This window comes from Mastigoproctus giganteus, chromosome 12 (genome assembly GCF_048544385.1).
Source record: "Mastigoproctus giganteus isolate SK-2022 chromosome 12, ASM4854438v1, whole genome shotgun sequence".
Lineage (NCBI taxonomy): Eukaryota > Metazoa > Arthropoda > Arachnida > Uropygi > Thelyphonidae > Mastigoproctus > Mastigoproctus giganteus.
The window spans coordinates 20,835,926-20,889,441 of NC_143586.1; the positions used below are offsets into that span (position 1 = coordinate 20,835,926).

The following is a 53,516-nucleotide window of genomic DNA, read 5'->3' on the forward strand; positions in this document are numbered from 1 at the left end:
CGCTATTTTTGACTCGTTTGGAGAGCTCTGAATTCCAATCTTATCGATGACTGGAGGAATTTCTTAAGGTTCTCTTCATTCAGGGCTGCAGTTAATCGAACTCACGCGAATGGTGTAGCGTTTCCCGTGAGTTGTTCCGGTATTTTCAGCTCGCCCAACGTACAAATCGGTCCTTCAACACAACTTATCTAGACACTAGATACAATGGATCAATATGGTCGAAGTTCAGGCGCGGCAGTGGAGTGGCACACGCTCTTTGAGCAGACGAGGGTTCAAGCCCTTAACTGCTAAATACGGTTGATCTACCAATCCACACTGGACCAGCGTGGCAAATTGTGGTCCATTTTTTTTACAGTTTCACCAAAGTGTAAATGTACGAAGACAAACCTTGTTGATTTGCTGTTTTCTGGACGAAAAACCCTAGTTTCTTCAGGAAACTCAGGTTATTAATCCAGCAGTCAGTAAATCAATCATAGACATGCAATTTACAAGCATATTATATATGGCGAAATATGGCCAAAGTTGCCAATGCACCTAGAACCCTACTACAAACAAACCTACTACTACGTATATCAGTATAGTGTTTTCACACGTGGAGGAGTTAGTCGGTCTCAGGCCAGTGTTCCACTGGTAACTGTTTTTCATCTAGCAATCAGGCTAATATACCACAAAACACATGAAATTTATAGTCACAATATACTGACGCCCCATAGTCTATATGCGGTAATCAAGGCAATGGTTAGGCCGCATTTTGAGTGCTGTATACAGGTTTGGAAACATTATTTTAAGAAGGATGTGAATCTCTCGACGTGGTTGAAAAGAAGAAAAACCAGATTTGTCAAGGACACACAATAGTACTCTTACCACGAAAGACTTCAGTTTTGAAGATTGCAGCTTTTGGAAAGTATACACCTGCGAGGAGAACTGATTGAACTGTTTGAGGCTTTAAATGGATTGAGTAAAAAAAAAAAAAAAAGTTGGCTGCCGGATAGATGTGGAAAAATTTGTTTGGCCAAAAACGGAAATTCTAATTTTCAAATATCTCATGAAGAAAATAATTCCTTATTCGTAAGTTTGTAATCAAATAAGAGAGAGATAGCAATTGGGAACTCTTACACTGTGCTGGATTTCATGAGATCTCAGGCCAGCTTTACATACATGGCAGCTTCATGGATACCTAATGATTTTTTTTTTTTAACAAACGTCAAGAAACTGTGGCATACTAGTTGTCATTATATTCTGCTTATGGAACTTTTGCAAAATTCCGCTAAACAATAAAATTATTATTATTATTATTATTATTATTATTATTATTATTATTATTATTAGCCATATGGTGCAAGGAAGCCTGAGGTTTATGCTGCACCAGCCAAAAAAAAAAAATTTCTGAGTCACCCTGAGAGAGACAGAGAGAGAGAGAGAGAGAGAGAGAGAGAGAGAGAGAGAGAGAGAGAGAGAGAGAGAGAAGAATGATGATATCCAGCTTAGGACCCTGGGTGTGCCAAGCCCATACTCACCAGATGTGAGCCCCTGGGGTTAAAAAAATCCATTGAGCCGGAAATATCAAAGTGTAAAAGTAATTTTCAATGTACCGTATTTCCCCATGTATAAGACGCACCTTAATTTTGGGGCCCGAAATTTGAAAAAAAATGTATTACATAAAGTTATTGAACTCAAGTTTTATTCATCATAAAATTCATACAACTCCTCATCACTGTCAAAACTCCCATCCATTAGCTTGTCCTCATCTGTGTCTGATGACGAATCACTGTCTTCATATATTGCCTCGTCCTCAGTTCTATCTACGGCATTTGAAATGCCACACTTCTTAAATGACTTGACAACGATCTCAATCTTAATATTATCCCAGGATCTTTTCACCCAGGTACAAACTTCTCCTATAGTTGGTTTCTTCACTCTTTCTGCTGGTGTCAAATTGTCCCCAGAAGACTTCATCCATTGGTTCCATTCGTCTCTCATGGCAGCTGTGAAGGGTTTGTTAATGCTGACATCAAATGGTTGGAGCTGGGATGTCAAGCCTCCAGGTATGACGGCAAGTTTTGTTTTTTGCTCTGCAGCAATTTTCTTTGTATTTTTTGTTATGTGTGCCCTGAACTGATCAAGCACCAATAGGGCAGGTTTGCGTACGAGCCCACCTGGTCTCCTTCTCCAAACTTTCTCAAACCAGATCTTCATCCCATCCTGATCCATCCAACCCTTGTCATGAACGTCGACAATCACTCCTCGAGGAATGTCTTCTTTTGGCATTGTTTTGCGTTTGAAAATCAGCATAGGAGGCAGCTTGGTTCCGTCGGCAAAACAAGCTAGAACAACTGTATAATGGCTCTTTTCATGTCTTCACAGTTACAGTTTTCACCCCCTTCTTATCAACAGTTCTGTTACTTGGGACATCAAATTGAAGGGGGACTTTGTCCATATTTGCAATCTGTCCCAACTCAAACTGATGTGTCTTCCGACATTGGATGACAAAACGATGAAATTCAAGGACCTTCTGCTCATAGCTTTCAGGCATCTTTTGGGTAAGTCTGGTGCATGTACGCATGCTTAGTCCATTCCGTTTCATGAACCTGAAGCACCAATTGTGTCCTCCTTTGAAATCAGTAACTTCGTTATCATCAGCAATTCTTCTTGCCTCATGCTGATCCATCTTTGTGGACACAGGAATTCCAATTGCCCTTTGCTCTTCAATCCATATCTTCAATTCCCTCTCTAAATCAGGCCATTTTGCTGACTTGCCTCTAATGGCCTTCTTCTGCCGTGGCGTTTTCAGTAGGGTTTCTTCTTCCCGTAGCCAGTCTCGGATTGTTTTCTCACTTGGAGGAGGAAAATCTTTTCTGAAACGTAACCTAATATACCGGTAACAAGTGCGAAACAATGAGCGCAAAGACAACAAGCGCGAAAAAGCGGGAAATGCAAGTAAAAAAAAAATCTACAACCACTGTATAAGACGCACCCAGTTTTTAAACCCCACATTTTTCGAAAAAGGTGCGTCTTATACATAGGGAAATACGGTAACTATCCTTACACACAGAGCAGTGTCGAGGTTCTTGGAGTCTGGGTGAAAACAGAAAAATGTTAACCTCACTACATGAAAAGATCTAAGTAATAGTATACCATTTTGAAGCCCCGAACGCTGTCACCTTGATATTTGTCGCTTCCACGCTTGATGTTAATAAGGCCTTGATTACACAGTATTTTGCTGATCATGTCGACAGAATGCATCTTTATATGACCCTCTGCATTACACGTAATGCAGTGACTCTTTATATGACCCTCTCGTTCTCCGACACTGGCTGAAAAGGAACTGAGTTTGAATTCCGTTGATGATGCCAGTAACTTTTATTGGAACTCTGATGCCAGGAACTCTTATTTTTACAATGTGGTTGAGTTGGTCGGTCTCAGGTACGGCGAGTAGTTTTATTTCGAATATTCTTCTTGTCTTTTTTTTTTTTCTTTTTTCAGCAATCAGCAGACCAACAGAAGAACACACGCAGTTACAGAACCAAGGATACTCTGTGTATAGAACAATATATTGATGCCTCGTAGCTTTGACGCTTAATACATCTAACCTATTAGCCTTTTAAAGCAAGCCAATATTAGAATCATTTGTTAACAACTTATTAAGTAGTAAATACCAAAGAGTATGTTAATACTCTGGTAAATATTAAACCATTTTTTAGACCTCTTTGATTCCGACAAACAGTCGATTCTTTGATGCTTGGTATTCATTTTCCGTAATGTCTTGGAACTGGAGAGTTTTGAATTTATAACTCAAATTATTCATTTTCTTTTATGAACTTGGTGCACTCAAAACCATTGCACAAAATATTGGATAATGTCATTATCAGAAAGAAGTGAATCCCTGGTGTAAATGTAGATTTTTCAGTTTCCGGCTTCGTTAACCTTTTGAGATAACTGGAAAAAAAAAAAAATCAATTGTGAAGAAATGCTGTAATGTAATAAGAACTTTCTTTTGACCATTTTGATCCCGCAACTCTTTTATTAAATAAAATAAATTGGTTCTATTGAGCATTGATAAGCGATGAAAGATTCTGTTTCCCGGTGAAACTTCAGTTGTATGGACTTCGTCATCATTTGACACGTTTGTTATGTTTTATCCGGTGAAGGTTCATTTTTGCTTTTCTTTTGACGTTATGTGGACGTTCGGTAAGTTATTGGTAAATAACTTTGGTTCTTACCAGCAATATTTATAACAGAATTTTTGTCATTTAGTCCACGTATACATTCATATATAATTACATATTGAAATGACATCGTAATTTTTAAAAAATATTTATATTTGTAAATATTTATAAAGTATGGGGCGTTATTTTTAAGGGTTAAGCTTTAGGTTCAGTCAGTTAATGTAATATCAGTGGTCATTCAAAAATAAATAAACCAGTGATACTTCCAATAAGTCAAAGAAAAGTCAGTATTTAAAAAAAAAAAAGAAATTATGATGGATCGATAAAAGGAACTTCATCCTCATTTTATATGCAACTCATTGTCTTGATCATAGTATTACCCTTAATCGTAAATTATTGTTTTATGGATGTATTTCCATTAATATCGCTCATAAAATGGATCGGGCCCTTATAACAAAAATATATATTCTTATCCTTTTGCTCAACTCACCATATTTTATATTTAAATAAAATTGCATGACATTTTTTTATAATGTTTTATTTTCCATGATATTTATGAAGCTGCTAAGGTTACTATAGATACGAATCCCCTCATTTCGGGGTCTTCCCCTAGATACACACACACACGTCATTATATTTTTTAATACAACTAACTTCTATTTATTATTGTTAGATTGTTAAGGATGAGCTATTAATAGTTTATATATTTATCTATTTAAAAAGTAATAGTGCTGAAGAAATAACATTGTAAAGAGTTATATATAGTAAGAGGATGGAAGTGTAAATACCATGAAAATTAATTAAATTTAGACAACCAAAAGAACAGGCAATGACCAAGAACACAGAATAAAAAAATAAAATACTGAAGAGGCTAATAAAATTCAGCATCTGCACGCTGCTGTTTCTTTGTGTTCTGTTATATATTTCTTTCTCAGTTCTCATGTATCTTTTGTACTACTCTTTTATTCATATATTTTTTTATAATATATGTGTGTATATATATATATATAGTTAGAAATGTACTTCCCTGTTCTGTGAATGTAGTTCATATATACATAGTATTTTCCTGAAGCAAAACATATCCTTAAAAATTTATTTGAAAATCTCATTACATTTACAGAAAAGAGGAAGTCAAGTTGATTAAAGTCTTCTAATGTCATGCATTAATAATATTCATATTATTAATGCACAATGTTAATAATATGAATATTTTTTTAGTCTGGCTGCTAAACAATTAGAAAATAGAGTTACTTTTATTAGTGTATGAATCTAAAATAGATTTTTAAGAATAGGTGAAATGGAAAAAATACATAACTTGTTTCCACTCTGAAAATTTTGGCTCCAATTTTAGGAGCCATTCATTATTTTATTGAGTTTTTTTTTTTTTTTTAAATGACATTTTGTTAGAATAAAACTGTATGTCTCTATTAAAATTTGCTTGCAGAAAATTAATTTAAACTTGTTCATATTTTTTTTAGAGAGGACCAATCATGTTCCTGAATGGTACAGTTTGCGATGAAGTGGTGAAAACACGTGTTATATTTACACCAAGTCATAAGTTTTATGCATATGGCTAATTCACCATGAATCCTACAGTTCACGATTGGCGTCAGGCAGTACGGATGCCAACAGCCTATAGAGTTGGAAATTCAACACTAAGGATTCAAACACAATTTGTTGTTGCCGTAGCCTTTCTTGGTGTAGCAGTTTTAATGGTTTTGTATGTTATCATACCATCAAGGGGTGGTGGTCATCTTACTAGCGATGTAATGTTACACAATGAACATGGCCATAGACATGTTATTAGTAGTGCAGTACATAAGCCTCAGTGGGCCTATAATTCTTCTTATCCTCTAACTCCACCTGTGGAAACAAAACATGGCTTTAAATATAGAATTGCAATAATTTCTGATTTAGATAAAGCTTCAAAAGATGCTAGTGAAGCAAATTTGTGGGTAAGCTATTTGAGAAAAGGTTACTTAACAATTAATGTTGCTTCAAAATATGTTAGTGTGGAGTGGGATAAAGATGTTGTGACTTTGAAATCAACCTTGTCTCAGGGTGGAAGAGGAATGGAATTGTCTGAATTGATAGTTTTTAATGGACGATTGCTCACAGTGGATGACAGAACAGGAGTTATTTATGAAATTCTGGGAGATAGTGCAATCCCATGGGTTATCTTAACAGATGGAAATGGCAAATCTCCAAAAGGTAAGATTCCTTTTTTGTGCATAAATTGGGCTACATCTTATCAATAGCTGGTATCAAACTGTAATTTAGAATTTAATGACAGCTGTTATTACTAATATATTAATCATTCTAATGCAGTGTTTCTCAACTTTTTTTTGACACATGCCTTGCTCAGATTAATGATTTGTATTGACAGATGATGCAAGAAAGCATATTTTTACAGTATCAGCCAAAATAATTGTATGAATTTTGCATAAAATATTGCATAAAAATAAACAAAACAACAACAAACACTTTCTACACCACCTCTCCATCCATTATGATAATTTGTCTAATTCCTCTTGATTTGTCTAATTTATTCAAACTACCCACCTCCAAAACATGATGGAAGTTTGTTCGAAAAATCAAGTACCATCTGGCTAAAAGAAAATTTTTGCACATCTATTCTACAACTATCCTTCAGTTTAAATTTATGCCTCCTGATATGTGTATCTGAGCAAGAGCAAGGATACTAAAACATTTAGCTTACACAAGCCATTCAGAGCCTTACACACATCTCAGTCAGATCTTCTTGCAGGTGACTAGTTTCCAAACACTGCTGTTTGTAGAACCAGTTGCATAACTAGAAAAGGTGGGCCCCAATGCAAAGTTTAGTGTGGCCCCCATAATACTCAGAATTACTAGGTTTCCCCCAGTAATACTCAGAAATATAATAGGTGAAATAGTAATACTATACTGAATTAATAATGACCCCCAGTAAGTGGGACACTACCCCCAATAATTAGGCCCATATTTGACTTTGGCCCCCCACAGTCACAAATCCTTAAAAACTGCCCTGTAGGTAGCAGCTATGCCAATGCCATTTCACCTCTATTCACTGCAGTTTCACTTGTGCTGTGCAGCTAGCTAACAATAAACATGCTTCGTGTGAAAAAAATTATTGTTCATAGACATAGTAAATTTTATCATAAACATAACTAAAAAAACTTGCATTTTTACTCAATTAAATTTTTTTCTCTTTCGGGCAGGCGGGCAGTGAGCCCTTTCAGTCGTGGGTCCCAATGCACCGCATTGGCATAGTTACACCAGTGTGTAGAACTGAAGTCTTTCTTGCTAAGAGTACCCTTTTGTTTCCCTCACTAACCTTGTGGCTCTTTTCTGCACCTGCTTCAACAGATTCACATCCTTCTTAAACGTGGTTTCCAGACCTGCATGTAATACTCAAGATGTCCTTACCATTGATATGGAATAATCACCTCCTTATCCCTGCTGACAAAATTCCCATATATCCTTAACAAAACCCCATGAGCTGTAATAGCAGCCTGTCTGCACTGCTCAGAGAACTTGTCTGAGTGCACAATTATCCTCCCCCAAGGTCTTTTTAGTTCTCTCTTCCTTAGTGCCGTATCATGCAGTTGTCGTGTTATTCCGGGATAACCAAATATGCAGTACTTTGCATTTCTCAATGTTAAATTTCAGTTGTGCTTGTTCAGCCCAACTATCCTTCAGTTTAAATTTATGCCCCCTGATATATGCATCTGAGCAAGAGCAAGGATACTAACATTTTTTGCAGATCTTGTTGCTATTGTTTATCCTGATTATTCTCATTAACTACCTTGCAACCATTGTATCATCTGAAAACTTAGGCATTTAGCCTGATATGCTTTCATCTACTAAAGGTGATTCTTAATTATATTAAAAATTAGGAAACCAAATTTTTATTTTTACATAGCTATACACACAGAGAGGGAGAGAGAGAATTGCTTCAAGTTCTCATAGGAAAAAAATATCTATTATAATACTTCACTTTACTTGAAATGTCTGCACACCACTGGTGAGGCATGTACCACCATTTTAAAACACATTTTCTAATGTATAAAGGTAGCTGAACTTGCAGGGTATGTTCAGCAGATACATGCAGGGTATGTGCATTTTTTGTGGTGTTATTTTGATTTTATGTATATCATAATTGTGGCACTTATTCCCAAAGAGCCATATTATTTATTAACATTAGTAAAGGCATATGATGTAAGATCAAGCTTATGCAGCATCAGCCAAAAAAAAAACCGCTCCCATTTCACCCCTCCGTTCGTTCCAAATACCTGTTCAGCTCAGCCTTAAATTTATTTAGGCTATCAACTACCACAACAAAGGATGGAAGTCTGTTCCACCAACCAACTACCCACTGGCTAAAGGCAAACTTTCGCACATCTATCCTACATCTGTCGTTCCTCAATTTGAATTTGCCCTCTCAGGTGATTATTCTGAGCAAGAGGAAGAATCCCATCAGCATTGAGCATGCTCAAACCATTCAAAACTTTATACACTTCAATCAGATCACCTCGCAGGTGCCTAGTCTCCAGACAGTGTAATTTGCAAAACTTAAGCCTTTCTTCATAAGAGCAACCCTTTGTTCCATTCACTAATCTTGTTGCATTCTCTGTACTCGTTCGAACAGCTCTACATCCTTCTTAAAATGAGGCCTCCAGACCTGTATACAGTACCCAAGGTGTGGCCTGACCGTTGCTTTATACAAGGGGATAATCACCTCCTTATCCCTTCTAGAAAAATTCCTGTATATCATTGACAAGACACCAGAGATACTCTTGCAGACCGTCTACACTGCTCAGAAAACTTCATATCTGCCTGCACAATTACCCCAGGTCCTTTTTGTTCTCTACCACTGTCAGTGTAGTACTACAGAGTTGATATGTTACTCTGGGGTTACTGCATCCCATATTTAGTACTTTACATTTGTCAATGTTAAACTTCATTTGCCACCTCTCAGCCCATCTGCTCAACTTTTCTAGATCCTCTTGCAGCAGCTTACTGTCATTAGTGTCCAACCCTGCCAACCTTCGTATCATCTGCAAACTTGGACATTAAGCTTGATATAGCACCATCAATATCATTTATAAATACAGAAAACAACAATGGACACAACACTGAACCCTGAGGGACTCCACTAATAACATTAGTCCACAATGAGCAGTGTCCATTGATTACCACTCTCTGTCTTCTCCCACTCAACCTTTTATCCATAGCAGCAATTTGCCTCCAATGACACACTGCTCCAATTTGTGCAGCAGTCTTCCATGTGCAACAGTATCAAAAGCCTTTCTAAGATCCAAATATATGATATCAAAGTTATTCCCTGCATCCAGTTCCTTTGTGACGACATCATAGTATCCAATCAAATTGGTCAGGCAAGATTTCCCTTAACAAAACCATGCTGTGTCTGAGCTTTAACTGAATTCTTGTCTAGATGATCCTGCAGTGCTTCTTTAACCAGTACCTCCATTAATTTCTCTGGAACAGAAATTAAACTAACAGGTCTATAATTACTTGTGTCGCCCTTTGATCCTCCTTTGTGAATTGGAGTCACATTTGCACATCTCCAGTCCATGGGTACCTCCCCCGAGTCCAAAGTAGCTCTCATAATTATGGCTAAGGGTTTGCCTCCTTTAATATAACTGGATAGATCCCGTCCACCCCGGGTGCCTTTTTTATGTTTAACTTCAACAATTTCTCCTCCACTTTCCTCTCAGTTATTACAAAATCATCTAGCTCACTGCCAGAGTTTAACTCACCTCTGGCATTCTGGCATTCCCCTCCCTGAATAACTCCTCGTGTGAATGTAGATGCAAAATACTGATTTAGTTTGTTAGCCACCTGAGCAGGATCATTAACAGTTGAACCATCAATATCCAGTGGACCAATCTTATTCATCCCTTTCGTTCTAGAGTTTACATAGGTAAAGAACTCTTTGTTGTTTTTCTTTGCATCCTTTGCCAAAGATTTCTCATAATCTGCATTTGCCTGCCAAATCTCCTTTGTGACTTGGTTACAGACCAGCTTATATCTATCATAGACTTCCATGTCACCTATTAATTTATATGTATCCCATGCATTTTTATTCTCTACCATATGTCTCATTAGTTAATCTGATATCCATTTAGGCCTAAATATTGAACAATATTTCTTAGTTGGTATGTAAAGCCTAGTAGTTTCCAAGATAAATTCTTTGAATTTGGTGTTGGTAACATCATCAGTTTGTCCCACCGTATAGAATTTAAATACTGTCTCAGACCACCGTAGTCACCTTTACGAAAGCAAAATCCCTTCCCTTTACCCCTGATGGTAGTTACCTGTTTGAGTAAATCCCACTTCAGCACACTGTGATCACTTCCACCTATTGGTTCCTTTCTCTGCATATTCTTAATGCATGAAGAATCACTACTGATAATCAGATCAAGAGTATTACTTCCTCTAGTTGCCTCCCGAACTTGCTGATGTAGAAAACAATCATCCGATAAATCCACAAAAGCCTTGCTAGTGTGAGCGAGTGACCAACCCACAAATTCCAGTCACTATCTGGGAAATTAAAATCCCCCATTATAAAGACTCTCTGATTTACTTGCCCACTCTATTTCCCTGTACAGTTGCTTATTATACTCATCAGAGTCATCAGGCCTATAACACACTCCTACTCTCATTTCCCTTTCCCAGTGTTTATGTCACAACAAACTGACTCGACACTGCACTGTCCAGCAATGTCAACTGGCTTCACTTCCTTGGATTTTGTGTTTCTTAATTAATAGCATAGCCCCTCCTCCCTTCCTATCCTGTCTATCCTACCTGTACACATTGTACTCCCCAAATTCTTATATCTGTGTGACACCACATCTCTGATATCCCAACAGTATCTTCCTTTGATGTTTTGAGCAATACCTCAAATTTATCAATTAGTTTTATATGGGGGTAATACTTTTAAAATAGTAAGAGTAATCCATAATGCATGAAGAGTAATCCATAATGCATGAAGAGTAATCCATAATGCATTTTGCTCTTGAATTTCAGAAAGAATAAAAAAAAAGGGGGGGGGGGAATGATAATTTACTAAGAAGACATCACCATTGCTCATGCATATTGAGGTTTAACCTCAATATTAGTCTGCTTGAAACAGATCTCCTGCACTAAATATTTGTGTAGGAGCTTTTAAAAATGAATGATGGTATTGCTTCAGGTGAAATCACGATTTCAGATTAGATCAAAGATCTTTTTTCGAAAAACTTTCCATGGTTGAATGCCAATACAAATGTATGAATTGTTGCAGAAGTGTGTAGTGAGTCAACATTAGATCATAGCACCATATTACACTGGTCTCAACGGTTTTGTCAAGGTCAGACTAGTGTTGAAGATTCCAGCAATGTTCAGGTAGACCAAAGAAGACTACAGAGAACATATCAGTAGTCATTATTGCCACCATGGAGGAAGACGGACGTATGATCTGTGAAGAAATAGCCAGTGAATCTGGAATACCGAGATCATCTTTTCACCAAATTTTAACTGAGGTGTTGCAACAATGAAGGTTGCCACCTGATTGGGTGGCAGCCTTCAACTTTGAGTTGAATTGAGCTACAATCAGCTCAAATTAGTAACTGGAGACTAATATGCAATATTTCTTCTCTTCGGAAATTACGCCTGAAAATTTATCGGAAGTGGCCAGATGTTGGTGGCTAGTCTTCTCATGCTCCATGACAACTCAGAGTCTCGTATCACAGTTTTTCACCAATTAAATACGTGGGCACGGCACTACACCCCCTCCCATAGTCCTGATATGAGTCCTTGTGATTACGATCTATTCTTCAAGCTCGGGGAACTATTGTGTGGACAAAGATTTCTGTTTTTAGAAGCATTGAGGACAGCTGTGACCCAGTGTTATCAGTAGACATTTAAATGGCATTCAAAAATTACCATGTAAAGTACGTTGTAAAATGAATTCATTTTAAATTAACCCCCTTTTGTTTTGCATTACTTTTGGGATAACCCTCATAAAACAAAATAATACATTGTGGTAGCACATTGGGGAAGGCCCATACCTGCAATGGCAGGAAAACACTCCATGTCATACTGCTTGTGTTGTGATGTACTGGTTTGGGGACATGAGTGACGAAAAGTTGTACTTGCCAGCCCAGAGTCCTGACCTCAGTCCTATAGAGAGCCTCTAGGATGAATCAGATTGTTGTGTGTGCGTGCACCTTTGTGGGTAGCACAGTTGATAGAATCATCGTTAGATGATTCTATCAACTTGTCAATCTCAGACAAGGATAGCATGGTTTTATCTCCCGGAAACTCGGGTTTTTCGTCCATCAAACACAAAGTTGACCTCAGAACACACGCAATTTACAGACAATATACACAGAGCAATATGGCCTTAGTTGCTGATGCTCCTAAAACTATAACAATAATGGCAATTGAGTGTGTGTGTGTGTGTGAGGAGAGACTGTCCAAAAAACAGTGCTTAACCAGTTTTTGCTTCAAGGACCTAATGGTGGAAAATATTGAGGATATTTACAGAAATCTAGCGGAGAGTATTCCCCGAAGCCTAGAGGCTGTCATAAAAGTTAACGGTTTTAGCACATTATTAGTTTTGCTGTAAATAAAGGTTATTTGTAGATAGGCATCTGTCTGGTTATTAATGGTAGGGGCAGTGTATATTTTATTATTGACCAATGAGTAGTTATTTCATTCTAGCTGTAAGCCTGTTACTTCTGTGACTTGCAGGAGTCAAAATGGTATCAATTTGACTACTGCATCGTTGAATGAATGCGAGTAGTGAAAAAAATCATTCTAGGAGTAACTGCAGCCTGTCAGCTATATCACAACCCCAGAGATGAAATGTGCAACATCACAGGCAGAAACAGTCTGTTCTGGATGTTGGGACAGGAAGTTGTCAGATAGGTTTCTCCTTTTATCACAAAACAGTACTTGTTAATGATCTTAATAATTTAATGTGGTTTAATCAATTTTATGCATTTTATTTTCTGTACTTGCATATTACATTCAATTTATTGCTGTGTTAAAGGCTATTGTACTCTTGATACAAATACTATATTGTCCATTTTTATATTTTAGAGATTAAAATTTTATCGTTCTGTCTTATAAGGGTTTAATTTCTTCCAGGCTATATTCATCAGAGGATAAGCTGTCCATAGTATCCATTTCCTTGAATTTCTCAGAATCTTATCCTCATATTTGCTTTCATTTACTAGCTTATCCTGTTTATATTTCAATAAGCCTTCAGTTTTATTGCTGTATGGTTGACTCGAACATTTTTCTTAGAGTTTATAATTTGCCACAGACTGATGAACATTCTTGAAAAGGAAGATATGTGTGTAAAACACACACACACACACACACACACACACACACACACACACACACACACACACACACACACACACACACACTCTCTCTTTCTCTCTCTCGACTGTAACAAGTTACAAAGATTATTTCTTTGATTATTGATATTTGAATTGAACAAACATTAATTTTTTTTTTAACTTTCATGTAGAATATGATTAAAATGGTATTGGCTGAATTTGTTAAAAATATTCAAATGTTGTATAAGAACTTTTTATTTTATATTAAGAATATTTAGAAGTTTTTACAATATGTGGCATTTTTGTTGCACATGTGCAGAGGTCTTTTTTTTTTTTTTTTTTTTTTATCTGCTGTTGATAATAATTTCACATAGAATGTTACTGCTTTTTGAACAAAAATTCATAAAAATTTTGGTTTTTGTTGAAGAAATCAACTTCAGAAATTGATTGCGAGAGAGATGCTTTAGGATGAATGCAGTTGAAAGTGTGAAAAACCTTGGACATAAATATTATTAGAGACATTATTCAGACCATTAATCAAATAAAAATTGAACGCATAGTTTCTCAAGTTGGAATATAATATGGTAGTTGCCAAGATTTGAGATAACATATCAGATAAGAGAGCTTCATAATATCATGTATGAAAGCTTTTGTAAGTCTCCCATGAAGAAGAAAAAAATTCAGTTGATTAATTTTTAACTATAGAGGCATAATTCATTAGGAATATAATGAATTATGCCAGAGCTCATACTGTTAATTAGGCTATATACTTAGAAATCAATAAGTGTTTGAGAGACATAAGAAAGGATGAGACCTGATCTGTGGGCATCAAAAAATTAGGAACTATTCCATGATAATGCTCCTGCTCATTTTGGTATAGTAATTTCTGAAAAGATTTCTGAACTATCTATAACTGTCTTATAACATCAACTTTATTCGTTTGATTTTGGACCATGTGATTGTGATTTTTATTTTCTTCCTAAACTAAAGAATTCATTAAAGGTACTATGATATGAGAGCTATCACAAGTGTGGCCAAAGAACTTTCAAAAAGAACTTTGTTAAAGCTCTTTTGCAATTATATAACTAATGGAAAAAATTGTGTAAATAGCCATGGTCATTGTTTTGAAAATTCAATGTGTAATTATCAGCTATTAAACTGAATTTGTTTAATTAAGAAAACCACAGGGGCTCACATCTGTGGTGAGTATGGGCATGGCATGCCCCGGATCCTGAGCTGGATATCATCTTCTATAAATTTCTGGATATCATCTTATAAATTTCTAAAAAATAAATAAATATTACAATAAATATAGTGCTTTACCTTGACAAGATATGAAGTTTGCACTAAAAAATTAAAAACTGTTAAAGAAAATTCGCTCAAATGAAAAGTATTGCTAGGTAAATATTTTCTTTTTAATAAAATAAATCAGGTTTACTGAATATGTATTGTAAAAAAATTATGTAAAACATTTGATGCTAATATTTATAAAAGTTTCCTTTAGTGTTTATAACTCTTGCAATAAAAATTTCGAATTAAACGAATTAGAGCACAGACTATAATTCGGTTAATTTTATTAAAATTTGACTAATTTTGCATTCCATGAACTTGTAAAAATCAACAAAATATAGAAATAAAATATTTGTTAATTGTTTTTCTTGAGATATAATGCGAGTACCCCAAAATGAGGAATGAATACCCCGAGATCAAATTTTTAATCTAGTCACCCTATGGTATGGTAAAGCTTCTTCTACGACTGACTTCACAGTAAACAGTGACATGTCCCTTGACGCGATAATAGTGTGTTTCCGCCTTAAGTCACAACTGGGTCGTCACCCCTGTATACCTCTGGGTATTTACCTGCTCATTGATGAGAAGCCAAATAGTGGACTGAGTGGTGGGGTAAGTATAAGGAGGAAACTCGTGAAGGATTTCACAATATGAAATCTTACAATAACGATGCCAATGTACAAACTTCAGTTTGTTTAAAAATTCAACTTTGTAGTAATGATGCAAATGCACTAACTAACGTCAAAGAGTTAGCATTAAAAATTATATGGATCAAGTCCATATCAATCTTCATTTCAGCATCTATAGTAGAACTATAGTAGAAAATTGCTGTTATTTCACTTTGTAAAAGTTTTTCAAAGTAATACTGCTAAAGAATCTTTTTCTTGTATTCTAAATAAATAAACAGTTCTTGAAACAAATCTCTATTTGCAGTGTCAATTAATTGAGTGCTATTTGTGAAAATTTACCACCTTAGTTAAGAAATAAAATTATTTAAATAACCATTTCTTTTACGTTGAGATTTATTTTTACTAACTGTAAAAAAAGAAGAAAAAGTTGAATAAAACATTTTCCATTCATCGCTGCTTTCTAATTTTCTAAAACTGGAATTCTCTGATAACTAATATTTGATGCTAAAAAAAAAAAAAAAGAGGAATAGTCACTGAAGCTAGCTGCTGAGGAAGTCAAAGAGGACCCACATTTAGCCAATTCTAATGTCTAAGAAAGGATTTCTTAGACACTAGAAAGGAAACTGGTTTCTTAGACATCCAGTTTGCAGCCATCTCTGTGCCCAGCAGGAGGATATAGCCTTTGATATTGCTGTTTTTATGTATTTTGTGGGTATTCTTGTATAAAAATAAACCAGAAGCACATCCAACAATTTTTTTTTTTTTTTTTTTTTTTTTTCAGAAAAAAAATTCTGACATGCTAGAACAAATGTCTGTGCTTAATAGGAGAGGCTGTTTTTACAAGGTTAATGGTTAATCATTAACCTTGGTTAAACCAGAGCTGAAGGCAGAAGCAAAAGTGATTCTTGCAGTGTTGCATATTGAAATATGCAACAACCTGGAAAGCAAGGTGTTGGGGATTTCGAGCACTGCTATGAGTCATCATGGAACAAATAAATACATGGGCTGTGTTAGGATAACTAATAGTAAGAACAGGTGCATGTATAATTGCATGTACACTAATGCTAGGAGTATAGTAAATAAATTTGATGAATTTGAAGTACTGATTAAGTCATGAAATGCAGATATTGTGGGGGGAATATCAGTGATGTGGTATCACTCAGACATAAGGGATGCAGAATTTTATCATGAAGTGTGTGTATAGAAATGTGTGTGTAGAAAGAACAGAAGGGGTGGGGGAATTATATGCTTAGTTAAGAAGCATATTAAATTAAATCTAAGGCAGTTCATTCAGTGGCCAGTAATGTTGAGACAGTTTAGTTTGACATAAAGGACTAATGTTTGCGATGAGTATAACAAACAACTATAGAGAGAAATAGAGTGGGAAAGTAAATCAGAATGTCTTATAAAGGGTAATTTTAACTTTTCAGGAACTTGTGGGTTGGTCGCACAACACGAGCAAAACTTTTGTGGATATATTGGATGACTGTTTTCTACTGCAGCATGTTAGAGAGGCAACAAGAGGAAGCAATACTCTTGATCTAATTATCAGCAGCAATTCTTCATGCATTAAGAATCTGTAGGTAAAAGATCCACTGGGTGGTAGTGACCATAGTGTACAGATGTGGGATATACTTAAAGAGATAAGTACTCTGAAGGGTGAAGGGACTGTTTTAGCTGTTGTAAGGGTGACTACAGTGGTCTCATGTAGTTTTAAATTCTGTGCAGTGGGACCAATTGATGATATTACTGGAGTAAATTCTAAATGTGAATCATTCAAGAAAATAATTGTAGAAGCTGCTAGGCTTTTAATACCAACTAAGAATCTAGTAACAGAAATGCTGTTACTAGAATTCAGCTGTATGGAATTTTGTATCAATAATATCACAGCATTTAGTTTGCAAAAATAATATCGTAAAATTGCAAAGATTTAGGCTCTGCTAAAAACAGCTCCTTTGAAGACTGCATACAGAAATGTAGGCAGAGTCCTCTCTAATGTTAATCACAACATTCTGTAATGATCAAGAATGGTTATCTTGTTTCCAAAATCATTATGAGGCACATTCCATCATGGATCAATGAAACCTACTAATTTAGGAACATTCACCTTTCCATTTGTCTCTATTGCATGAGCAGCAAGAATCTTTAACTTCTTCACCAGTGTACTAAGCAGGCACAGATGGATTCAAGAAGCTTGATCTATGAACTCATTTGCAGATGGCAAGAAGTTTATGGAGGGAGAAATCTTGCAGATGGTGGTTCCATAAAAGAGAGAAAGAGTATAAGAAAACTATACAGTATGGAAAGTTTAAAAAGTTTGACCAGCCATGCAGACTAGAGCAGGACTACAGCGCCACTTTTGTACTGTCCACAGATACATCATACCACAGAAGAACCCTCATAGAATCCTCTTTTATAAGATATTACAGAAATATATCCATCAACAGAAAGGAAGGAGCACTCATCAAATCAGAATACTTACAAATATTTAAACGAAAAATCTTTTCTAGGCATGAATGACCACTGAAATTGGACAGTCTTAGCCAAATACAGGACATTATAATTAATATAAATTTACCACATTAATTATACTTTTCTCTTACTTTTAAATAACTGTGTCATCTATTTCCAATAAACATTGCTACATTCTTTAGGGTAGGCATTATTAGCTCTTATTATTTTAATTTTTTTCTTTTCTTTTTTTTCATAATTAACTTGTTGGTTTTAATCAATGCAAACTGATATTCTTATTGGTATTTTGTGTCAAGCTAAAGAGTATGTGCTTTCTGAGATGGCTGTGTCCGTGATATTTTACTAAGAATATTGTACTGTCAAATAAAAAACTTCTGCAGTTTGTTAAATTCTTGATAGGAACTGTTCAAGCTTATTTCAAAATTATCTTAAAAGGTTTTTCTATATTATTTACATCATATTAAAATATCTGCATGTTGTTCTCTTCTTCCTCTTAAACTTGAAAATGATCTTTTTAGGTGGGTCGGAAAACTGCTAGCTTGGGGAGATTCACAGACTAATAGATTAACAGTAGGCAGAGGTGGAAATGATTGTTGTACTGCTTCTATTGGATTGAGCAGCAGCCTGGAAAGCCAGTTGCTTCGGATTTCAGGAACTGCTGGGGGTCATGAAACAAGTAAATACATGGGTTGTGTTAGAGTAACTAAGAGTAAGAACAGGTGGATGTATACTTGCATGTACACCAATGCTAGGAGTATAGTAAATAAATTTAATGAATTTGAAGTGCTGGTTAAGCCATCAAAGGCTGTTGTTGGGATATCAGAGACATGGTGCCACTCGGATATAAGGGATGCAGAATTGGAATTTTGGGAGTACAATGTGTACAGAAAGTATAGGAAGGGAGGAGGGGTTATGCTGTTAGCTAAGAAACACAAAACCTAAGGAAGTGCATCCAGTTGACATAGATGGACAGTGCAATGTTGAGTCAGTTTGGTGTGACGTAAGCATTGGGAAAGCAAAAATGAGGGTAGGAGTTTGTTATAGGCCTAATGACTCTGATGAGTATAATGAACAATTAAACAGAAAAATAGAGTGGGCCAGTAAATCAGTGTCTCTTATAATGGGGGATTTTAACTTCCCAGATATTATAGACTGGAACTTGTGGGTTGGTCACTTGCACGCTATCAAGGCTTTTGTGGATTTATTGGTTGATTGTTTTCTACAGCAGCATGTTAGAGAGGCAACCAGAGGGAGTAACACTCTTCATCTCATTATCAGCAGTGATTATTCATGCATTAAGAATTTACAGATAAAGGAACCACAGGTGGCAGTGAGCACAATGTACTAAGAGTAGGAGTGTGTTATAGGCCTAATGACTCGAATTAGTACAATGAACAATTGTACAGAGAAATAGAGCGGGCTAGTAAATCAGAATGTCTTATAATGGGGGATTTTAACTTCCCAGATATTGACTGGAACTTGTGGGTTGGTCACTCAGACACTAGTAAGACTTTTGTGGATTTTTTGGATGATTGTTTTCTGCAGCAGCATGTTCGAGAGGCAACCAGAGAGGGTAATACTCTTGATCTGGTTATCAGCAGTGATCATTCGTGTATTAAGAATTTGCAGATAAAGGAACCACTAGGTACCAGTGATCACAGTATACTGATGTGGGATTTACTTAAAGATATAATTACCATCAGGGGTAAAGGAAAGGGTTTTTGCTTTGGTAAAGGTAAGTACAGTGGTCTCAGACAGTTTTTAAATTCTGTACAGTGGGGGCAACTGACAATGTTACCAACAGTAAATTCTAAGTGGGAAGCATTCGAGGAATTAATCGTGGATGCTACTAAAAGTTTCATACCTATTAAGAAATATTGTTCAAGGTTTAGACCTAAATGGTTATCAAATGAACTAATGAGACTCGTGACAGAGAATAAAAATGCATGGGGCGCTTATAAATTATCAAGTGATTCAGAAGCCTATGGCAGATATAAGCTATAATCAGGTCTGTAATCAGGTCACAAAGGAGGTTAGGCAGGCAAAGGCAGATTACGAAAAACCTTTGGCAAAAGATACTAAGAAAAACAGCAAGGATTTTTTTACTTATATAAACTAAAAGGAAGGGGATGAATCTCATTGGTCCACTTGATATCGTTGGTTCTACTGTTGATGATCCTGTTCAGATAGCAATCAAATTGAATGAGTATTTTGCATCTACAGTCACACATGAGGAGTTATTAAGGTTTGAAAATGGCAGAAGGTTATCAAATTGTAGCAGGGTGCTTAATGATTTTGTAATAGCTGAGAGCAAAGTGGAGGAGAAATTGTTGAAGTTAAACATAAGAAAGGCACCTGTGGTGGATGGGATCTATCCAGTTATATTAAAGGAGGCAGAAAAGCAACTAAGCAAACCCTTAGCCATAATTATGAGAGCATCCTTGGACTCAGGGGAGGTCCCCATGGACTGGAGATGTGCAAATGTATCCCCAATTTACAAAGGGGGATCGAAGGGTGACATGAGTAATTACAGACCAGTTAGTTTAACTTCTGTTCCAGGTAAAATAATGGAGTCACTGGTTAAAGATACATTGCAGGATCATCTAGACAAGACAGCAGCAATAATTCAGACACAGCATTGGTTTTGTTAAGGGAAAGTCTTGTCTGACAAATTTGACAGGCTATTATGATGTGGTTACAAAGGAACTGGATGCAAAAAATAATTTTGATTTCAGGAATGCTTTTGACACTGTTGCACATGGAAAACTATTGTACAAATTGGAACAGAATGGTATTAAGGGTAAGTTGCTACAATGGATAAAAGGATGGTTGAGTGGGAGAAGACACAGGGTGGTAATTAATGGGTGCTGCTGTTCATGGACTAATGTTATTAGTGGAGTCCCACAGGGTTTGGTGTTGGGTCCTCTGTTGTTTTGTATATTTATCAATGAAATTGATGAAGGTATATCAGGCTTAGTGTCGAAGTTTGCAGGTGATACAAAGGTTGGCAGGGTTGTTAATGGCAGTGTGCTACTGCAACAGAATCTAGATAATTTGGGCAGATGGGCTAAGAAGTGGCAACTGAAGTTTAACCTTGACAAATGCAAAGTACTGCATAGTAGAAGTAACCCCAGAGAAACGTACCGTGTGGTACTACACTTAAGGTGGTAGAAAACGAAAAAGACCTGGGAGTAATTGTGCAGTCAGATATGAAGTTTTCTGAGCAATGCAGACAGGCTGCCAGGGCAGGTCATGGGGTTTTGTCAATGATATATAGGAATTTTGCTAGCAGGGAAAAGGAGGTGATTGTCCCTCTGTATAAGGCAGTGGTCAGTCCACGCCTTGAGTACTGCGTACCGGTCTGGAGGCCTCATTTTAGAAGGGCAACAAGATTGGTGAGGGGAATGAAGGGATCCTCTTATCAAGAGAGGCTTAAGTTCTGCAAATTGCAGCAGCTGGAGACTAGGCACCTGCGCGGTGATCTGATTGAGGTGTATATGGCCTTGAATGGGTTGAGCATGCTGAATTCTGATGGGATCCTTCCACTTGTTCAGATTATGAACCTAAGGGGGCATAAATTCAAATTAAGAAAAGACAGATGTATAATAGATGTGCGGAAGTTTGCCTTTGGCCGGCGGGTGGTTGATTGCTGGAACAATCTTCCATCTGTCGTTGTTGAAGTTGATATATTGAATAAATTTAAGGAGGAACTGGACAGGCATTTGGAGGGAATGGTGTGATTTTTTTTTTTTTTTGGCTGATGCTTCATAAGCTCATACACTTGCTTTCTTGCATCACATGCCACTACTACTACTGATGTGGGATTTACTTAAAGATGTAACTACCATCAGGGGTAAAGGGAAGGGTTTTTGATTTCGTAAAGGCAAGCACAGTGGGATCAACTGATAGTGCTACCAACAACAAATTCTAAATGGGAAGCATTCAAGGAAGTAATTTTGGAAGCTTCTAGGCTTTTTGTTCCAACTAAGAAATACAGCTCTAGGTTCAGGCCCAAATGGATGTCAGATGAACTAATGAGACTCATGGCAGAGAAGAAAAATGCATGGGATGTACATAAATTGTCAGGCGACACAGAAGCCTATGGTAGATACAAGCTAGTCTGTAATCAAGTCAGTAAGGAGGTTAGGCAAGTGAAAGCAGATTATGAAAAACTTTGGCAAAGGATGCAGAGAAAAACAGCAAAGGCTTCTTTACTTATATAAACTGTAAAAGGAAGGGGATGAATCAGATTGGTCCACTTGATATCAATGGTTTCACCAAAGATGATCATTCTCAGATAGCTGCCAAACTAAATGAGTATTTTGCATCTACATTCATACATTCAAGGAGGAGAGGGCCAGATGTTTATCAAACTCTAACAGGGAGTTAAATGATTTTGTAATAACTGAGAGCAAATTGGAGGGGAAATTGTTGAAGTTAAATGTAAGAAAGGCACCTGGGTTGGATGGGATCTATCGAGTTATATTAAAGGAGGCAGCAAAGAATTTAAGCAAAACTTTAGCCATAATTATGAGAGCATCCGTGGACTCAGGGAAAGTCCCCACAAACTGGAGATATGCAAATGTATCTCCAGTTCACAAAGGGGGATCAAAGGGTGACACAAATAATTACAGACTTGTTAGTTTAACTTCTGTTCCAGGGAAAATAATGGAGTCACTGGTTAAAGAAGCATTGCAGGATCATCTAGACAAGACAGCAGTAATAATTCAGACACAGCATGGGTTTGTCAAGGGAAGTCTTGTCTGACCAATTTGATTAGATACTATGATGTGGTCACAAAGAACTGGATGCAAAAAATAATTTTGATATCATATACTTGGATTTCAGGAAAGCTTTTGATACTGTTGCACATGGAAGAGTACTGTACAAATTGGAGCAGTATGGCATTAAGGGCAGGTTGCTACAATGGATAAAAGGATGGTTGAGTGGGAAAAGACAGAGAGTGGTGATTAGGGTTACTGCTCTACGTGGACTAATGTTATTAGTAGTGTTCCTCGGGGTTTGGTATTGGGCCCATTGTTGTTTTGTATATTTATCAATGATATTGATGAAGTTATATCAAGCTTAAAGTCAAAGTTTGCAGATGATGCAAAGGTTGGCAGGATTGTTAATAACAGTAATGACAGTATGCTGCTGCAACAGGATTTGGAAAAGTTTGGTAGATGGGTAGAGAAGTGCCAACTGAAGTTTAACATTGACAAATGCAAAGTACTGCATACGGGTACTGCATATCTTTCCACAGTAACCCTAGAGAAATGTACCAACTATGTGGTGTTACACTCAGGGTAGTGGAGAATGAAAGAGTCCTGGGGGTAATTGTGCATCAGATATGAAGTTTTCTGAGCAGTGCAGACAGGCTGCCAGAGTAGGTCATGGGGTCTTGTCAATGATATACAAGAATTTTGCGAGCGGGGATAAGGAGGTGATTATCCCCTTGTATAAGGCAATGGTCAGGCTATACCTCGAGTACTAGTTACAGGTCTGGAAGCCTCATTTTAGGAAGAATGTAAAGTTGCTAGAACGAGTAGAGAGAAGGGCCACAAGACTTGTGAAGGGAACAAAGGTGGTGCTCTTATGAAGAAAGGCTTAAGTTCTGCAAATTACAGCTTCTGGAGACTAGGCACCTCCGAAGCGATCTGATTGAGATGTATAAGGCCTTGAATGGATTGAGCAGGCTGAATGCTGATGGGATTATGCTGATAATGCTAATGCTCTTGCTCAGATTATAAACCTGAGGGGTTATAGATTCAAACTGAGGAAAGACAGTTGTAGAATAGATGTGAAGAAGTTTGCCTTTAGCCAGCGGGTAGTTGATTGCTGGAACAAACTTCTATATGGTTGTGGAAGTTAAGTGCTTAAATAAATTCTAGGCAGAACTAGACAAACATTTGGGATGAATGGAATGGGAATGTTTTTTGGTTTTTTTTTTTTGTTTTTTTGGCTGATGCCGTATAAGTTTGCTTTCTTGCATCATGTGTCTTTACTAATGCTAATGGTTTGGGATTTGTTTTTGAGTCAACAGTATAAAACTTATACTGTTGACATAGCCTTCTATTCTCCTTATAGAATTAGTGAATTAGCATTCATTGATGATTGCCATGATATGTTGATAAACCTTAATTCTCCCTTCTCTTAGGCTAAAAGTATTCATGCTCATTGATGTTTTTCCTAACATAACTTACAAATGTTAAATGTTGAATGCAATTGCTCTTTACTTGAATGGGTTGAGCACGCTGAATTCTGATAGGATCTTTCCACTTGTTCAGATTACCAACCTAAGGGGGCATAAATTCAAATTAAGAAAGGACAGATGTAGAATAGAGGTGCGGAAATTTGCCTTTAGCCACCGGGTGGTTAATTGCTGGAACAAACTTCCATCTGTCGTTGTGGAAGTTGATAGGTTGAATAAATTTAAGGAGGAACTGGACAGGCATTTGGAGGGAATGGTGTTATTATTATTATTTTTTTTTTTTTGGCTGATGCTGCATAAGCTCATACACTTGCTTTCTTGCATCACATGCCACTACTACTACTACTACTGGCCAAATTTCATTCCAGAACTTTATGAAATTGTTATATTAATATAAATCTGCTCACATTAATGCCAATGTCTGCCCATGTTGCCACCATTATTGATTTTGAGTAGAACTAGCCGTCGATATATTTTACTCACATTAATTTTTTTAAACATCACTGAAGGTATCATGCCATTCCTGATTGGAGATAGTGAATCAGTTACAGCCAGATAGAGATTTGAAAAGAACTATTATTTTATTCAACTGAACAAATTGTTTTATCTTGACTGGTAAAAGTGATGTGTATTTTAGTGTTGAAATTCTTATATAGTGGCTTATATATTTGCAAAAAATTTGTCATTGCAGGATTTAAATGTGAGTGGGCTGCTGTAAAGAATGAACATTTGCTGATTGGAGGATTAGGAAAAGAGTGGACATCTTCAACAGGCAAGGTACTAAATTACAATCCCCAGTGGATAAAAATTATTTCACCCTTAGGAGAAGTAAAGCATCAAGATTGGAGGAATAAGTATACTTCCCTTTGTAAAGCTGCTGGGATTGAACCACCTGGTTAGTATTTCTTTGATATTTCCACAGACTTTGTTAAAGAATAATGGCTGTATTCTAATATGTTATTTTCTCTTTTCTGAATACATAAACTAAATTGGTAATGGAGATTTTGCTGTATTTTATCTTTCTAGCTGACAAATCTTTTTCTACATAAACAGTTTGCATTGCTGATTAACATCATCATTAGTGATCACAAATTATTTATCAGCTTGTTCAGTTTAATTTTTCTTTGCAGAAGAAAAATAAAATTGAAAGCTGCTGCACATTATTAATATCTTTAGTAAGTATTAAATGTCCATTTACTTGAAAAATAATGGTGTCCAAATGAATTTTAGAATATACTTTGCAGATTCAGTAGTTGCATTCTTGAGAATTACAGCGAGGCATGCTTCTTGTGAAAACATATATTGTTAAGATCAGGGGAAGGGAGAATGACTTTTTTTTTTTGCAAAGAAATCCATTAAGATGAAAATTCAATCTAAGCTGTTCTGAGCAATCAGCCTTACTTGCTATAATACATTCACACAAGTTCATGCATGTGTGACTTCACAAACTACCATAAGGTAACAAAAGTTGTACTAATATGAGCAGCTTCAAATTTTCTATAAGAGAATAGATATCCACTGCCTGCGAAGTTAAGACAAACAGGTAAGATTGTCATAAGTTTTTATGAGTTTCAGTTAAACTTTTAAATTAAAGAGAGGAAAGTACAAGAGATTTTTCAGTACATGGCTTGAATATTTAAAAAAATAATCTAAAATGAGAAAATAAATATGCAGTTGTCATAAACAGTCTTCACAGAAAGTTTTTACTTAAACATCAATCTAAATTCTTCATGATTGATATGAAATACCAAAACCTTATGAAATATTTGCATAAAATTTGTTATATTATGACCTGAGGTATTGCAGCCAAAAGTTTGTCAGTCTTTTAAACATTACATGAATGAAACAATACTACCTTAAATTTTTGTATTACTGTAATCTGAAAGGGACTAAAATTCTATAAGCAAAATAATATAAAATGCTAACTTTATATATTTTAATTGCGTTTGATCTTTATAAACAACCAAATAGAACTGAATTACTGTCAAAACCCTTGCAGATTTTTATTATATATTATTCATGATGAAGCACTGCATAAATAATGGCTTAGCAAACTGATCGTGGTAGGAGGTGCAGTTCAAGTGTCTTCATGATATTAGTTTTGTACAAAATATTACCATGCCATTTTTAAGTAAACTCAAGCAGAACATTCAGTGAACTTTAATGGAACTTATTTCCATATTTTTTGCAATTGTTGTCTAAATAAATTTCTCAGATATCATTAAACAAGTAACATCTTAATGTAATCTCTGTCGAGAACAAATTTATTTATCTTGTTTTTATTTAATTTATACTTCTCAAAAGAAACATTTTAACAGCTGTATTCAAATTCAGCTTGTTTCCAAAGGAAACAGAATGTTAACATGTCTTTGTCAACTTAGCATTAACTTTCTTGAAAAGGAAGTTAATTGGAAGGAGATAACAGCAATGTCAGATTTTATTTTTTCCCTAAAGTTCTTAAATATATATCAGCTTTTAAAGATGATTTATAAATATAAATCAGCTTTAAATTAATCTCAGACAAAAATTAAATGAATGGATTTAAAAATTACAGATTATAGGCATCTAAATATTCCAGAGAAAGTAAGTCACATTTTGTTAATTTGACTGCTTTGGATCTTTACTGTTGTAACTCATTATGTTACAAATGTGTGAATTCTTCATACTTTGAGATACTGATTAAGGAACATAAGTGTTTAATTCCAGTTAAACATATCAGTTTCAAACTAAATAGGCCTCTTACTCCAGGATCCATGGTATAGGAAGTGTGAATATTGTTCTCCACCAGAGAGACGGAAATAGTTAATAATAATAATAATGAAATTGCAGCTACAAACAAGGTAAAAGTAAAGTAAAGGTAAACTGCAGCCATCATCAAACCCACTGCAAGATGGAAGCCTCCTCAACAATTAATGTTGAGGGACATGGACCATAATCTGCCACGCTGGTCCAGTGCAGGTTGACAGATCAACCGTATTTAGCAGTCAGAGACTTGAACCCCGGTCTACTCAGAGCTTGTGCTACTGCACTCCTACTCCTGACCCCTCAGCTATGGGGGAGTAACCTTTAATAGAAACTACAGGTACAAAATTAAGGTAAACTGAATGAATAGAATAAATTAAATTAAATAAAATAAAGCAAAAGTAGCTTTTGAGTATGAGGAACTCTTCATCAGCTTGAACATAAATGTTAGTATGACATTTATATTCAAAGAGTAATCCAACCAAGAAAAAGAAGAATAGAAATCTCACAGATCATCCCATTTTGCATCCTTGTAATGCCAAACAATATGAGGTTGAGAATGGTCACAAGAGAAAGGCTCCATTGGAGAAGAGACCATCACTAAGTTGTGATATGAGGGGCCTAGAGGACCACTTGCCTCAACCGTGTACTTGAAAAGGGTTGTTCATGAGAAAAAGAACAAGAGTGTTGGCTGTGCAGTTAGAATTGTCTGGTATTCTGGTAGGCAAATGAACAATCTGTGAGAGGTCATTAATAATAATTACAGAAGTCTCAGCAAATCCTGTGTGACTAGAAAACAGAAGCCAGTTGGATTTATGAACATTAAAATCTCCAAGAAAAGTTACCTCACCATTAGGAAAGTTGGCCTGGGGAAAGTTTCAAAGAAAGGAAGTCAAGGAGTTCCAAGTGATTATTAGAGTTGGAAGAACGATAGAGGCAACAGAAGAATTTGACAGAATGGGATAGAGAGATTTTAAGCCAGAAAAGAATGAAAATAGGAGATTCCAAATTACTAAGTCTCTGACAGGGAACGTCAGAGCAAACGTATGCACAAGTACTACCTTTGAAGCAAAAAGAATTATACAGTGAATAATTAGGACAACCGAGATGAGCAGTGGTTGAATCAACAGATAATTGGGATTCTCTCACTAAAAGTAGGTGGGGCTTGGCAGACTAAATGGAAATGGGCGTTATTGAGATTGGAACTGAGACCATGTATGTTTGTGAAATGAATGAGGAAGTGTTTAGGAGGTTTAGATATTTTTGAAGATAAGTTTGTTCTATTAGTTTCACTATTCATATATTCAGTAGTAAGAAAAGGTGAGGAGGACATGTTGCATGAAGTAATGATATTTATGGATACAGTGCACACATAACAAGAATATACCCAGTTCCTTGACATATCATGGTCTCGACAATTTTCTCCCCTGCACTCACTACTTGGACTCCCTGCAGTTACTATCTGGCAGAATAAAGGCAGCAAAATTATACACTAGCTTGAATGCCTCCTAGAGAGAGTTTCCAGTAAGTTCTGTCTAGTGGACTACCTAGTGTCTGGCCTGCAAACACTGTTTTAGAGCTGTACGCTCGAAATATAAGGAAGATTGGATCTTGCCATGATGCTTGTCATAACCTGACAAGACAATTATTGCTAACTTATTGCTCCTCCTATTGGAACCCCAAATAATTGTTGGCAAAAGGTCTCCCCATGAGTGAAATAATTTGCTGCTAGCAGAATATATTTTTTTAATAAGTTGATTATGTCACTAACTTCTGCATTGGTTATATTTCTTAACAAGATATTCTGTTCACAGATTGATGTTAGTCATTAATGCTTTCTGAGGATGTACATCAGTGTACAATGACTTTATATCAGAATAGTGAAGTCGTCATTTTGGTCTAATTACAAACCATGGACAGAAATATAAATGCTCAGTATTTTTTTATGTGATATTTAGACCAAGGTACACTATGTACTTTGCAGAATTTGCTGTCATAGTATATTTGAAATAATTATTGGCATGTAAAGGCTTCTTTGTGTAGTTTTATAATACTAAATATAAAATATGGTGAACATGTTGGAAATTACACCAAATTAGTATGCAAGTTATAATAGTAACTTGCATACAACACATTCTCCATATATATATTTTAAAAGGGTTGAGGTAAGTGCAGTGAGACTACAATTGAAAGAGGAGAGAATTTTGTCACCCTTTTAGGATATTGGATTATTGATATTGAGTTGGATATGAGGATATTTCTCTGCAGAAGGAAAAAATAAAAACCACCAGTGGAATAAGAGATTAAAAGTGAAATACTCTGAAGTATGGAGTTTTAGGATCAAGCAGAAAGATGCTATCAAGTTTTGGAGGCTTCTTAATATCAAGAATATCTAGGAATTTTCTAATGTTTTTCTATCAGAAGATCAAGGGAATGGAGATGAAATAGAATGTAATGTGTTCAGTATGGTAGGAGTAGATTTACTGAGATTATTTATAGAAGGGTTATGAAAAAATAAATAACTAATAAAATTCATAACTCTCAAATGACCCTCATGTAATGATTACTTGAAACCCTTCATAAGCTAATAAGAGCATTAAGATTAAGTTCAATGTTTATAAATGTAAATAAATAAGATACATCATAATTTATGAGAGTACAGCCATAAGCTGTGCACATTTGGACGCTGTTCTTGTACCACATGTTGCAAGTTTGACCATTACAATGCCACAAAAAATGTGCAGCCACATTCCTAATTGTTGCACTGCTATATCAACTGTCATAATTAGTTATGATGAAGTTGTAAACTCTTCTGGTTGCAGATGGCTGTACTGAGTATAAAAAGAAATTTATTTACTAGACAGATGACAAATGTATGAATTGCTTACTACAGGGTGGGTGGGAAGTAATTCCCTATTTTAAAAATGTTATATTTCCTAAAATATACAAAATAGTGCTGCACTTTTTTTTTTTTTTTTGTAGCTTATTGTTTGCCATTAGTTTCCTGAAAGTTAAAACTCGGTGGGACCCTCAGCATTTTCCACACATTTTTTTAAATGGGCTTCCTTAAGAATTGGACAGGAACACCAGAGATAACCTGACAGATCTTGTTTTCAAGTTCATCAATATTTTTAGGTTTACTCTTTTACACTTCTTCCTTGGCCCATCCCCATAAAAAGTAATCACATGGGGTTAGGTCTGGACTTCGTGCAGGCCATTCTTTGGGTCCCCGATGGCCTATTCAGCATCCTGGGAAATGCTCATTGAGCCACTCCCTAACAGTCAAAGCAAAATGCAGGGGAGCACTATCTTGCATAAACATCAACTCTTGAGCATTTCCCCATGCAGAAATTGTAGGCCACACAAAATTTTGCAACATTTCTAAGTATGGTTCACCAATATAGAGGGAGTGACTTCCCACCCACCCAGTTGTGATTGTAAGTTTTTTTTTTTTTTATATTTCATTCAGAATATTGAATTAACACATCAGATGTTGCAGAAACCATAGATTGACCCATGATAAAAAAAAATAATAAAAGGTTGTCAACCACCAAAGTTGTAGTGTTTTATAGCTATCCCCCCCTTCCCCAAGGGAGAACGAGAAAAATGGTAATTTTTATCAAAATACATTATATTGATAGTTCATAAAATCAGCAAAAGAACAAAGAAAAGTTGGAACATTTAAAAGAAAATGAAAATTTTTGCATATTTTGCATTGATTGTGTTTATAAATTATTTGTAATTACCATAACAGTACCACATATGTATCTATATATGTACACATACTTACATATACAGGATGATTCACTACCAGTGCGACAAACTTGCAGGAGGTGTAGGGGGCACAAAGACAAATCGAAATCACAAAGCATTGCAGGGTCCAAGATGCCTTCATCATGCGGTAGAGGACGTTGAACGGGAGGTCGCGTGAACAGCAGTCCTGCTGGAAGTCAGCATTTGTGACCTGGTTACCGAGGCAGTAGGATGGACGAGTATTCAAACGTTGAACTGGCCGACATGCACCTTGCGTATGGAGCTGCGGACTGTAACGGGCGTGCCGCTCTGCGCTTGTACCAGGAACGTTTCCCGCACAGGCGTGCTCCTCATCATACAAATTTTCGCACGTGTGCACAGACGGTTACGTGAGACTGGTTGATTCACGAGAGGTACCATGAATCGAGAGCGAACGACGAGGACGCCAGACAATGAGGAGAATGTCCTACGTCTTGCAGAAGGCAATCCGTGTGCGAGTACTCGAGCGATAGGCCAACGATTGGGTATTTCCCAATCCACTGTATGGAGGATACTGTCAACAAACCAAATGAGTTCATACCATCTGCAACGTGTCCAATCATTGGAGCCTGCGGATTATCCACTCCGGAGGAATTTTGCTACTTGGTTTCTTCAACAGAAACGGTTCGCAAATGCTGACTTCCAGCGGGATCGCTGTTCACGCAACCTCCCATTCAACGTCCTCTACCGCATGACGAAGGCATTCCGGACCCTGCAATGCTATGTGATTCCGATTCGTCTTTGTGCCCCCTACACCTCCTGCAAGTTTGTCGCACTGGTAGTGAATCACCCTGTATATCAAGGTCTAACCATATGCAGGGGAATTGGTTTAGACTTTAAAATAATCTGTCGAAATATGCTTTTTCAGTGGCAGAGCATTTTTAAAAAAGTAAAAATAAGATGTTGAGAGTGGTGGAAAATTTTTTGGTCATTATAGAGAATTTATTTGTCTTTCAAGGTCATTATAACAAATGTCAAGTAGCATTAGGCTTATGGGAAATCAGCCATGACATTACCACATGGTCATTATAATGTGCTGAAATGTTAAAAAAGGGGTCTCTGTGAAGAGATTCGACCATATAAAAGATGAACAATCAGGGTGGAATGAGGAATAAAGAATTTGGTTGTGAAAACTGGACTAACAGTTCACCGCATGAAAGTGCAAGCAGAGAAGGTGGTGTTTGTAGAATGACCAGATTTGGCTGAACTGTGATGCACTTGTTTTACAAGTGTAACTTGAATATCAGCTCTATCATCTGGAGCTGATATTTAGGCTTTAGCTAAATTTTAGTTTAGCTTTTTTGTTCTTATATATTTAGTTTAGTAGTTGAATTTATAAAATGTCATTCTTCTGTGGAGCAGAGAATATTCCTTATTTTGCCTAGTATAGCTCAGAATTTGATTCTAGGGATCTGGAAATACTTTATATTAAATGTATATAGAATTTTGGCAATGCCTATTGCAAAATTCTTTAGGGTTTCCTAGAGTGGTGAGTTTGGATGTCCTTAAGTCTTAATGTGCATATATACGTATACACTGCTCTGTCAACCACCTGGAGTATTTGCAGATGGTTAGGAAATTTTTAGAGCTCAGCATCTCCTTGTATATTTGCATATATGTTCACCACCACTTGCAAGTATAATTTCTCGTACTTCAGATATAAATTGTCATCAGGTTACATTATATTGTATTTGTACTGACAGGATGCTTGCTCACCTTCTGACAAGGCAGCAACATGTTAAAATAAAATATTTAGCTGTACACTTTGAGGCACTGTATTGTGAATAGACATAATTGTTTATAGAATTTCTTGCAAAAAATAAAAGTTTATAAATGTGTTTATTTTTATTTCTTTAAAGGAAATATTTGTAGCACAACACCAGAATAATTCATGCCAATGTTGTTGCAATTTTGAGATGTTGGTGCTTTCATGATAAAGAATGTAATTTTTTAGGTGCATTAGCACATATGAATAATGTGCCTATTGTCTTTGCCATGTTTGACCATCTGTCTACATGTAATACTTCACTCCTAATGGATGGATTTTCATGTAATTTTATATTATCATTAGCATTAGTTGAGGCATATGATGCAAGAAAGCAAGCTTATACAGCATCAGCCAAAAAAAAAAAAAAAAAAAAAAAAAAAACCCTTCCCATTTCATCCATCCGGTCACTCCAAATGTTTGTCTAGTTCAATCCTAAGTTTATTTAAGCTATCAACTTCCACAACAACAGATGGAAGTCTGTTCCAGCAATCAACTACCCATTGGCTAAAGGCAAACTTCCGCACATCTATTCTACAACTGCCTTTCCTCAATTTGAATCTATGTCCCCTCAGGTTCTTAGTCTGAGCAAGCGGAAGTATTCCATCAGCATTGAGCCTGCTCAAACCATTCAAGGCCTTATACACCTCAATCAGATCACCTTGCAGGTGCCTAGTCTCCAGATGCTGCAACTTACAGAACTTAAGCCTCTCTTGATAAGAGGATCCCTTCATTCCCCTCACCAGTCTTGTTGCTCTTCTCTGTACTCTTTCTAACAACTCTACATCATTCCTAAAATGAGGCTTCCAGGCCTGTATACAGTACCCAAGGTGTGGTCTGACCATTGCCTTATACAAAGGGATAATCACCTCCTTGTCTCTGCTAGAAAAATTCCTATATATCATTGGCAAAACTCCATGACCTGCTTTGGCAGCCCGTCTGCACTGCTCAGAGAACTTCATATCTGACTGCACAATTACCCCCAGGTCTTTTTAATTCTCCACCTCCCTGAGTGTAGTACCACAGAGGTTACTGCTATCTACATGCAGTACTTTGCATTTGTCAATGTTAAACTTCAGGCGCCACATCTCAGCCTATCTGCCTAACCTTTCAAGATCCTATTGCAGGAGCAATACTGTCTTTAGTGTCATTAACAACCCTGCCAACCTTTGTATCATCTGCAAACTTAAGCCTGATATACCTTCATTGATAAATACACAAAACGACAATAGGCCCAGCACCAAACCCTGGGGGAACTCCGCTAATAACATTAGTCCACATAGAGCAATGTTCATTTATTACCATTCTCTGCCATCTCCCACTCAACCATCACTTTATCCATTGTAGCAACTTACCCTTAATGCCACACCACTCCAATTTGTACAGCAGTCTTCCATGTGCAACAGTATCAAAAGCTTTCCTGAAATCCAAGTATATGATATCAAAATTATTTTTAGCATCCAGTTCCTTTGTGACCACATCGTAGTATCCAATCAAATTGGTCAGACAAGACTTCCCCTTAAGAAACCCATGCTGTGTCTGAACTATTGCTGCTCTCTTGCCTTGACTGATCCTGTATCACCTCTTTAATCAGTGACTCCGTTATTTTCCCCAGAACAGAAGTTAAACTAACAGGTCTATAATTATTTGTGTCACCCTTTGTGAATTGGGGATACATTTGCACATCTCCAGTCCATGGGAACCTCCCCTGACTCTGAGGATGCTCATTATTATGGCTAAGGGTTTGCTTACTTCCTTCCTGCCTCTTTCATTATAACTGGATAGATTCCATCTGTCCCAGGTGACTTTTTATGTTTAACTTCAACAATTTCTCCTCCACTTTGCTCTCAGTTATCACAGAATCACTTAGCTCTCTGTTATTTTGATAAACTTCTGGCATTCCCCTCCCTGAATAACTCCTCATATGTGAATGTAGATGCAAAATACTCATTCAGTTTATCAGCTATTTGATCAGGATCATCAGTAGTTAAACCGTCTATGTTAAGTGGACCAATCTGATTCATCCCCTTCCTTCTAGAGTTTACGTAAGTAAAGAACTCTTTGCGTCCTTTGTCAAAGATTTCTCGTAATCTGCCTTCGCCTGCCTAACCTTTGTGATTTGACTACAGACTAGTTTATATCTGTCGTAGGCCGCTGTGCGGCCTGATAATTTATATGCATCCCATGCGTTTTTCTTCTCTGCCAAAAGCCTTGTTAATTCTTCTGACATCCATTTAGGCCTGAACCTTGAGCAGTATTTCTTAGTTGGTATGAAAAGCCTAGTAGCCTCCAAGATTAAGTCCTTGAAGGCTTCCTCATTTAGAATTCACTGTTGGTGACATCATCAGTTGATCCCACTCTATGGAATTTAAAAACTGTCTGAGACCTCTGTAGTCACTCTTACAAAAACAAAAACCCTTCCCTTTGCCCTTGATCGTAGTTACATCTTTAAGTAAATCCCATATCAGTACACTGTGATCACTGTCACCTAGTGGTTCCTTTATCTGCAAATCCCTAATGCATGCATTGTCACTGCTGATAATCAGATCAAGGGTATTACTCCATTTGGTTGCCCCTCAAACATGTTGCTGTAGAAAACAATCCTCCAATAAATCCATAAAAGTCTTGCTAGCATGCGAATGACCAACCCACAAATTCCAGTCAATATTCTATTTCTATTTCTCTGCACAACTGTTCATTGTAGTCATCACCAGCATCATTAGGCCTATAACATTCTCCTACTCTCATTTTCCCTTTCCCAGTGTTTATATCACACCAGACGTAATCAACTGTCCACCCGTGTCAACTGGATACACTTCCTTAGATTTTATGCGTTTCTTAACTAACAAGATAACCCCTCCTCCCTTCCTATCCTGTCTGTCCTTTCTGTGCACATTGTACTCCCTAAATTCCAATTCTGCACTGGTTAAATATGTGTGACACCATGTCTCTGATATCCCAACAATATCTGCCTTTCATGTCTTGATCAGCCCTTCAAATTCATCAATTTTATTTACTATACTTCTAGCATTAGTGTACATGCACTTGTTCTTACTCTTAGTTACCCTAACAAAGCCCATGTATTTACTTGTTCCATGATGACTCCCAGCAGCTCTTGAAATCTCCAGCAACTTGCTCTCTAGGCTGCTGCTCATTACAATAGAAGCAGTGCAAGAATCACTTTCGATTCTGACTGCAGCTATCATTAATCTTTTAGTCTGTGAATCCCCCCCAAACTAGTAGTTTTCCGACCCACTTAACACTGCCTCTATAGCATCAGCAAATATTCTTGCACCCTTTCTATTTAAGTGTATCCCATCCCTGTAGAAGCAGTTTCTCTTGTTAGCAAGCACAGACCACGTTGAAAAAAAAATTCTACTCCGTGAGCCTTGCACATCTCCAGAGCCGAATTGATAGACAAGGCTCTCATCATATACTCCCTTCTATCGTGTCTCGGCAGAATTGCAGACACTTTCAAATTTAACTCTAACTCGCAACTTTTTTTCAGCATTGACCTGTACTTAAGTAAATCTGCAGATCTCTTACTCTTAAGGTCATTAGTGCCAACGTGTACAACAATATCAACTTTTGCCCCTGGCAGACATACCCTGGTCCTGTTCCACCTATCCTTTTTGCATAATATATTCCCTGTCTTCCTGACAATAGGGTCACCGACAATAACTAGTTCCTGTGGGACCAGCGAATTCTGCCTTGGAGATTGTCGCTGTGTTGCCTGATGCACAGAAGTGAGTTCTGTTGTTGAGTTGGGCAGCTTTGAGCTTGATGGGCCCCCTCATATTAATTTCTTCAAGGACATTTACCCTACACCTCAAACTCTCATAGACGCCCATCAAAACCGTGAGTTGGCGCCTAATTACTTCACAGTCTCTGCACCTAGCACACATACACACAAAGGCATCCTCCTTGGCTAGATCATGTCCTGTTCTAGACAGGTCTGCAAACATTTCACATTTCATGCATTGTTTTAGACTGTGATGCGTGGAAGAATCACCCCCTTCGGTTCTCCCGCGAGCCACAGCACTCTGGCTATTCTGTGAATGCTGCTTTGCTGGGTCATGATTCCATTTAAGTATAATTTAATTAAGAATGAAATTTAATAAGATTAATAAATTTTATTGATAATACTATACTAATCTAACAGATTTCTAATACAATGCTACGTATTTCATTATCTAGTTTTACTCTAAACCTTCCATATCGTATAACAGTGGCGACAAGTTACAAACGTAAAATCTACAGACATTAAGTATTAACTTTCAAAATCGCTATCTAAATTCAAAATAAACCACTGAGCTTGGCTAGAACTATAAAACTACTTATAGAAAATAATTTAGTATAACAATTAAGTCAATAAAAAGACTAAATATAAATGTAAACTTGGCATTCGCTGAAACTGCAAAAATCTTAACCAATGTAATAGTAACCTCATACCCAAGATATTTGGGCCTTATAAAAAGATTTGTCAAGCCATCCCAAATTTCATTAAAATTGGACCAACAGAAATCCAGAAATTATTTCTTTGTCCATCACTCAACATGTGATAGTTTGACTCTCAGTGATGGGTGGATTTTCATGAAATTTTATATTTTGCTCTTTTAGAACAATTTGTCAAGCATTCTCAAATTTCATTAAAATTTGACCAATAGAAATCTGGCAGTTATTTTTTTCATGAATATCAAATAGGCTATCCATATACTGTATATTGTAGCTGAAACACTGGATATTATATTTGTTGCCATGCATGGTTGCAAGAATGAATGGGTAATATGGCAGATGTGTAGAAATGAAATGTTCTTGGGTCACACATAAAAGCTGTTGCTTTACATGCGAACCAAGCAAATGTGCCTAAAATTAATGTACTGTATACATTAACTTGTTTTATGAAGCTTTAATTTTTTTAAGGCAGTCTACCACTGAATCTTGTTATTCATAGACATGAAGGTTTTTTTTTTTTTTTTTTTTTATTGTCTTGTCCCCATGATTGATGACTTTTATTTATATATATATATATATATTAGTTCTACATTAGCATGTTCATAACTTTCATTAGGAAAGGTTTTGGAAATTTGTTCTGTATGTGGATGCTGCAATAGCATAATTTAAGCATAAATAAATGTGTATGTATCCACTCGTATTTAATTAATTCACTTTGTGCTTGCCTAATGTTTTAGATATAAACTAGCTTGATTTGAATTCATTTTCATAATTAATATATTCGTTTAAAACTAGTCCAATAAGATACAAAAATTAATTGCAATTTTTACACATGTATTTTGAAATTTGGTTATTTATCAGTTGGAATCTTTCTTCCCCCTTTCTGTTTTAGGTTATATGATACACGAAGCTGTTGCCTGGAGCACTTATCATAATAAGTGGTTTTTCTTGCCACGGCGAGCAAGTACAAGTCAGTACAATGAAAAAGACGATGAAAAACGTGGTACCAATATTTTGTTGGAAACGTCTGAAAACTTTTCGGAGGTTACTGTTAAAACAGTTGGACCATTATTACAGACACATGGATTTTCGTCATTTAAATTTATTCCAGGAACCTCAGATTCAGTTTTAGTTGCATTAAAATCAGAAGAAATTGAAGGGAAGATTTCGACATACATTACTGTTTTTACTATTAATGGAGACATTTTTATGCCAGAGGTTGAAATTGGGGGATACAAGTATGAGGGTATTGAATTTATATGATGTCCTTGTGTAAGTGTTAAATTATTTAAATAAATGATTGTACTACCAGTTACTGAATATTTAATGATATTTTGTTAACTATGACCTGAGTGTATCTTGAATAAAAAATTACATTTTTCAAATCGAAAATGTTATGAATGATAATGCAATGTTCATAATATGGCATCATATTATGAATTATAGGCATAATAGAGGTTAATGGATAGTAACTTGTGGAAGTACAAATTATGGTTGTATTTATTGCGTTAAAAATTACACATATTGAAGAATATGTTCTTGAAAATGATTTGACAGATATGCATATATATGTATAGTCAACAAGACAGCTATTCATTTATTGTTAGAGTGATAAATCTGGCATGAAATTGCCAGAAACAGTTCAGAGGGTTGTTATTTTATGTATTATAGAGAAATCTTGGATCTAAAAAAACTTTATAAAAGTAACATTGAACACACAGTTCCCCTTAATTTTCCTGCTCTTATTTGAATTTTACTAATGAAAATACTGGTGTGCATATATGAGCTCTATGTACAATTAAATTTCTCAGTGTTATCATTATAATTATTTGAAATACCTATTTAAAAATTATTATTCACCTCAAATATTACACAGATAAGTTATATGGTGTCACATTGCTTTAAATAACCTGAGTAAATAGAACTGAAGAGTAAACATATGAGAATGGTTTTTAACATTAATCCTTCTGTGATATGGTTTAATTTCACATGTATATTTGCAGCACATTTTTTGTAAATTGTAAAGCAGCGTTAGATCACATATTCTGATAAGGGCTTTACTGCTAAACATATTTTCAGTAAGAAAGATCGGAGTAAAATTGTTAAAAGCTCTAAAGCTGTGTTTGTTATGTAATAGTGTAGTTAAAAATGTAAAATAAACTTATATGTATCTTTTATTTTTTTTTAATTGGTAATCCCAAACAAGAAACGTGTTGCATATTTTTGGCCAGGGGAAAATGAAGAAGGTTGTTGATATTGGATAACAGTTGACTTTGATACTGTGCAATAATCATGACAGTATTGATAATTTTTAACAGGGAGTTCTGAAGCACATCTTTTAGCTTCTACATTATCCCTAATGTGATACCTCATTTTAAATTCAATTTTGAAAATACAGTAGTCATATTACTAAGCTTTAAAATATAATTGAGACAAAGAATTCTATTTACATATATTTTATTCGCATTTAATTTATTTTGCAAAGATAACTTCTTCGCTGAACTTTATCTGAATATATATGGACAATTGTAATTCAAATAAAACAGCTGTAACCAGTAGCTTGATAAAAAGAGAACCTTATAGTATAGTTTAAATTGTGCCATTTTCTCTAGATATAGAAAAAAAATTTGCCTATATCTTTGTATAATATAATTTATGTTCTCTGCTGTAGTATTTCATGCAAATCCAGACTTATAGACTCAAAGCATTCACACTTTGCAAATTTTGGAGAGTTCCTTTTAACATCAGCTGCATTACCACATTTTACATGCATTCTGGAGTGGTCATATTGTTGATAGAACTTGCAGTTAATTATGTATTTCTATAATATCTGTATATACTTTGCAACCTTGAACTAACACAGGGGTCAGGAATAATATCTGTATTACAACAAAACATACTATAAAAGGTCTTTGAACAGCTCTCTCCCTCTCACATTATGACATTTATGAAATATTTATCAAAATTTTTGAAAATACAAACTTGCAAAGCCCCATTATTTTTAATTTACAGAAAGTATGTACAATAAATGTATACTATGACATATAAATGATATTATGGAGGGATGGGGATCTGAAAGAAATGGTGTTATTTATGCAAAAAAAAATTGTGTTCTTCAGTCATTTGTATCCTGACTGGTATTATATTTCCTAATCATGCACAACCCATATTTCTGCTTTTCAAAACTATGATTATACACTATTGGGTTGATCAAATGAAATATGCTATGCTAACATTTTTCCATTCTTGGAATAAGGATGGAAAAACATTAGCACTATAATTAACATATATTAAATTTAGAAAACTAAATAACAATAAACAGAGAATTTAACATAATCACATGTTATTATCTCTTAGAGAATGTTGACTGGTAGGTAAATTGAGAAGATAAAAATTAGTGAGCTACTGAGTTAAATGCTGCCTACTGTCTTCTGGTTTAAACTTCATTAGTAGGCCTTCACACTGGTGGCAGACTAATATTCTTTGCATGAGTTAGAGGTTCTGGAGGATGTAGGCCTATTGGACAGACCTTGTAGACTGATGAAGGTTAAGGGGCCTTGTGGATGAGTGCATTGCTTGTTCTGGGTCCTTCTTCCAAGCCAAGGATGTTTTCACATAAAGCATCTTTCGTGCATACACAGTACATACACACACTAATTTTTTTTTTGTAAATAACATTAGTACAGCAACTTTATCCATTTTTAAAATGGAGACCAGAAAAAATAATTTTAAGTATTCATTCACAATCATGTTATATAAAGTGTCTAAAACTGACATTATGAATAGCCATGCTCTTTGACTTTTTAACTATTTTTGTTAATAGAAGCAAAATAATATAATTCTTAACTGATATATATTGGGGTTGAGCCTTGTTTGACATTATGCTGAGATGTTTTAAACTAAGGATATCATAACTGAGTTCTTGTGTGGCATAGTATTCAACTCATATATGATACTAAACTACTATACATTTTTATACTTCTTGTGAGTTAAAAAAAATTCTCATTGTTAAGTGGTGGTGGTAGCAGTGGGAAAATAATTTTACCTGTAATATATCCAAAATTATATTGTAGCCAGCTGTGTTATTTGAAGGTTGCACTGTCACATTACGGCTGTTTGAAGAGAAAATTTTATCCTTTGAAAGGGAAATTGAAACTGAATGGTTGTTGCTGAAATGCCTTTCATGAAGCCATTTTGAGGACTTTGTTATTTTTTGAGTAAAAGAAATTTTTTTAGTATTTGTGTCTGTCTTTTCATTGTTTTGTTAATATTCATGCTAATGTGAGATAGTAAATTATTGTTTATATGTATTACTTCCTGAAATCAGTAAATCCTAGGATTTACCTGAAATGTGTTGATATTTCATGCTTTTGTCTAAAATATCAATACATTTCAAGTTTTTGGACTTTTACACCTGATATGGTAAAACTTAGGGTTTACCAGTTCATGTCGGTAAAAATCCATTTTATAGTTGCATTTGTGTATTCTCTACTATTATCTGAGTAAAGTAGTGCATATAATGCACTGCAACTATAGTTAATATGTTATGCAGAGAATCTTGTGGAGACAGGAGATATATCCCCCCACATGACTGTTTAAAATCAGAATAGAAAAGTGAAGGGCTGTTATTGTGGAACAGCTTTGAAATTATCATTGCTTCCCTTTTTGCACTATTAACAACAATCTTTTGATGAAAAGAAATATATTCTTCCCTCCCCATGGCCTTTGTTTAAAAATCAAATTTGTTATTATCACTTGAGATTTTTAAACAAGTCATAGGGGTGTACCCCCCCAAATGGTGTGTCAGTGATGTATTCATAGCAGTCTTATGATAATTGCAATTATGAATTCTCTTCCATTATCTAAGAGAACTACTGTATATTAGGTTCCCCATATACAGGTAACTCTTGTATAACACGGTAATTAGGTTCCTATAAAATGTCATGTTGTGCAAAACAGTGTTATACAAGACTAAGAAAAAGTACAAAAGGGGGGGGGGGTTTATGTTCCAAAAGCTAACAAAAATACACCATTCTAGATTTCATGTATCTTCTACTCGCTTTTAAAAATCAGTAATCTGGATTTATTTGCTTTTGCTTGATAAATCTTTGCGAATTTCATCGTATGGAACTAAGCATTTTTTGAAGCTCCCATTTGAACTTTGGGCTTCTTTCATTCAAGAATCTGCATTCAAAAAATAAGATTCTAATTGCTCGGCTAACTTTATGCCTTCCCTATGCTTTTTAGTGTAAAATTTGTTGGCTGCCACAAGCCAGTTATTCCTGTGGTAACTTTTCTGACACCTCTTGCTTAAATTTGGAAGTTTAGAATTTTCATGTGCTATCATCCTCTCAATTGATTTGGTTTTACCTCCAATGCCATTTCCATAAAATCCACTTCACCACCCTCTTTTTCTGCCAGTAATTCTTGAACATCTTCAGTAATAATTTTTTTTTTTAGGAGCATAGGCAACTAAGGCCATGTTACTCTGTGTATATTGTCTATAAATTGCATGTCCTGAGGTCAATTTTCTTTTGCTGGATGAAAAACCCAAGGTTCCGGGAGAAAAAACCATGCTACCCTCGCCTGAGCCCGACTAACTCAGCCACATTGTGAAAAAGCCCCATAAAAATTCCTCCCATCATCAACAGGATTCGAACTCAGGTCTTTTACATCCAGTAGGGGGACTATTCTATTAACTGTTACCCATGAGGGCTTCAGCAGTCATATCAAAACCTTCCCCTCCTATTGACATAGCAAGCTCCACTATTGCACTGATTCCATTTTCTGCCCGTTTGACCATATTTCCTGAATGAATGGACTCTGGCCATACATTTTTCCACACACATTTAACATTGACGGTTTTTACTTCTTTCAGTGATAAAGCTATGATTCTGATACAGTCCACAATTGAGAAATGTTTCCATGCCTCCATTACTTCAATAGATTGGAATCGATTTTGTCCAAAATCCATTGTAACAATTTTCTGATGTAATGAGTTTTAAAGGTGGGTATATAATGCCTTGATCTAATGGCTGAATGAAAGAAGTACAACTGTGGTGGTAGGAACAAAACTTCAACGTTTAGATGATTTACATCTTTTGAATGGCCTGGTATGCTCTCCGATAGTAATAAAACTTTGAAATCTAGATTTTTCCACAAGTTCAATAGCATAGAACATAACACGGCGATTTCCCAACAAAATAAAATACAGCGATTTCTCAATATTTTTTTTTGACTAGTGAGTCAACGGCAGGGGATTCAAAAAGTGTGGAAATGTTGAAAAATTACAACCAACATAATAGCAGGGTTTTCCAAGCACAAAAGCTCAAAAATACCATGTTATGTGAGATTTACTGAAATTCTCTAATTGTGTTAGAGCAAAACAGTGTTATATAAATACCATGTTGTGTGAGGATTTCCGCAATTTATCAATCTTGTTAGAGCAAAACCGTGGAAAACGTAGAAGTACCGTGTTATGCGGGGGTTGCCTGTATAGTGAATATGCTACCCAGACAACCTTGTGTGTAGGTAGCATACTCACTATATAGGGAGAAAAATCAGAAATGTAAATGAACTATTAAGAACTATTAATGTGAAATTATTGTTGATTTCCTTTTTACATGGTTACCAACAATCTTTCTGGGATGGGGAATATATCTTCCCCCATGCTCTTGTTTGAAAATCAGTTTATGATAATTACAAATATGATTATGACAATCCTCTGTCATCAAAATCCTTGTTTAAAAATTGGAAAAGTGACAATCACAAATATCATTTTTCTAATTTTGAAATAAGAGCATTGGTGTGGATATAACTCCTATCCCTACAAAATTGTCTAGGTAAGATATTCACTATATTTGGGGTGTCTTAATATAGAGTACTTCACTAAGAGAATTTAAGTTTTATGTGGAGTGACAATACAAACAGGCTTTTATCAATGTAAACTGCTTTCATAGAATTTAGTGGATTTCAGAATTTTATGGTAACATGTATAACTAAACTAGAAACAAAGCCAAAGTAAAATACATGGAAATGAGAACATATATTAGATACTTTTCAAATATTAATGCATAGTACATAAGTTGCAGTGAATTCAAGAATATCTTCTTACATTAATTTTGCTCATTGACTTAATGTCACTTACACAATGAACAGAAAAATTAAATTTCATATGACAGTGTCACATAAAAACTCAGTGATAATTAAATAAGGGTTAATTTATTCCCAGACAAAACACTTGACATTCAAGGGGAGTCTTGCAGTCTGCAAAATTAAAGAATTACTATCCTGATATGTTGCAAGGCAGTACAAACTGCACCCACTTGTGACTAACAACTGTTGCATTTGATAATGTCTGTGCTGTAATTAAGAATGCATGCAAGAAACTAATGATAAAATTTGTTTCTTTCTATAAATTATAATAATTTTAATTAGATTAGAGACAAATCTGTGTTCTTATAGTTTGCATTTAAGGGTTGGAAATACCCTGAATCTTACAGGAGTGAGATCTGGACTGTAGTATCGAATTCTACTTGTGTTCCACTAATAGCTGCCAGTGCCTCCTTTGCCAGATGTGATATACACTGTGCTGCCACTTTATTAGATACACCTCTGCTGTGCACACAAATGGTTTGTCCCACAACATTGCATCACATAACCATAGTTGTGGATATAAATGCAGCAGAACAACCTTTCTAGTATCAGTTAAGTGTACAAACCGTAGCAAGAATGGGGAAAAGGAGTGATCTAATGGACTTTGAATGTGGCATGGTAGTAGGTGCAAGACATGCTGGACAAAGCATTTCTGAAACGGCAGTTCTGAACTTTTCATGCACCACAGTTTCAAGGGTGTATAGAGAATGGTGCAATGAATAGAAAACATCCTCTCAATGGCACTCCTGTGGAAGAAAATCGCTTGCTGATGAGAAGTCAGAGGAGGATGCCTAGAATTGTGCAAACAAACAGATGGGCCACAATGTCGCACATCACGTTAGAATACAACCTTGGTGCGCAGAACAAAATATTGCAGTGGACCACTAGTCGCACTTTGTCGTGAATGGGTTACAATAGCCGACAGCCACCTTGTACCTTTGTTATCAATAAAGAGCACGCTTCCTGTGGGCACAGCAACACCAGCACTGGACTATTGAGGATTGGAAAACAGTTGCTTGGTGTAACGAGTCGAAGTTCCTGGTGCATCATGTTGATGGAAGGCTCAGAATTTGGCAAAAACAACAAATCCATGGACCCGTCATGTCTGATGACTACTGTGCAAGGTGCTGTTATGGTGTGGGGAATGTTTCCTTGGTACATGTTGGGTCCATTGATACCCATACATTCATGTCTGAATGCCACATCGTTGCTAACCAAGTGCATCCATTCGTGTTGACAGTTTATCCTCATTCAGATGGTTACTTCTAGCAGGATAATGCGCCGGTGCACAAAGCCCAAATCACTATGGAATGGTTCCAGAAACATGACAATGACTTTTCTTTGCTGCAGTGGCCTGCTCATTTCACGGATCTCAATCCTATTGAACATCTTTGGAATGAGCTGGAAAGGGCTGTTTGCTGCAGGCCTACACCTCCGTGAAATCTCAAAGAATTGCATGACAATGGAGTACCATGCAAACTCATGTCTGCATGGTATTCCTGCACAACATTTTCAGCATCTTGTTCAATCCATGCCCAGATGAATTCAGACTGTTTTGAAGGCTAAAGGAGGCTTAGCACGCTACTAGGTAGGTGTACCTAATAAAGTGACAGCACAGTGTATATGACTGTGCATTTCCAACCCTTAAATATGAACTGCGAGAACACAGATTTTCCTCTGATTCAGAAGTGAAGAATGCCACTACCCTATGCAAGATGTCTGAAAACAGCTTATTGAAAGTGAAGTGGTAGGGGCACAAAAAAAATGTACATCATGTTAAGGATGTTACTTTGAAAAGACAGTGAGATTGGCAGATAATATGGTGCTGATAATATATAAAGGGATTAAAGATATGGATATAAAGATGTGTAAAGGATATGGAACAAGAATAAATTTTGATAAGCTCCTAGAAATAACTTAAAATGGATGATGATAAGTGGTTAAATACAGTAATTTGGCAGTTTTCTAACAAGTGATGGGAGAAGTGGTCAAGCAATTAGAACTAGAATTGCAATGGGTAAGGAAACATTTTGGTATAGGAAGCAAATATTTACACGTAGAATAGATATACTGAATTAAGGACATTATTTTATGGAGCATTGTTATATGCTTTATGTGGCTGAGGAGGATAGAAAAAATGGTTTCATCGTGTTCATTACTCATTTGGCCTATAACAATACTCATACTCTGATTTTTGTTTTCCTAGCGCATATGTCACATCTTTGACTAAACACTACATTGGCCACCCACATATACTCCTAAAGGCAGCATGCCCAGTTGATATGGGTGGCCAGTGCAATATTTATCAAAGGTGTGACATGCACTAGGAAAACAAAAATCAGAGTATGACTGTATTATAGGCCAAATGAATACAATGAACAGCAGAAATAAAGTTGTTTGTTTTGTTTGTTATTTGGTTTTTAGGAGCATTAGCAACTAAGGCTATATTACTCCGGAGATATGCGGTGGTCATTCCCTGACCTTTCCACATCCTCCATATTTGGTGGTCATGGGCTCGAACCCCGGTCAGAAATAAAGAAAATAGAGATAAGTAAATTAGAATGATTTATAATGGAGGATTTTAACTTTCTAGATATTCACTGGAACTTGTAATTGACCACTTGCACAGTACCAGATATTTACTGGATTTATTGGATGACTGCTTTCTACAGTAGCATGTTAGGCAAAAAGAGAAAGTCCTCTTGATTTGATTATTAGTAGCAACTCTTCAATGCTGCTGATAATTAAATAAAAGACCCACTAGATACCAGTAATCAGGGTACTGATGTGGGATTTACTTAAAAAAGAAATTACTAAAGGATAAAAGGAAGGGATTTTGCTTTCACAAAGTTGATTACAATGCTCTTAGATACTTTTTAAATTCTTTCAATGGTACCAAGTGGAATTTTTATCAGCGTGGCCTGCATTTGTAGGTAAAAGAAATCTGCTTTGTACTCGTATTCATTTGAACAATGGTGATGCAAGGATTTTTGCCAGTATCATTCAGGATACCCTAAGGGTTCAGGGAAACTGCTAGTCAGGGGGTGAAAGGGTAATTTAGATCCATGTTAATCTAATATGGCTCAAAGTATTGCTTTCACTCACCTCATGAATTCTTGTTTATTGCCACAACAGCTGATGTTGATAAGTTTCTGAGGGTAGCAATGTTTCAGATGAGGGGGAAGATAAAGCTTGGGATACAAACCTAAATAACTTCAATGGGTGTGTCAGGATACCAAACTATAGATTACTTAGACTCAACTGTATTTACAGTAATGTTTTCAATAAAATGGCTGAATTTGAACTCCTAGTTAGGACAGTTAATGCTGATATAATAGGACTAACAGAAATGTGATGCCACCAGAAAATTGGGGATAACAAGATCCACTACAGTATGTGTAATGTATTTAGGAAAGATAAGGAAGAGAGAAGGGTCATGCTTCTTATCAAAAGCAGCCTGGGCACGAAAAGAGCTTTTGCTGAGCCTGAAGTTACATCTGCCAGCATAGAATCTATGTAGTGTGAGTTAGTTGGAAGCAAAGGAACAATGAGAGTGGGAGTAATCTACAGACTAGAAGATTGTGAAGAATATGATGAGTCTTTACATGCGGATGAAATGGGCAAGCAAGCATGAATGTCTTATTATGGGTGACTTTAATCTGCCCCAGATTGATTAGAATAAGTGAGAAGGAAACTCACCATGGGGAAAAATTTTTTAAATAAACTAGATTTTTATTTGTACCAGCATGTTAGAGAAAGTACTAGGGGTGAGAATATTCTTGACCTTATCATTACTAATGAATCAGATGACATAACAGGGCTTAAAGTACAGAAATCATTGTTGGGAATCATTGCATGATCATTGATGATAATACAATCATCAGTTGGAAGATGAAGAAAGATGTTACAGTAGTCAAAAGTAAAGGCACGGGTTTTAACTTCAAAAGAGGGAACTTGGACAGTTTAAGGGACTATATAGTATCTATGAATTGGGCAGATTGTTGAGGGTTGGCGAATACATTTGAATTATGGAATACTTTTAAAGCAAAAATAACAGAAGCAATGAATGCATACATACCTTTAAAAAATATTACAGGAGGAGGATGCCGAAATGGATGATTGCAAAGTTGGCTGGTGAAACAGAGCAGAAAAAGATAGCATGGGATAGTTGCAGAGTGATGAAAAGTACTGAAGCCTACAACAGCTACAAGTTGATCTGTAATAGTACCACAGATAAGGTTAGAGGGGCCAACGCTGCACATGAGAAAGTATTGGCTAAGAGAGCAAAGAAGGGGACAAGGAATTTTTCATGGATGTGAATACAACAAAAGAAAGCTAATCAAATCAAACTCTTGTGCACTGGGTGTGGGAAAGTCTTAGATAACCCAGCTGATGTTGCGGATGAATTGTATAGGTACTTTGCATCAGTCTTTACTGACATAAGATCCTTCATGCTGAGAAGAGGCTGTGCGAGTGATGCTGAGCCATATTAGCTAAGCAATACAGTACTTTGAAAAGTAACTCTTAGCTGGTACAAGCTACCAAGATTTTTGTACCAGCTAAGAGATACTTTTCAAAGTCTTGAACTAAATGTATGACAGATGAACTGATGAGACTAGTGTCAGAGAATAAAAATGAATGGAATAATTATAAATTATCAATGGACACAGAGACACTTAAAGAGTAACTTCACTAGGCTGTAGTCAAGTCTCTAAAGTAGTTAGGCAATCTAAGGCAGATTTTGAGAAGTCTTTAGCTAAGAGGATGCAAGAAACATAATATATTCTTTGTTTAAGCTAACACTAAAAGGAAAGGGAATGAATTCATATTTAATGAAGGCGAATCTATTAATAATCTTGTTCAGGTTGCTGATAAACTAAAATATTTTGCATCTACATTTACTTGTCAAGAAGTTTTTAGGAATGGAAATACCAGATGTAATGGTTTATAACTTTCCAAGTTATAAACCATTATAACTTGGAAAGAAATAATTTTGTGATAACAGAAGAAAGTGGAATAAAAATTGTTGAATTCAAAAGTAAACAAGGCACCTGGAACTTATGGGGAAAGAAATAAGCTGGTCTTTGGCCACCATAAATTATGACAGCTTGGATCAGTGGAGGTTCCTATAGATTGGAAATGTGAAAATGCCTCTCCTTTTCACAAAGGGCAAAGTAAGCAATTATTAACCCTAAGCTTGACCTCTATTGCAGAGAAAATAATGGAGTTAGTGGTTAAAGAAACCTTGCAGAATCATCTTGACAGGAATGGAGTTATATGTAATAAAATAGCATAGATTTGTTAAGGGTTAATCTGGTCTGAACAATATTATGCCACAGACAAAAAAAAAAAAAGGAAGGAACTGGATGCAAAAAATAATTTTGATATATACTTAGAAATTAGTAAAGCTTTTGACACTATCTCACATGAAAGACTGCTATACAAAGTGGAGAAATTGGCATTAGGTTGAAGTTACTGTTATGGATAAAGGGATGGTTGAGTGGTAGAAGATGGTGGTTATAAATGGGCACTGCTCTTGTTGGGCTAATGTTATTTGTATTGTCCCTCAGGGTTCATTGCTGTGACGTGAAGTTCAAGTCAGTGCAGAAAGGCTGTTAGGACAGCTCATGAGTTTTGTCAATGATGTACAAGAATTTTGCCAGCAGGGACAAATAAGTGATTAACCCATTATATAAGGCAGTGTTTCCAAACTTTTTTGCTCGCAGACCCCTTTTGGCTTTAAAAACAACCACAGTTCCTCATATCCTAGCTCACTTAAATATGGGGCGTCCGGTCAATAGGTATTCAAAATTAAAAATTTATATCTCAGAACTGATTTATATGTTTACAATCTACCCTTTTCAGGCTGACACAAAAAATAACTGAATAATAACTGTCACTATTTGAGTATACAATCAATTGTACCTCAGAGGCTACTAGTGTGAAGAATGGTGTTATTTTTTCATCTCACAAAGTTCTTTAAAGTTGGGAATGATTGTAGACAACAAAATTCTCATGTTGGGTGCAACATTCTTTAGATTTTGTTTTAAAAATAAGTAAAATTCAAAGTAGCCATTAGAGAAATTATCCACGGATCCCTTGGGATCCACGGAGCACAGTTTGGGAACCACTGATATAAGGCAATGGTCGGGCCACATCTTGAGTACTGCAAATGTAAAATGTAAATGTATTACAGAGCTGTAATACTCAATACGTAGAACATATTGAGTATTACAGCTCTGATTCATACCAAGTAAAATGTAAATGTAAATTATTTGGTTTTTAGGAGCATTAGCAACTATGGCCATATTGCTCCGGGATATGTGGTGGTCATTCCCTGACCTTTCCGCATCTTCCGTATTTAGTGGTGATGGGCTCAAACCCTGGTCTAACCAAGAAGTGTGTGCTACGCACTGCTGCTCCTTCCCACCTGGCTATGGAGGCGCCTTGAGTACTGCATTCAAGTTTTTAAGCCTCACTTTAAAAAGGATGTAGATCTCTAGAAAAGCAACCAGATTAGTCAAGGACAAAAGGATACTTTTACTGCAAAAGACTGCAGTTCTGCAAAGGGCTTGGAAGCTAGGCATCTGGAAGACCTCAAGGTGTTCAAAATATTTAAATGGAATGAGTAAATTTAATGATTTTATTCCAACTCTCAGACAATGCATACAGAGGGACATAAATTGAAAAAATTATGGCTCCAGGATATTTGTGAAATTTTGCTTTTAACCAGAGAGTAACATTGTTGGAACAAACTACCTGGTGGTGTGGAAGTGAGTAGTTTGAATAAATTTAAGGGAAAACTAGGCAAATTATTAGAGGCAATGGACAGTTGAGTTGGGTAGAGTGGGTTTTTTTTTTTTTTTTTTTTTTTTGTCCAATGCTATATAAACTTGCTTTCTTGCATCCACTACTAATACTAAAGAAAGAAAAATTGGATGGAACTTGTACAACAGAGACAAAAGTAGCTGTTATGGGATGGTGATGTGTAAGAGACAAAGTTTGGATGATTTATTATTGGGAATTGAAAAAGACTGCTAGGAACAGGAAAAAATGGAGACATGATTGAGTTCTTGCTGTCATGGATCTACCATGTAACAGAATGTGAAGATGAATTGATTTATGTCATGGGGAAATTTGTAAGGTTTGAATTGCTCCTGCTTACAATCATCCAAAAATCAGTTTTTTGTGAATTTCCGAAAAAAAGTGAATTACTTGAGTACAGTATTTTTTTTTTTTTTTTTTTTTATTGGAGAAGTATAGCTGTAAAAAATTCTTTAAGGCTCTGTTTTGGAATAAAAATGTGCTTATGTTAATTTTCCATTTTGGTTTTGCTTTCACTTGCTTCTTGATCAAAAGCTGACCTTAAGGCACTTGGGGAACTAATATTTTTTGGATAACAAGAGTTGTTTCTAAAAATATTTTTTGATCTTATTTGATATCAAATACAGTAAAAGTCCCCCCCCCCTTTCAAATACATTATTATTTTTTTATTGGAGGTACAGCTGTAAAAAATTCATTTAAGGCACTGTTTTGGAGTAAAAATATGCTGGTCATGTTAATTTTAAATAGTTTCATTTTGGTTTCACTTCTTCACTGAAAGCTGACCTTAACACACTTGGGACAATAATATTTTCTGGATAACAAGAACTGTTTCTGAAAATATTTTTTGATCTTATTATCTAGTAGTGTCAGAATTAAGAACAAATTTTTTAAATTTATCATTTTACGTCTGCTAGGGTTAACGAGAGAGAAAGAGTGCCAACTGTTGCTTTAAGTTAACTTTATAACTAATATTACAGCATGGCATGACAATTTATTATTAGTAGTAGTACTGGTAAATTATGCATTAGTTGAGGCATACGATGCAAGAAAGCAAGCTTACGCAGCATTAGCCAAAAAAAAAAAAAAAAAATCCTTCCAATTTCACCCATCCATTCACTCCCCAAATGCCTGTTATTATTAGTAGTAGTGGTAGTACTGGTTATTTAAGCTATCAACTTCCACAACAAGAGAAAAATCTGTTCCAGCAATCATCTACCTGCTGGCTAAAGGCAAATTTCTGCACATCTGTTCTAAAACTGTCTTTCCTCAATTTGAATTTGAATCTAGCCCCCCCTCCCAGGTTCTTAATCTGAGTAAGAGGAAGAATCCCATCAATATTGAGCTTGCTCAGCCCATTTAAGGCCTTATACACCTCAATGTGAGAAAGCAAGCTTATCTATTAGAAGTATACACCATCAGCCAAACAAAAAAAAAAAAAAAACACTATCCACCTCATACGTCCATCACATCTGAATAATTTGTCTAATTCTTCCTCAAATCTACCAACTACTGCAGCATCAGATGGTATTTTGCACCAACAACAACGATCACTCTGGCTGAAAGCAGATTTATGCACATCTGCCCTGCAGCCATCCTTTTTCAATTTAAGTTTTTATGTACCCCTATGTGCACTGTCTGAGAATGAGAATACTATCATCAAGTTTACTTAAATCATTTAAAGCCTTAAACACTTCAATTAGGTCTCTTCAAAAGTGCCTAATTTCCAAGTTCAATTTTTAGAACTGAAGTCTTTTGTAGTAAGAATATTGGTTGCTCTTCTTTGCACCAGTTCCAAGACAGCCGCATTTTTCTTAAAATGAGGCTTCCAGACCCGTACATGCAATACTCAAGATGTGGTCTAAACATTGCCTTATTCAATAATCACCTCCTTATCTCTGACATCAAAGTTCCTGTATATTGCCGAGAGAACCCTATGAGCTGTTCTATTAGAAGTATCCCTATATCACTTCTGTTATCTACATGTTGAGTGTGGTACCCCCTAATTGGTATTTTATTATGAGATTACTGCTGTTCATATGTAGTACCTTGCATTTAATCAATTTTTAAACTTCAACTTCCACTTCTAGCCTACCCTAATATCTAGGTCTTGCTGCAGCAATATACCATGATTCCTGTCATTAAGCACCCTGCCAACCTTTGTATCATCTGCACTTAGACAATAAACTTAAAACTTGCGTTCATTGATATTATTAATGCTGTAAGCATTAAAGGCCCACCACTGAACCCTCCTGAAGGACTCCACTACTAACGTTCAAGAAGAGCAGTGCCCATTTAGGACCACTCTCTGTCTTCTGCCACTCAACTATCCCTTTATCCATAACAGTAACTTACCCCAAATGCCACAGTGCTCTACTTTGTACAGCAGTCATGAAAAACAGTGTCAAAAGCTTTATTGAAATCTAGGTATATGATATCAAAATTATTTTTTGCATCCAGTTCCTTTGTCTCTGTGTTGCAGTAGCTAATTGAGATTGTTCAGACAAGCTCTTCCCTTAACAAATCTGTGCTATGATTTCTGTATAACTCTATCAAGGTGATTCACCAAAACTTTTTTAACCACTAACTGAAATTTTAACTTCAGCAATTTCTCTTCCACTTTCTTCTCAATTCTAACAAAATCACCTGGCTCTCAGTAAT

The 53,516-nt window shown here is 35.9% G+C and overlaps 1 protein-coding gene across 1 annotated transcript; it reads left to right on the plus strand.

The window, feature by feature from the left end:
• Positions 1 to 4,079: 4,079 nt before the first annotated feature.
• LOC150076765 (soluble calcium-activated nucleotidase 1) lies at positions 4,080 to 38,647 on the plus strand. The gene is made up of 4 exons (XM_090386909.1): positions 4,080 to 4,188; positions 5,645 to 6,377; positions 24,816 to 25,019; positions 37,771 to 38,647. Exons 2-4 carry the CDS (start codon positions 5,750 to 5,752, stop codon positions 38,139 to 38,141), a joined length of 1,203 nt encoding a protein of 400 aa, XP_090243035.1. The 5' UTR covers positions 4,080 to 4,188; positions 5,645 to 5,749; the 3' UTR covers positions 38,142 to 38,647.
• Positions 38,648 to 53,516: the final 14,869 nt, after the last annotated feature.

Excerpts from the sequence above, each read along its gene's own strand:
- LOC150076765 (XM_090386909.1), top strand. The coding sequence starts at position 5,750 with ATGAATCCTACAGTTCACGATTGGCGTCAGGCAGTACGGATGCCAACA. Across the intron at positions 6,378-24,815 it reads AAATGGCAAATCTCCAAAAG|GATTTAAATGTGAGTGGGCT; the intron begins GTAAGATTCCTT and ends TTGTCATTGCAG. Across the intron at positions 25,020-37,770 it reads TGCTGGGATTGAACCACCTG|GTTATATGATACACGAAGCT; the intron begins GTTAGTATTTCT and ends TTTCTGTTTTAG.